Consider the following 59,605-nt stretch of genomic DNA (forward strand, 5'->3'; position numbering starts at 1 on the left):
CCCCCCCCCCCCCCCCCCCCCCCCCCCCCCCCCCCCCCCCCGCACTGAAGGCCTCCTGCTGAGCTCCATCTGCGGAAGCTTGTATACAGTGATAGACGCGCCGGGTTCCCGATCTTTTGCAGGAGAGGGATTCTGTTCCGATTCTGAAGCAGGAAAAGAAGTTCACCAATTTGACACCTTTCTGCTTTACATAGATGGCAACAACGACAACAACAAAATCATCAGCTCTGCCAGAAACAAGAAGCCCTGAAATGTTTTTGCCTCTTTTAATAGTACCAAAAAAAAAAAAAAAAATCTTTCCATCTGCTTGCCATTTAGCGCCGGAGCCTGGCAGCGCTGCAATTCCCAGAGCAGCGGCGGGGGAGGAAGCTGCCTAATGGCTGCAAGCCTGTGTGTGCGCGCGCGCGCCGCCTGGGAAAGTCAAAACCACTTGCCCTTAAGGTAGCTGTGCTTTCCCTGGGGAGGGCAAGGGAAGCGGGGAGCGAGGAGGTCAGCACTCCAGACATCAGCAGGACTCAGAGTTATTATTTTCTCTTTCAAAATTAGAAGACTCGGGCGCCTGGGTGGCTCAGACGGTTGAGCGTCTGCGTTCGGCTCAGGTCATGTTCCCAGGGTCTTGGGATCGAGCCCTGCATCAGGCTCCCTGCTCCGCGGGAGGCCTGTTTCTCCCTCTCCCTCTCCCCGCTTGTGCGCTCTCTCTCTCTCTCAAATGAATAATTAAAAAAAACAAAACAAATAAAATAAATAAATAAAATTAGAAGACTCTAATGTGTGCTACTACTTTCCCAGCACACTGCTCCCTGTGCGCCCTCTCTCAACTGTGCCAACACACACACACACACACACACACAAGACACACACATTTCTCCCCTCCTAGCCCACACAGGAGGGAGGTGTGATTTGGAGAAGCACTAGAGGAACAACCCTGATTCCAGCCCCCAGGGAGCACTCAGTCCTGGGAGCACAGCTCCAGAGGGAAGTAGCTATAGGGCCGGGGCCCGGTCCAAGATCATCCCTGCCTGGAATGGCTCTGGAGGGGCCATCTCTACTCCATACTTCCGGTTCACTGGGGTCAGTGGGGGGGCCCGGCTCATCATGGACTATACTGTCGGTCGGCTGGGAGCAGAGTGCCCTGAATCCACTCCCATTCAGGCTGACCTGAGGCTAAGTTCGCATGGTAAAGGCAGGCCCTGACTAGGAGCCATACAGATGACCTCTTCTTAATCACACCCAATGGCCCAAATGGAACCATTTCCTCAAGACATGGCTTCAGGGAAGATCAATGGCCTAGCGTATGGGAGATCACCCAGGGGCCTCAGAAAGAAAAGACTGCTGAGCTAAAGATGGATGTGGCAGCCAAAGGTGCCCGGAGTAAGAGCAAACCAGAGATGATCTAGGGCCATTTTGCTTAATGGAGGCGTTTGCAAACGGAGGCTTGCGGGCCATACTCAGCCCACGGCCTGCTTTTCGATCTAGGAATAATTTTCCCATTTTTTAAATAGTTGAAAAGAATTAAAAGAGTAACAATATTTTGTGACACATGAAAACTGTATGAAACTGAGCTATGAGTATAAGCGATATTGTATTAGAACACAGTCCTGCTTGTTCATTTACGTGTTGTTTGTGTGCTTTCATATTATTATAGCAGAGCTGGGAACGGCTGCAACAGAGACCATATAGCTTCCTAAGTCTAAAATATTTACTATCTGGCTCTTTACAGAAAAAGTTTGCTGGCCTGTGTTCTAGAGCGGTGGTTTTCAAATATTAGTGTACGTTAGAAATCACCTAGAGAACTTGTTGAAACAGATCACAAGCCCCATCTCCGGAGTTTCTGCTTCAGTAGGTCTGAGGTGGCATCTGAAATTGCATTTCTAATAAATCCCCAGGCGCTGCTGCTGCTGGCCCCTCAGGCACGCTTTGAGAACGGATGTTCAAAGAGAAACAGGGGCTGTGATGGTCCACGGGATGGAGAAGGTAAAAAGAAAATGAGAGGCAACACTCAGGACAGTAGGTTCCAGGGGAATAGTCCAGCTGGAAAGGTAGGTAAAGGAATCTCGTAGGGAATGAATGCATGCTTGAGTATACTTCACAGGCGCACACACACAAAAACAGCAGATGGAGAGAAAAACCTGAGATCTGCTGCCTTAATGGAAAGGGGATGCTGCTGTGATGAAAAGGTGTGGGCTGATGGAAATGAATTCCCTTTAAGCTCTTGGTTCCCCTGGCTTTTAACCCTCTCTGTCTCTCTACCAGTGATACGAAAGGGTTGATTCAGGAAGAGCCCACTTGCAACAGGACAAAGCTAGTTCTTAACCCTTCAGGGTTAAGGTTATTTAAATTCCTTCAAAATTTCATACACCTCTCCGGAAAAAAGACCAGTTATTCCTTTTGGTCACCTATTGCTGCCTAGCAAATCATCCCAAACCTTTTGGCTTAAGACATAATAACCAGGTTTTTGCCCAGGATTCAATAACTGGGTGGGGTTCAGCTGGGTAGTTCCCCTGCTGGGCTTTTCAGTGGCCACTCAGCTACACTTAATCACCGGGTCTAGAAGGACACTGGGATCGCTGGGCTCTCAGGACCTCTCTCTCTTCATGTGTCCTCTCCCCGTGGCCTCTCCATGTGGTCTCTCCAGCAGAGTTCCCAGACTTCTTACGTGGTGGCTTAGGGCTCTGGAGAGCACAAAAGGGGGAAGCTGCCAGACCTTCTTAAGGGTTAGACACAGAACTGGCTTGGTATCCCTTTCATGGTGGCCACACTACTGGTTATTGTGAGTCACAGGCCAATCCAGAATCCGGAGGAGAGGACCCCCCAAGGTGTGAACACTGGAAGCAAGGCTCACTAGAGGCCACCAATATAACGGGTTAGAGCAGCATCTGCTTGGGAAAGATTTCCACAAAAGAAAAATAGGTAATTGGGAGAACCTCCCCTCCCCTGGGAATCGATGGCTGTGTGGGTACAAAGCTAAGATTTATGGCAGTTTTTTGGGTGATATCCTAGGACTGAAAGCATTGGAAGTTCTTCAAGAGCATTATCCTAGGACTGAAAGCACTGGAAGTTCTTCAAGAGCATTAACAGATGTTTTCCTTTTTTATTTTTTAATTGTACTCACACAAGTTTTAGAACAGCATACTTCCTGCTTTGACTAAATTCACATAGTTACTGGCAATTATCTTAATTGCACATTCATGGAAACCTTACCAAAGAGGTGAAATAAGATTACCTTTAAGTTATGTAATTAGTGCGGTTTTTTTGGCTGTTGTTTTCTTCTTAGCACAAGCACACTGGTGCAGCCCCTTTTGAATGTTCTAAAGGCATCTGCATAGTGGAGTTTGTATTGGGGGGAAGGGAAGACTTGAAATAATTACTTTCTTCCTAGTATCTCTTCATTCTTTTTTTGCATATTTATTCATTTAGTTGTTTGTCTATAATCGTAAAATGAGTTTTTTCAATACACATTGTACCTTGCATTTTCATTTAATGATTCTGTCCATATGAGCCTATATAACCCTATATCATTCTTTGGGATGCTTACATGGTAATTTATTATTTAGCGAATCTCTAATTGCTGGACCCAAGAGAATTAAGAACATATGTTCACACAAAAATTTGTATATGAATATTCATAGCAGTGTTATTCATAATAGACAAAAAGTGGAAACAAAAGTAATGACCATTAACTGGTGAATGAATAAACAAAATGTGGCTTTGGGAAATTATTCAGCCACAGAAAAGAAAATGAAGTACTGATACTTGCTACAACATTATGCTAAGAGAAAGAAACCAGACACAAAAGACCATGTATTTTTCCATTTACATGAAAGGCAAATCCACAGTGACAGAGAGATCAGCGTTCCTTCATTCTTGGAATCTTCTTTCTTGGCTTCCACGGTACTATTCTCTTCTGGGTTTCCTTGCTACCTCTCTAATTCTGTTTCAAGTGTACCACCCCCCAATGCTCCTTAAACACTGTGGACCTTGATGACCCTCAAATTTTCTCACCCACATGCTCATTCTTGTACACAGCTCAGAAGTGCTGTGACAAATTTGCTAACACCGTGACTTCCAGATTTATCCTTCCAGCCTTTACCTCCTCCCGAGCCCTAGACTCTCTCGCCGACCCAACATTTCTTCTTGGACGTTACTCAGGCTCAACACAGAATTCATCACGTCCCAAAACCATGCCTTTATGCTTTTCTTAGCGTTGCTTCTTCCACAAGAAATGCCCTTCTCACTTCTTTGTCTTGCGAACTCTTACTCATTTTTCAAGATTCAGCTTCAATTTTCCCTCCTTCATAAAGGCCTCAGAGGCTACTTGGTTTAGATAATCAGCTGCCGTCTGTGTTCCTGAGGACTTTCCATAGGCCTTTCTGCACATTCATCACACTGTATGTAGCTGTTTTGTCTGATTGATTTCCTCCAAGGCTGCCATTTTGTCTTACCTTTTGTTTTGTTTTTTGTTTTTCCCTATCCAGCATTTAGTACAGCTGCAGACACGAGTGTTCATTATTGGATGTGAGAGGACAAGAGTAATAACAGTGAACACTTCTATTGTGCCTACTGGATAACAGGCACTGTTCTGAGTATTTTATTTGTATTAACTCACTTAAGCCCCACGTAAACCCCTTGTTGCAGGCACATTATTACACCCATGTTTTGAGATTAAGAGAGTTTAAGTAACTTTCCCAAGGTCATACGAATACCGAATGGCAGAGCTGGGATTAGACCTTGCAACCACGTCTGTGCTCTTAATCATCGCAATATACTGATACTGAGAGTGGACTTGGCTACTCCATTTCCCTCTCCCAAGCCCTCAAAAGTCCCAGCTAAGTATTATTCTCATGTGAATTCACTCACAAACATTTATTGAGTACCTCTTCTCTCCCTGTGCCAGGCACAGTCTTAGGTAGACACTGAGGATAAATTGAGTCAGAAATGAACCCTGCCTTCTTCATGCAGAACTTAGGAACAAAGACTTTTCTACTTTCCACATTTATCAGTAGATCACCCAAAGTCTGTCTGCCACTTAACGTCTGGTTAAATAAGAATGGAGAGAGATCTGTGAATGCTGCTTATATTAGACAGGGTTTTTCAGAGAAACAGAACCACGTGTGTGTGTGTAGAGAAAGACAGAGATTTATTTTAAGGATAGGCTCATGCAATTATGGGTACTGGCAGGTCTGAAATTGGTAGGGCAGGCTGGCAGGCTGGAAATTCAGCCAAGAGTTGATGTTGCATTCTTGAGTCCCAAATCCACAGGGCAGGCTAGCAGTCTGGAAACTCAGGCAAGGTTTCTATACTGCAGTCTTAGGCAAAATTCCTTCTTCAGAAAGCCTCAGTCTTTGTTTTTAAGGCTTTCAACTGATTGGAAGAGGCCATCCATATCATGGAGGATAATCTGCTTTGCTTAAAGTCTACTGATTGCAAATGTTAATCACTTCTAAAAAATACTTGGGTAGCAACATTTATACTAGTATTTGACCAAACAACTGGGCACCAAAAACCAGCCAAGTTGATACTTAAAATTAACCATCATACTGCCCATAGTGACAGATGCCCAAGGTTGGAAGGGAAAGTCTCAGAAGCAGTGTATAAATAAACTACCTCCAATGAAGGAAAAAATTTTTTTAATTTAGAGGCTATTTTGTATGCCATGATCTAAAATTACTAGGAACATGCTTAAAGCTGCCTGACATTTTTTAAGACTTTATTTATTTATTTATCTGACAGAGAGAGAGAGAGAAAGCACAAGCAGGGGGAGAGGGAGAGGGAGAAGCAGACTCTCTGCTGAACAGGGAGCCTGACACGGGGCTCAATCCCAGGACCCCGGGATCATAACCTGAGCTGAAGGCAGATGCTTAACCAACTGAGCCACCCAGGGCGCCCCTATTTTTTTCCATTTCTTAAACATCCTATACCACCTTTCTCCATTGTCCCCAAATACTCTTTCCTGTGATCAACATTTGCTTCTGCCATTCCAGCTCCTAGAATGCCCTTCCTGTTTCTTGTTACAAACAACATGTCTTCCTCATGAAAAGCATTAATCAAGACACTTGTCCTACACCATGTTTTTTGGGACTCTTCTTATTTAGATTCAGGCTTCCAAGGTGCCTGAATTCATAACATTGATAAAATTATGGAACTTTAGAACTTGAAGGGAAACTTAGTGGACAAGATAGTCAAATTTCCTCATTTTACTGACGAGGAGACTGGATGCAGTGACTTTGCTGACCCTGAGGTGAAACCAGGACTAGAATTCAGGTCTGCTCTGCCAGCTTCAGGCTTTTTAAGGTATAGAGACAGGAGAGAACCGTTGCCTATGGAAGGAAAACTAGCTTTAGGAGATATGAGATGATGAATTTAGGAGATATGAGACTTAGATGAATCCTTGTACCTCCCTGAAACTCAGTTTCTTTATTTGTTAAGTGGCTTAAATCCGTGCTTCTCAAACTTTAATACTCATACAAATCTCCTGAGGATCTTGTTATAACACAGATTCTGATTCAATAGGTCTGGTGTAGGGCCTGAGATTCTGCATTTCTTCTAGATGACGCCAGTGCTGCTAGCCATGGACCATCTTTTGAATAGAATGGTGCATGATCTGTAAGCACAATTTGAGCCTAAAAATTCTATGATTTGGTGATTCTATGATAGGGATGGTAGTGTCAAAGGTAAAATGGGCAGCAAAGGAAAAAAATATTACATTTTACCTATACTTCTCTGTACACTCTTTTTCATAGTACTTTTCCTCTACTTAGGGTCACCACATATTCTGGTTTGCCTAAGAAAGTCCAATCTTAGCTTATGCCTGTTTCCCCAATGTGATGATTAACAGAGACCCTTTCACTCTCAAAAGTGTTCCAGTTAGGACAATAAGCTCAATGGTTACCCATATTTTAAGTTTCTTTTGCTCATTATCTATGTTCACAGAATATGGAACACATCAGATTTCCACAGTTTGCATATTTCAAGCCAAAGCAAAAACTACATCCCAGAAAGTTTTCCTACATGGTGTGTCAGAACTCCATGGTTTGTGAATTTCTGTTTTCTTTCCTTACAAACAGCACACTCTGTGCAAGGACATTTGGCAAGGGCCTTTTGCGTTCAGCCCGCCCAAGATGTGGGACCCTGGGAAAAACTGCTTGATGTTTGTTTTGTGGTGGAGAGCAGCAAAGCTCACTCAGAAGATTAAAAACTAAATGGAAAAATATCTCATGGGTGATTTTCCCACTTCCTATTCTCACAGAATCAATGTCTGAGTGTACAGTTCCAAGTTCAGAGGCAGCTCATGGAGTGAGCTTCTACGCCCACCTCACTAAAGGTGTTCCTCAAGGAGCTGTACAGAGAGGGTTCCGGCCCCAAACTACAAATCCACCACCTGCTGTTCCTCTGGTCTGCCTTTAGGTCTTGCATCTTCAAAGGATTCCATTCAAGGAAATATATTCCTAGAAGTTTCAAAAAATCTGCTCTTCTATAGAAGTTGCCACCTTCTATAATTAGCCAGTGGCATTTGCTCTTTATTCATTTATTTAATAAATATTTGCTAAGTGTCTACTATATGCCAAGAAAGGATTAGTTCACAGCTGATATTAAGAATTGGATATAGCACTGGTCTGTAGATCTTAGCCCCTTAGTCCCAAAGAAGGTGAGAGAAGGTGGGGGATGGTATTAATGGAAAATTGGAGGGGTAATTAATGTAATGCTCTTTTTCTACAACTGATTCAGAATATATGAGCCTATGTATAAGCAAGGGAGGAAGGAGCATGCAATTCATTTCAGTCACAAAAGGCTAACCCTCTGCTCATCTCCTTCAAGTCTTTGCTCAAAGGATGTTGGCTCACCAAGCCACCTCGGCCACCCTGTTTAAAATTAAAACTCATCCCCCAACCCAGAACTACAAATCCCTGCTCTCCTGTATATTTTCCGCTATGCTTACTTTATAATCCCTGACATATTTCGTCTCTTTATGATGCTTATTGTCTTTCTTCCTCCATTAGAATGCGTGCTTCATAAATTTGTTGCATAAATGTCCCAGACCTGTAACAGTGGTGTCAGACAGGCAAAATTTCAGGATGTGCTAAAAACTGAAAACAATGTCAGAACAACAGAAAGTGATTTTTTAAACAATAAGAGGCAGGAATAAGAACCAGATAATCACACAGAGGGTTAGGGAATGTTGAGGACAAGTCAACAGATGGCAGGGAGCAAAATTACTCCACTCCTATTTTGCTTCCATCTTGCCCAATAAGGAAAAGAATTAAAACTTGCATGGTGGAACTGAGCCAATGATATAAAGAGAGAATTGCAATTCATAGTACGCACTTTGTATGTGCTCACACCTCCAGACCCAGCCGACTGATGTTTCAGGTACTAAAGGTACTTTTGATCAACTTCAGAAACACTGTAGGTGCTCTTGAACAACAGAAAATGCAGGAGAAATTATAAAAGTATCCTAATTTTCAAATGGAAATAAGAATGGACTACATAGCATCAAGCAGAATATGGTGTGAGTTTTTGATATAAAAGTTAAATAAATAAGACAAGGCCCAGCACTAAGTTGTTATGTGCTCTTACAGAGATGTTATCTAGGTTGACCTAAAGTCTTTCATAAGTATTTTTTAGATTCTTGGATTCAGTAGTTCATTGAGCTATGAATTCCCCTAGCATGTACCATCCCAAAGATCATAGCTCACCTTTATTCACAGCACCATAATCAGAGATTTTGTCAAGTACAATTTGTGTATGGCTTTGCTCTAACTAAATAATGACCCTAACCGAAAGGAAATGAGGTTAGCACAACACCACCTGGTCCTGAGTGATCATTGTCTTATTTTATAAATGTTCATAACTCAGGTGTTTGCCATGAAAGTCTAGATTTTGCTAAGAACCAACATCACACATATACCGTTTTCCGGTTACACAAACTTTTGGAATTAACTAATATGGAAAGTAACATAATGCACAATAAAAAATTACTTTGACAGGATTAAATATAAGTGTAAAATTACGAAGATAAGATTTAGAACTTCCTACAATTTTATCATTGTAGGAAGAGGATAATCATCCTTGGAAAATTCTCTTTGATAGTTTACTTGATTATAAATTTAGTAGGATTCCACATGCTAATCCAGATGTGACTTCTAAGGGAATCAACACTCTCTGGGGAAGATTAAAAAGGAGTACAGTATCTAGATCATAGGAAGTAAGTAGGCTCATCTGAGTCTGCTCTGGTCATTTACATGCTGTCTAGTTCAAGGGAAATATTTTGGAAGGCCATTGACAAAGTACAGTAGCTCCTAAGTGCACAGGAAGAGTTACAGAAGTTTCTAAAGTACGTGGAGACTGGCTCTAATTAGCCATGACCTAGAAACTTGTGAGTTCATGCCTTATCAGGTGTCCTAGTGAGGTGGGGAGGAATGCTGCTGGGCACAGGTGGCAAAGCAGACAGAAGAGGCTATAAATTTCTTTTCTGTACAGGAAGGATAAAAGGGGAGTGTAAGTTGGTGGTAAAAGAAAGCAGGAAAAATGACCTCATGCAAAAAAGGGAGCCTCAGTCTTTCTCCGTTCCTCACTCTATCAAGGTGATGCAGGTGTAGGCAGTGATGTTGATATTAAGAGCTTCCAACAGAGAGCACGACAGAGTGATCAGCAGGGCCCACTCTGGAACAAGCCAACCTGAGTTTAAATCCTGCGACTTCCACTTAACAGCTACATAGCTGACTGAGCTGTTAAAACTCTTTGTGCCCCAGATTTCTTATCTAGCATATAGGACTAATAGTACTTAGCTCGTGGGGCTTATGTGAGGATTAAACAAGATAATATATGTAAAGTTCTCAGACTGACACAGAAGCACTATGCGAGTTTCCCATGGATGAAGCATTTGCTGTATCTCAAGCATCATTGTCTGATTTTTTTTTTTTTTAAGATTTTATTTATTTATTTGACAGAGACAGACACAGCGAGATAGGGAACACAAGCAGTGGGAGTGAGAGAGGGAGAAGCAGGCCTCCTGCGGAGCATGGAGCCCGATGCGGGGCTCGATCCCAGGACTCCGGGATCATGACCTGAGCCGAAGGCAGACGCTTAACGACTGAGCCACCCAGGCGCCCCGCATCATTGTCTGATTTAATGCTCAGAACAACCGACTATAAGGGAACTATTGAAAGAACTTTTCCTACAGATGAGGAGGCTAAACCTTTGAGAGGCTGAGAAACCTGTCCAAAGCTTGCAGGCAGAACATATATAATCATTCTGCAAACTCAGATTTTTCTGACCAAAGCATCTGAGATTTTAACCTCTGGGCTTTACTGTCGTAATATGATCTCAAAAGAACCAGTGAGCCCCGCTTACAACTGGGAAGAAACCGCCACACCGCAGGTGACAGTATTACCTGTGGGGTTTTGAAAGGGTTGTAGATGATGCCCACAAAGTCCAATCTCCAATATTAGGAGTGGCAGGCTAGAGTTTTGATGACAGTGCCCAGGATTAAGGATCAGCATGCTGGAAAGAAGAGGGAGAAAAAACTGTAAGACGAGACATCATAAGATTTCTAGGTCAAATTTACCAGGTGAGCTTTTTAGAACTGAACCACTAGATCCAAATGCAGTAACACAAGAAGGGTAGGCCAAGATGGAAAGCCCTTTCCTATTACCTGGGAAAGAGAAAAAAGGCTGTGTTGCATTAACTTTCCCTTCTCTGGGGTTCATACTGCATATTGCACTGATAAAGGGTTAAAGGACCAAAACAAAAGATACAAAAGCAGAAGACCCAGCAAAAGTGAGAAAGAAGGGAAACAAACAACAAGCCTGATGGGGAATTCAACCACAAAATAGATTTCAATCTACTACATCTGTGATTTGGGGTGCAAGGAATTTTCCTTAGGCCATTAAGGGAGATCCCAGGAAACATATTTTTGTAGAAGATCTCTGAACCCATCTTATTTTTGTGGAATCCTCTGATTTCCTAATGGCACTCCCAGCTGTATTGTATACTTACTAATGTGGGTATATTCCCAAATCTGTTTATGTTATTGCTCTTGTTATTGGAACTGCATGCTTTAATTAAATATTACATAGACTGATGACAAGAGTAATCAGCCAGCTATTAGTCCGGATCATTTTAGTTAAGAGTTCTACATCTGACAACCTGGGGACCTTCTGAAAAATGGGACTATTAGAAGCTTATACATACAATAAAAGGAATTGTTAAACAAAAAACTGACTACTTTTAATCTGTGGAGGCAATGGCTTAAACAGAATTATTGATTTCACACCTATAAAAAACTATCCTCTTTGAAGATAATTGTTTCTCCTAGGAGACTCTACATATAATGTTCTAGAAATAGCTCTTAAATAAATTGAACAAAATATAGAAAAGGCAACATAGTATAACAGAAAGAATAAAGCCCCAGTGCCAGGCAAAACCTGGGCATAAATCCTGCCCCTCCCTTGTATGATAATATAAATTGTCAAGTAACTTCTCAAAGCCTCAATTTTTCCTCCATAAAACTATAATAATAATATTTATCTTAAAGCACTATGAGAAATAAATAGTCTATCTTAAGTTCCTAGCACAGTTTCTGGCATTTATTAGACACATAATAAACGGCTGTTCCCTTCCTCATCTTCTTTCCTGTCCCTGGAGGTGTGAAGCAGAAAAAGACAATTACCTATCTAGACACACTACATCTTAATGCCTAATAGCTTAAGATGTGGATAAAACTATAAAAATTCCTTCTGGATTAAGGCAAACACTGTTGACACTGTCTGTTCCTTACCTACTTAAAAGCCATTTACCTTGGGGCGCCTGGGTGGCTCAGGTGGTTAAACGACTGCCTTCGGCTCAGTCATGACCCTGGAGTCCCGGGATCGAGTCCCGCGTCGGGCTCCCTGCTCAGCAGGCAGTCTGCTTCTCCCTCTGACCTTCCCCCATCTTGTGCTCTCTCTCTCTCTCAAGTAAATAAAATATTAAAAAAAAACCACCATTTACCTCTTTCTTCCTGGATAGCAGCCTTCCACATTTAAGATTGGATAAATATCCTTTAGTTTCTGGGAAAGTCAGCCCCCCATCTAGGAGTTGGCCTAAATCCAGTCCTTTCATGGAAGATCATATTACCCTTAAGTAAACACTCACTCCTTCCCCATGACCTCCTTGAGAAGAGTATCCCTTCCTGCCCCATTGACTTTGGATTTGGAATGCAGCAGAACTAGAGTGAACCAATCCCAAGCCAAAGTTTGCCTCTTAGGGAGCTTCTGACTGGAGGAGATACACCCTGAGTAGCCCAGGTCTCTAAGAAGGAGAGAGACACAAGGGGCAGTTGTCCTAGCCAACCTGCCAACTTGCAGCCTAAAGCAGAGCCACCTCTGTTTATGAGACATTAGATAAAACTGGATGGGAAGCTTCTGGAAAATAGTTTTCCTCTGTGATAAGAAAAAAGCGCATGAAGATGAACTCTGCTCAGTGCCACATCTTGAGTTTGATTGAACTAGTCAGCTTCTGACCATGAAGAGAAAGCCTGAAGAGAATCACAGACACTGGCCCAGAATCACAAACCCATACCACCAACTATCTTCTACATTTCGTGTAAAGTGACAAGAATAAATCCTATCTGTTTAAACCCGGATTTGTTTGGCATCTCTGTTATCTGCAGCTGAATATATCCTAAGTGATACATGTCAATATTGAACCCTGGAACTACTTAAGAATTCTAGTGTTTATGACCTAGGCTAATGTATTTGACAACACCCAGAATTATTTCTGGTTTGTGACCAGATGCCATGTACTGTCATTATTTGTGATTTCACAGGGTCATTCAGTCAGTATTTCCTGCTCATCACTGGACACCCAACATTTAGGATGTGCCCCAGGGAACTGTGTTCCCCATAACCACACAGATGGGTACAGAGCTGCATTCCCTTCAGAGAACCTCCCTTCCCTTTCAGTGTGTGCCTTCTCCCCAGGTTCAGATGTCCCATGTATAGCAAAAGTTACTTCTTGAAACTTTGATTTGGCTACCTCTTAAGGGCTCTCGTGCCTCTCCCTGTCTCCTTAGCACACCTGGACCTAAGAAATATATAAGTGGGATTCCCATGCAAAGGGGGAGAGGAGGTGAGACAAGCCCTGTCCACTGATTCCTCATTTCAGAGCTAGGCTGGTGCCACTCAAGCCCAGGTGCCGGAGAGATGCCTGAGCTCAGGTGACAGTTCTGCCACTTCTCGGCTGTGGGAAACATGGGCAGGTTATGGAACCCCTCTTCGCCTCCATCTCCTCATAAGCAAAATGGAGCTAGTCATAGTGCATGCTAATAGTATTGTTATAAGGCTTACCCAGGTTAATGCAACTAAGATGCCTAGAATGGTGAATAGTGAGCCACGGTTACATAAGAATTGGCCAATTTTGTTACTTCAGTCAAAGCATAGAATGCTGAAGCTCATGGAGGACAGACAGTATGAAGAAGGTGCAGGATAGCACGATGGGGGAGCTGGGGAGATGGGACATTCTGGCTCATACATGGCTTTTGGAATTACAGAATTATAGTGTCAGTAACCCAGTATTACATGTAAATGCCCTTTACCACATTTTCATCAAGACAGTCTATTTTTAAGACATCTGGAATGGGGAGTGCATTCTTTCCTGAGGTGGTTCCTTTCCTCAGGAATTTGTATCCTCGTGGCTTCTACTTATGGATCCTAATTTTTTCTCTTTTGGGGATATACAGAGTAAGTCTAACTTCAAATGTATGAGCTCCTCAAATATTTCGTGAAGCACTGTTACCCAGCCCACTCCCTTCTGCCATAGGTCTTTTCCAGATTCAATAGCTCTTACTTGCATGTCAGTTCATCCTATGACAAAGCACCTCTATTTTCACCACACAGTCCAGTTTGCCTATGTCCCTCGTGTGCACACAACACACTGTAGCACAAAGCACATCAGGGCAGTCCCAGCTCCTCCCTTGTTTTAGAAATAATACTTCTGTTGATACAGCCTACATACTCATGAATCCCTCTGGCAGCCTCATTAACTCATGTTGCATTTTCTTTCCCTATGTCAGAACTGCTACTAAGCAACACATTTTCTTTCTGTATTTGTCTGACTAGAAATGAAGCCCTGATACAGAATATTGTTTTTATTATTTCATCCTATTAGATGCAGTCCATCACTTTAGCTTGTTGTGGGATCCTTTTGTCATCTGCCATCTGCTCTGTTTTCCATCCCACCTAGATCTCTGTCCTCTAGAAACTAGATCTTCATTATCTGAAAACTTAATAAGCTTGTAAAACTGTAGAGTAGATCAGAGCATGCCACCAAAAACCTATCCAGATTGTCATGGACTCATTAATTAGCACACTTTAGCATAAGTTTTTAACAAGTTTCAAATTGTACTTATCTGTCCATAAGGACTGCACAAGGCACCTTGTCACAGGCAGAAATACCAGGTCTCAACATCTTTTTTTTTTTTTTTTTACATTTTTAAGATTTTGTTATGTTATGTTAATCACCATACATTACATCATTAGTTTTTGATGTAGTGTTCCAGGTCTCAACATCTAAAAGTCCCAGAGCCCTGTTAACAACAACCTAAAGAAAAAAAAAAGGAAATGACATTGTCTGAAAACATAGCTGTCAGTACTGATCTTTTAAATGTTTATACAGTTGCTTTGCCAATCTACTGTCGAGTCGTAGATGGCATTTTTATTCACTCCACTTTTTAGAAAATTAGAATACATATGGAGAGTGTTTCTGTGGGCAAGGAGCTAAGCTTCACACCCATCTCCACTGTGAATGTAGAAATGCCTGGGCAAGTTTGAAGACTGATGGGACTGGCCTGCTGGATACCTATTTGTGTGAAGCCTTCCCTGGCAACTTATTAGAAAGTCGACTACTTGATAATAACAAGACTATCTTGCTCCAGAATTATGACCACAAGTCTTTGTGAAACTGAAGCCTCCCCTTATTCAATAAAGCAATACTGCAGATGGGAACAGAACACACCCAAGGAGAGAAAGAATCAAGATGCATGAATTTTGTCTGCGGGAAATGGCTCAATAGGAGGGATAGTTTCCTATTATAGCAATGTGTGTGTTGCTTAAATTCCCTTTTATTTCCAGAGGCCAAGGGCAGAAATCATAGACCTCGGGTAACCATGGGTTTGAGTCCTGGCTCTACTGCTTAATAACTATGCCATAAGATCTGTTTTTAAAGACCACTGCTAGTCCCTAATGAGAAAGACTTTCTTATAAATTCCCACAATTTAAAAAAAAAAAAATCGTGGTTTTGAATCTAGAATTATCTATAAGCTCCCAGTACACCTATTCTAGTTCCTTTTGACATTATACCTCTTTCTTCCATAGCATTTACTTGGGATTATAGAGTCAAAATTAAATCCATAGACAATTTTGTTTTTGAGCTATATTCCACTTTAGACTGTTTTCCAGTACTTCTTAAATCTGTTTTCCCAAAGTCCTTAGCATATAGATGACCATACCCAGCTTTTCCTTTCCTGATAATCACTGCCTTTAAGTGTTCAAAGTAGTTTTTACTCACTGAAAGTAGCTCTTAGAGTCCAAACTGGGACTCAAGTTTTCTTGTTTTTGAGACCAGGGACTCCTAAGGTGTTGGTATGTGTGATAGCTTTGGTTTGGGGTCTTGGAGAAGTGGGGGTTTTATGTGAAGAGATCAGAGAAATAAAGCAAGATAGTAGAGGGATAACTGACACCCACTCCAGCCCCCACCAAACAAGATTGAACCCAATGGGCTAGGTAGTCCTATGAGAAAGAGTGTCTAACAAAGTCTGTGTAAGACTCTTGAGTGGAGACATCCAAAAGTTCAGGTGATAAACAGAAGCTCAGAGTGGGGAGGGGACAGTTCCTTCATTTCATATGGTGCACTGAGGCCCTCTGAGGGCTTGGGGTAACAGAGGGAGGATATCCGTGCCTAGCAGAGCTATCCCTATGGAGAGATCTGCAGCTAAGAAAATCCTGGAGAAGGAGCAAGAGTAGAAAGATACGAGCAGGCAATTTCGTTTTGGGTTCATGGTTTTCCAGGGAAGTACTTATCTCAATAAAATAGTTATGCTCTGCCTCTTGTCCTAGCAGACTGGATTCTTTGAATTAGGGTTTAACTCATCTTGGATTCCAGTCATGGGTCTCTCTTCCTCACTTGGTAATGCCCATGAGATCACATTTGCCCTGCTCTTCTATGAAAACACATTTCTACCCATGTTCTAAGAATTGTTGTATAGATACACCACCATGTTAATCATTGTGTCCCACTGCTGTACCAATGTTTCAGCCATGAAATAGCATGTATCTTTTCTACCAATAGTCAACATTATACTCCTTGTAGTAATTAGTTTTTGGTTGTTTCTATTTTTTTTTTTTTTTTTTGTAGCCAGTTTTAATTCCTTTTGAGAAGTCTAGTTAGTCCTTGGAAAATAATTTCTTTGATCAAAATTGACAATAAACATGGTTTCATCATTCTTAAATGTTGAGTTATTGACCAAAAACTCCTATTTCATTCCTTGACACTAACTACAGGGCTAGTTAATTATCTCTTTTGTTTTTTCTTTAAAAACTCCAAACTTTAGTGGTAATAGGCAAACACTGACTGTATATCTAAGTTCTTCAGCCTCCCACCTGACATCATAGAAACAAGAGGTATCTCTTAGATTTTCACTGATGGTATCTATCTCCATGTGTTCAGATAGTGTTCAATATCTCTCAGCTTTGTACTTGCCCTTCTATACCCTTCTCTTTACCAAAGTAGTGGGAAGACTGCAACATACATTTGGCAGAATCCCTCACCAACTGGCATCCAATGGGAGACAGAAGATGGAAAGTGGGGTGAGGGGGAGGAAAAGTCGCTTTCACGGTTTCTGCTTGCGTCTGTGCGAGTGGCAGCATCAGCAACCATGTCAGGGACACCAGCAGCGGGGGCAGTGATGGTGGTGACAGCAACTGTAACATTAAGGACAGAACACAGAAGCGAGGGCACTGGCTGAGCGTCAGGTCCTGAAGGTGCTACTCAGGCCATGTTCCTACAGAAGCTGCCCCAAAGGCACAGTGTTTATGGACTCTGGGTAAATCATTTTCCCTGTTGTCCTCCAGCTCTAGGTCTGAGAGTGGTTGAGTGTAATTGCCAATCTTTGTGCAAGTTGACCTTTCTTGTTTGCTCCTCTAGCTTACTCCAGTACTTTTGTAACAGATTCCTTACGTTAAATTCCCTCTTTGTCGAACACCTAGATCTGTGTCTGTTCTCCTGGTTATGCAGGGACTGATGCACACTGCTATGAATCAGCCCGTGTGTGTAACAGTCAGCAGATGTGGTGTGCCCTAGAAGCCATTTCATCATATGCTTGGGAAAACATTCAAGGAAGACTTAATTGACAATTGACGATGTCAGCTCTGCACGCAACTGTTCTTTATCTCTCAGTAGAGAATCACCAAACTCTCAGATCCCGTGAGAGGTTTGTGGGGTTCACAGACTATTATAGACTCTTGTTTCTGCCATGTTTATTCTCCAGAAGGTCTGTATTTAAATTACTGAAGAAAATATAAACTTCCTGTGTCTGGTAAGTCCCTTCCCTTTCTTCCTTAAGCTACACAATTCATCACTCTTACCTCCCTGGTTTTTTCTTCCCATTACATGCTTAAGAATTTTGAATTTGTAGTTTTCTTTTGGTACTTCTTCTTCCATTTTCTCTAGGAAGTCTTCATTTTTACAGATAATCTGGCATTCAGAAGGAGGATTCTCAAGGAAAAAAGGAAGTCTGTGGTAATGATGCTAGCCCAGGGAAGGGATAAGATTGCTTTCATGAGTCAGGTTAAAATGTAAGCCTTACGCTGATGACATCAGTGTGGGGAAGATCCTTGTGCCACAAGTTCATTATCATCATACACAGCCTCTATCCAAGGTCAAAAATGAGAATATCTTACTCCTCCAAAAATTAAGAAAGGACTATTATCTTGAGCAATGGGACAATTCCATAGGTTACCACAGTAAAATTCATACCTGTACCTCTATATTTAGAAACTGTTCCTTCATCATTCTGAGCAATGCGGGTAGAGGGTACTGACTCCAAATGTGGGAAATACTCATGTAATGGCCCATTGCCCTGGTGGATTTCTTGACCTTTAATATTCAGCCTCTCTGTCTCCATGCACTTTATTTTCTCACGTCTGCACATAATGCAGATATGGTAGATTTAGAAGTTGGCACTTGATAAGACACAAAATTTGAAAGAAAAAAGATAAACTGTGCAGTTGACTGTTGCCCAGAAGCAGGGAAAGGCATGCAGCCAAATTCCCCCAGCTCCTTGTGTCATCACGTGACGTTGCTTGGATATCAGCTTATCAACAGACTGAATTTCTACTGCCACCTTCACATGAAGAGACCCTGCAAGGAAACTACACTGAATATGAGTACAAGTTTTTAAAAAGGGGGAGATTATAATACAGGGTAAGTCTTTTAAGCAAATTTGTCCTTTTTATTTCAGGCATAAGATATTTGGTAGATTTGGGGGCGCCTGGGTGGCTCAGTCGTTAAGCATCTGCCTTCGGCTCAGGTCATGATCCCAGGGTCCTGGGATCGAGCCCCGCATCGGGCTCCCTGCTCAGCGGGAAGCCTGCTTCTGCCTCTCCCACTCCCCCTGCTTGTGTTCCCTCTCTCGCTGTGTCTCTCTCTGTCAAATAAATAAATAAAATCTTTAAAAAAAAAAAAAGATATTTGGTCGATTTGTCCTCCTTGAATTCTCCAAGCATTTTAATCAAACTTTACCAGGTATAGTCCACTTGCATAGGTAAGACGGATTTCCTCAGCAATAGCCCAAGAAAAGCACACATGAATTGTTGCCACAAGAAAGACTGTCAGTCATTTCCTTATGCTATTTGAGGAAAGAAGAAATCCTTCTAGCTTTGAAGAATATTTATGCTCTGCTCTACAGATCTGGAAAACGGGAGGAGGGATACTGAGATGATCTGAGTACAGGACAGAGTGTTGGCTTCTATCACAGAGAATATTAAAAGAGTATATCTTAGTTGGTATAGTTTCTGAAGTGCACAATGAGGGAAAGCAGTATTAAATAAAATATTTATAGTTTAATTTATAAGTTTTATCATGGAAACAGGACACACAGAGATGTTGACTGATGTTTTCCTAATAAATTTCTCTTCTGGAAGATCTGAGCCTTCGCTTTGTGAACTCAGAAGCAAAGATTCCTCACATGTTAAAATACTTCTTCAGTGTGTACATGTGTGTGCTCTTGTGTGTGCATGTGCGTGAGAGCATAAAATATGGGGAGAGGAGAGAGAAAAGGAGCTCACATAAAGTGAGAGCTTTCCATAGCCATGATCTCAGTTAATCAAACAACCCAATGGGGTAGGTTTGGCAAGGACAAAGGTGTGAGCAGAGGGGAAAATGCTTGGAATTCTCAGTCTATGCCTTGGCAACCCTATTCTAATATATCCACTACCCCTTGATTAATTTTTTTTATAATTATAGACATCTCAGATTCCAAACCCTAAAATATATAGTAAAGAAAAAAGACTTACTCATAGCAGGTGTGGCTCCTTCATTTTGTCAGACAAGTGGCAAGAAATACAGCTAAGTTTAACAGTTTCTTTTATAGTACACTGCTGTAAAATTGCAAATCAAAATGTGAAAGAAATGGAGAATAATGTAAAGAATACTACACTTTCACTAAAAATCATATTTTTTAAGGGATATTCCATGAGCTGGGAAAGTGCACAACATATAGAGTATGGTCTCTCTTTTCTAAAATCAAAATGTACCCAGGAAAAAAAGAGTAAAAGGAAATCAATCAAATGCCACCAATAGTTATGGACAGTTAGATTATGGATAATCATATTTTCTTCTTCAATTTTTAGATTTTTTTCAAATATTCAAAAATGACATATATTACTTTTACAATCAAATAAGGTAATAACTATTATTTAAAATGATCAAGAAATAACTTGTGACGTGATGTGGTTCCACAGTCCACTTGTTGCAAACACAAGATGAAGCAGAAAGACAAAAAACTCCGAATTATTCTTTCAACAACTGGGGTGGGGGAGAATAGGGCAAAGTGCAGAACTAAGCAGTCTGCTGAGATCCAATTACTTCGAAACATGTGAGAAAACTTTTTATCCCTTGACATACATAACATTTATTTATTTATTTATTTACTTGCTTGCTTGCTTACTTATTTACTTCGGTCCATTCCCAAAACAGGTTGAACAAAATGAAATTTCATGCTATGCTTTGTTGTTCCTTGAAGGTACAGGATAAAGAATGGGAGAAAAACAGAAAAGACAACAAAAGCTTTGGAATGTTCCACGGATTCCTTGCATTCGGGTCCCCTCCTCTGCCTACACCCACAACACTCCCTTAATGAAGGTATAGTGTATCATTCACTAATGGATGGAACTTGCCTGTCTCTCCTTCAAGGCTTGAGGGCTTTTTCTCCTGTCTTTGTTTATCCAGCTTTAGGTAACATCGGGCCCAACATAGGCACTCAGTGCATGCTGATGGTGTGCATGGTGAATGAATGAGCAATTGGATGGTCTGGTCCTACACCCATCCATTTCAGGAGCTCTGTAGATAGTCACATCTGCATTGCTGAAGCACTCCCAGTGATGGGCAGCTCACAGCTGACCACGCTGTGGCTCCCTGCTAGAGAGCTATGGTAGTTCCTTTCAGTCACAGTTATTTAAAGCCATTCTCATTAATACTTTTTTTTTTAATTTTATTTTATTATGTTAGTCACCATACAAAACATCCCCAGTGTTTGATGCCGTGATCCACGATTCATTGTTTTCGTACAACACCCAGTCATGAATACTTTTTGCAAAAATTTCAGTTCTCTTCTATCCCCTCAAGAAGGATAAACAACAGGGTAAGAATGTTAGGACTATTATTTAGGAAGTTTAGACCTCTGCTAAGGAAAAGACATAGACTTTTTTTTTCCCCCTGTAAAATAAAACCATAACTTTTAAGATTTTATCTTATATAATGGAAACTCTCATTGCCCTTTGGAGCTTTGCTCTGGAAACTGACTGCTATTTTCATATTATATTGTTCTCCATCATTGGAAAAGGCTTAATTAGGAATCAATTATCTTCTTCAAAGATATTCTTTTTTAAAACATCGAATTCAGAAACTGTAAAGTTCAAATGATGCTTCAAATTGTGAGGTACTTGGCTCTGCTTTCACTCTGGATATATTTTTGATATCAAGTTTAAGGTCTCTAGACATCAAAAAAAAAAAAAAATCTGACTCAGAGGTTTCAACTCCACACAAAATTTCTAACAGATAAAAGCCACTTTACTGTTACATATAATTAACTTAATTTTAGTTTCCATTACAATGGTTATCAACTACTTTTGAAACTTCTATCACTGTTTTGAATTTTGTGGCCTAGGGTGAACTTATTTCACCTTGGTTTTTCTAGAATGTTGAGGCCAGTATCATCGTAAGCACTGATAACAGATTAGGTAGAGAACAGTAACTGTAGTCCAGGTCCTTCTTGTTCCTCCTTTGCACTACATGGCAGCCTTCTAAATGCTCTCCCTACCAGTGGCCTGTCTTCCCATAAGCTCATTCTCCACGGTGGGGCCAAAGTGATCTTTCAGGTATGACATTTCGGGTTGGATCATTCTTTGTTGTGAGGGACTGGGAGGCTGTCTCGTGCACTGTGGGATGTTCAGCAGCGCTCCTGGCCTCTATCTGCCGACAGCCAGTAGCATCCATCCTCCATTTCACCATTTATGACAAGCAAAAATGTCTTCCCACATTGCCAAATGTCCTTAGTGGTCAAAATCACTCCCGTTGAGGACCATTTTACTTAAATAAAGACCTTCAATGGCTCCTCATATTAAAGGTAATCTTTCAACTCTTTTTTTAATTCTTATTTTTTAAATTTGAATGTGAACACTGCCTATAAGTCTTCCATGATCTTCCCTTGCCTACCTCTACAGCCTTCCCCAGCTCATACTCTATATTCTGCTTGAAGTGAAAAAAAAAAAAAAATCTGGTTTCTAATATATCCAGACATTTTGTGTCCCATAGGAAAATTTACACCACTTTCTCCCACTAATTAGCTCTTCTTTTTCTTCTAGCACAGTGGTTCTCAAATTTTGGTGTCCTTGTAACAGAATCACCTAGAGAGCTTGTTAAAACCCAGAGTGCCAGGCCCCACTCCCCGGAGTTTAGGATTCTGTAGATCTAGGATGGGGCCTGAGAATTTGCATTTCTAACACATTCCCAGGTGATGTCGATGCCCTTTGAGAACCAGTATTCTAGTTCCTTGGGAAATTCCTCCTCATTCTAAGACTCAGATGTTTTGGTCGCCTCATTGAAAAAGCCTTCCTTGATTGCTGCACAGACTTTGTTTTCTTCTCTGTTTTTGTAGCACCTTTGAAGTAATAATGTTGAACCTTTATCACATTACCCATCTACTCATCTAGCTATCTCCCCTGCTTACTGACAACTCTTGGTGAAAAGTTCTCTTGTCCCCATTCCCTGGCCTGGCCTACGTCAGGCCCTGTGTAGATTCTCACAGCCTACCTTCTTCAACAAGGATCATAATACAGGAATAAAATTATAAAATGTTGGAAATCCTTAGATCCCTCTCAGCCCAACACCTTGACCTACTTACCTAGAATCTTTTATTTACCCAATTTCACTATCACACAGGCCAATGGAAGTTGTTTAAGTAAACTAGGGGAAGACACGACCCAATTGTTGTTTTCCAATTGCGAAATGTATATATATAAAATTGTTATACATATATATGTATATCTATACATATATATCTTATTTCCAAAGAAGTCAGCTTTGAATACATCACACTCTTAGTCCTATAGAACTCCACCAACTCATCAAAATCACCTGCTCTGCTTTGACAGGACCTAACCCAAGGGCAGCAACGCTACTTTTATAGCATCATGAGGATTTACAATTCCAGGCCCCAGTGGGAGGCCCTGCAGAACCGCTATATTCACAGCCTTCAGCACCAGCAGCTGCTTGGTGAGTTTTAACTACCTGACCTAAACCAGGCACCCTTGGGAGGGACTTGTGTGCTGGAGCCAGAAGTCAAGTTTCCAGATAAATAATTCAAATAGAATGGCCTCTGCCAGCGTGCTATATTATAACACAATTGGCAGGCCATGTTTAAAAATGATTATCCCTGACAATAGAAAGCAAGGTTTTATGGGTAAATTAAGAGGGTTTCAAGAAATCAGAGTACGGATTGCTATAAAATGTCAACAACTGTCTGAGATTTATAGGAACTTGATCTAGTAGAAATGGAGATGGGCTTAGGCAGATGGTCTAGGCTCAAACCACTGCTCAGCCCCTTGCTGCATATGCAAATTCAGAGGCTCAGTTTACTCACCACAATAACAGTTACACTTATTAAGCATTTACCATGTTCCAGACATTGTGCTAAGAGCTCTACACACAACATCTCATTTTCTCCCCACTTTACAGCTGTGTGAAACTGCAGCTCAGACAGATTATATAACCTGATCAAGACATACGCCTAGCGAATGTCAGGGCCTTGCCGGCAAAGAGCGTACATTTTCACCCCCGTGCTCTGACATCTCTCTTGTAGCAACCTCGTGGGATTTTATGAAGCACAAATGAAATAATGGTTGTAAAAGACCTTCACAGACTTTAAGTACAACCTTTGGAGGTGTGATTGTTGTTAAGTCCCTTTTCTTCTAGGAAACGTTTTCAGTCTCCAGCTGGCCTCTATTACACTCTTCTCCTGACTCTGGCAGAGCTTTCTTTTTATAAGCAGCTCACTTCACATTAGCACATCTACCTTATATTGCTGTTCCTGCATTCGCACAAAAGGAAGACATGGTTTTTGCCAATGACTGAGTAACAAGAACAATAACAATAGTTATCTGTTATTAGGCTTCACTTTGTGCCTAGCACAGTTCTAAGCACTTTGCATATATTGTCTTATTTGAAACTCAGACACCTCTAGATGGTAGGTGCCTTTATAACTCACATTTTACAGAAGAGAAAATTGAGGCGTGGATAAGAAATCATTTGACCAGGGTCACACGACTAGTAAATGGCAGAGCCAGGATGCAGCCTGCTCCCCATGATTGCCTGCATTCCTGCAGAAGCATCACCTACTAGCTCTGTTTGTAGAGCAAAACTGCAGAGAGGCCAGTGAAACCAGAGCAGGGATATTCAGTATTTAGTGCACATACCTGCGTTATGTTATCAACATGCAGATTTCCAGGCCTAGCTCTCTGAGTTTCTGATCAGGAAAGTCTTTGGAATAGAGCCAGAAATCTGAATTTTTAAAAAGCATTATTAAATGTGGTCTCAGCCTGATGATTCTGTAGTGGGTGGCCTGCAGACTACACTTTAAAAACCCTGACAGTGGGCACCTGGGTGGCTCAGTTGGTTAAGCGACTGCCTTCGGCTCAGGTCATGATCCTGGAGTCCCTGGATCGAGTCCCGCATCGGGCTCCCTGCTCGGCAGGGAGCCTGCTTCTCCCTATGACCCTCACCCCTCTCATGTGCTCTCTCTCTCTCTCATTCTCTCTGTCTCAAATAAATAAATAAAATCTTTAAAAAAAAAAAAAATAAATAAAAATAAAAAAAATAAAAACCCTGACAGAGACTGAATATCTCTGTTTCTGGTTTGAAGAAAGTTTTGAAAACAAAGATATGCAATGCATGCTCAGATTACTCAAGGCCTAGCTCCCTCTCCAAGGGAGCTGTTATGTTAATCAATGACTATGTATTAACTTAATGAACAAGAAATGCAAAAGAAGAAAAGTCTACTTCATATCCTCAAAAATCATACAGTCTTGGCGTGCTAAACACAACTGTCTCTACCCTGCAAAGTAGAAGACATTTTATGAATCCGTAAATATTTGCAGGGTTGTTTGCTTATTTGTTTTGTAAGACTGTTGACTTTGAACTTTCTCTCATTTCTCTCCCCTTAGGCTACATTACACAACGGGAAGCTTTGGCTTGTGTGAAATTCAACCAAGAGAGCCTCAGCTAAGGTAGCTCCTCAAAGATCCATCCCCCAGAAGCCTTCAGCCATGACAAGAACATGGCTGTCAGCACTACCTGTGTCTGTGGTTCGACCCAGGGCTCAAAAAGCAGGGCTTGGATCCCTCAGGAATTGAGACTTTGCACAAGCTCTGAAACAGGCACTTTGCCCATGTACCCCAAAATCTAGCGGGTGCTTAGTGTATATTTGTTGAATGAGAATGAAAAAAAAATAACTTCTAACACACACTCCATACCTAGAAATAATCTCTTTCCCACTCGCATAAATTTTACCAGCAAGAACAAGCTGAGGGATTTAAGAGGAATTGGAGCTAAGTGTAAACATGCCTTTCACTCCACATATAATCTGTAGAGTGAAATGACTTTTGAAGCTTTCAAAGTAAAAGCTTCCTTTGAATTAGAACCTCTCAGACAAGTCCCAAGAACAGTGAAAGGGTGAAAGTCATCAGAGGGTGCCAGGTTCCCAGTCACAGGGTGACTGTGGAAGCCACCCACTGCAGATTTTGAAAATACACAAACCAACACCAAGTTAACACTAAGCATGCAGGGTTTCCAGAGGCATATCATCTCAGCAGGAACTGGCCTGTGCATTTCCATGTCCTCCTTCCTCTCCTCTTTCCCATTAAGCAATAGCATTTAACTTGGCCCCAAATCTTCTGGTTCTTGCCTGACTCAATCCCTTTGTGTCATCTTGAAATTTGGACTTACCAACTTGCCACAGCTGGGTTCGTTCTACACGGCTATAGTTGACCTTAACCCAGGCAAGAGAATTCATGCACACGTCTTCCCCTGGCAACTGAAGATACACTCTCAGCAGAACGAGAAGTAGCCCTTAAAGAACTGGTCTCAGCTCTAACCTTGCCATGGCCTCATTGGTTTTAAGCAAGCACACAAGACTAGACAAATACAAAAAAAAAAGGGGGGGATAACAAGTCAAAACCACATATAATGGTATAGTGTGATATTAGTTATATTTAATAGTTATTTTCATCACTAGTGATTTTGTGTGTGTGGAAAGTTAGTCATCAGGGCTCACAAAAATTCAAAATTTTTTTCATCTTTATTCTAAATGTTCAGCCCCCTTCCTTCATTTAAATCAGCCAATGACTTTGTTATGCCCATAAAAGGAGTTGCCTGAGATGGAATTATAGACTTGCTTGACAAGGGATGTGCTGACATCGATCTGGAAGGAAGATGCTATACCATTACAAGAAAAAAAAAATACCCCATTGATGATGATGTTTATCTTTTCTCTGCGATCATTCATGAAGAATAAAGTTTCTTGACCTCTGCAAGTCCTGGTCCTGATTCATGTACTCTATGTAGCTTGTCAGTTCTAAGTTAAGAATCATTAGGTTGGCTTAAAAAAAAGAAAAAAATAATAGAACTACAGTGAGCTATAGGGTAGCCCTCTTGAGGGACTGAAGTTCGTGGCAGATTTCACTTGGCCTATACTAGTTCTTCCATTGCTTCCATAATGGCCCTTTTATTCCTATGAACCTCTTGCACGTACTTTTTTAAATTGAAGCATAGTTGGCACACGACGTTACATTAGTTTCAGGTGTACAACATAGTGATTCGATGGCTCTAACATTATGCTAGGCATGCACTTTACCTTAGACTTTTTTTTTTTGATGGGCATGGATATTTGCTGTGTAAGCCTTAGCTAGTGATGCAGAATAGTAAGGAGGCCACTTATAATTCTGAGCTGCATCCCTGCCTCAAAAATCTCAGAAGCACCTTCTTTCCAACAGAGGCTTCTAAGAGCTAATTGGCAAGTGAATATCAGAGGCCCATAAAAAGGACAAATCTAAGTTAGTGTAAAAGGTCCCACTTGTTGGCTCTCCCATCAGAAAGGTAATGCCCTCCCTCTTGAGCCCCAAACCCAAAGCCTAGGAGGAATATGACTGTTCATGGTGTTAGAAGAAAGGCACTCACCTGAGAGGACCCTGAGAAAGACAAAGGGGAACAGAGGACAATCTGTTAATGCCAGTTTTGCTTATCCATTCACTAGTTGATGAACATTTGGATTGTCTCTAGTTTTGGACTATTACAAGTAAAATGCTATAAATATTTTAATGTAAGCCTTTGTGTGCACAGAAGTTTTTATTTCTCTTGGATAGCTATCTAGGAGTATAATTACTGGGTCACATGGTAGATTTAGGTTTAACTCTATAAGATAGTGTCATGGTGTTTTCGTAAGTGACCACCCCATTTTGCATTCCCACCAGCAATGTATACAAAGTTCAAGTTGTTCTACATCCTTGCAATGTCAGACATTTTAATTTTTGTATTCTAGTGGCTGTGGCTGCTGGCTGAAGATATTATCACTATTAAATACAGTCACCTTCTTACTTGGAACCATGGCAAATTTCAGGGAAGGAGTTTATGATAGACAAGGAGGTGGTGATGGCAATAATCTTGGACATTTAATAGAAGAAATTTCAAAGTTTAGCAGTTAACACTGATAAAGCAACTCTCCAGCTTTTTTTTTTTTTTTTTTCTCCTCTTAAGGAAGCGAAGGGTTGGAGGAGGTAAGGAAGAAGAAAAAAGCAACCCCGTAGGAAGAACCATCCCTGGCCCAAACTGTCTAAAACACACAAAACTGGGTTCAGTGTGTCCTCAGTACCTTCTCACTTTTCCTTGTTTATATTTTTCTTCGGGTTCAACAACCAACACTCCACCACCACCACCACCAGGATCTTTCCACACTATGTTAGTTATTTACTGCTGCATAAAACATTACTCTAAGACACAGTGACGTAAAACAACAGTATTGACTATCTCACAGTTTCTGTGGTCAGGAATCTGGGCAAGGCTTAGCTGGAGCTTCGGGTTCAGAGTCTCCCGCAGATTACAATCAAGCTCTCTGCGGAGGCTGTGGTCTTCTATGAAGATTCAACCAGGGAAGGATCCACCGGCTGTTGTCTGGAGGTCACCCTCAGTTCCCTGCCACATAGGTCTCCCAATAAGGCAGAAATGCCAATAAGCCTCAATAGTCACAAATGGCAACTTGTTTCATCAGAGTTAAAAAACAAAAGATGGGCTGTGGGGGGTATAAGGTAGAAGTCACAATCTCTTATAACCTACTCTTAGAAGTGGCATCCCATCACCTTTGCTCTGTTCTACTCATTAGACACAAGTCATTCGGTTCAGTCCACACACAAGAGTCGCAGATAACACAAGGGCATGAATCCCCGAAGGTAGGATCATTGGCAGCCGTTTCAGAGGCTATCTGCCAAAGCCAGGACTAGGGTGAGGTGAATGAGGTGCCTAGGGTGCAAAATGGGAGGAAACACTTATTCTTACATGACCCCAAGAGTGAATCCCAGATAACCCCCCTCAGATACCAATCCAACTTCAATCTTCGCCCTGCTGCCGGCCACATGCATCCAACACACATATGCAGGCTTTGGATCACCCACTCAGGGCTCCTTCCCCAGACACCCAGTCTGAGCCTGTTTCTTCAGACAACCAACCCATGCTGCATACTTTCTTCTTGCCATGACCCTCTCTTGAAACTGAGCTGATTTGTGTTCCAATATTCCAACATGCTGTTGAAGAAAAAATGATTTCAGATAAGCCTAAGACATTTAATAATTGATACCTAGTTCATACGTAATCTCTAGATGTAGAGCAGTATTTATCAAAATGCAATTCATATACCAGATTCACTGAATATGCTTAAGGAAAATATAAGTTCTTGGGTCCTATCCTAGACCCAGTGAATCAGAATCAGAGACATGGTATCCAAGGTGTTCCTTACGTTTACTGAAGTATGATAGCATGTAAGAAGGGACTTCAGTAGCCAGAATGCTTTAGGCCTAATATAATAAACTGAATTTCTGTTTGGCAAATTTGGTGAAAATTTAGGGGCACAGACTACATGATAAGAGTGGCTTTGGGGGGCACCTGGGTGGCTCAGTTGGTTAAGCGACTGCCTTCGGCTCAGGTCATGATCCTGGAGTCCTGGGATCGGGTCCCGCATCGGGCTCCCTGCTCAGCAGGGAGTCTGCTTCTCCCTCTGACCCTCTCCCCTCTCATGCTCTATCTCATTCTCTCTCTCAAATAAATAAATAAAATCTTTAAAAAAAAAAAAAAAAGAGTGGCTTTGGGATAGACTTGTACCCCCGAAACAAATAATACATTATATGTTAATTAACTGAATTTAAATTAAAAAAAAGAGTGGCTTTGGGGATAGAGAAAGTATCTCCTTAATAACCTTCAATAACTCGTATAAATGAAATGCCAATTATTCTTATTCAAAGCCAGGTCAAACCAATGGCATAATATAACAGAATTTGAATCTATTAAAGTGATTTATGCTTTAGAGTTCCTGCACCTTTTCAATTAAAATTAGTTGCTAATTGCATCAGTGCTGGTAGGGGAAACCATTATATTGGCCTCATTGACTCTGCTTTACCCCTTAAATTACAGTCCTGTTGCCTGAAATGTAATCAATCCCTGTGTTCGAAATCAATCCCTTGTCTGCCTCCAGAGAATTGTTCATTCTTCTCCACATCAGGGCTATCATACCAAGCCAGTTACACAATGGGTTCAATCAGGTCAGAAGTAGAGGAAATCCCTGTAGCTACTAGAAATCACAGCTTAGGAACAGGGTCAGAGGCAATTACCCAACTGTAACTAAGCCAAACACTCAGTGCAAGTTCCCAGCATCCTCCTGGCCCATGGGGTGTGGTTCCCTGAGGGGGAATGAGTAGGTGTTTATAAACAGAGGGTTCTAGTGAAATACACTTTCTACTTTAATATAATGAGCCCAGAATGATGATCAAGATGGTTTGACAAAAGAAAGTCAATGACATTTCAGAAGCCCAGCGTTGTAGAAGGAAAAAAAAAAACAAAACACACACCACTGTAAATATATTACCTATTTAAATTCAATAAGCTATTCCAGTATGTATTGCATTGTGTATTTATGTAAATAAGGAAAGATCAGAAGACAAAGTCCCATAAGTCCAGGGGTCTGTTTAAAGCACAAAACTGGAAAGGAAGGGGTTGTGGATAGAGGGAAGGGCAGCTGCTGAGGGGTCAGATGGTATGTTCAAGGCTGGGAATAGATGTAAAATGTGGCTCCGTTTCCTAACTGAAGGGCCAGCTTTTTGCTGAGAGGTATGTCAAATGGATTGTGACCGGGATGATAGAAATGTTAGTCAAGAAACACATGAAATCAGACAAAAGAGTTAATTAAGATCAAAAAAGTTTATGTATAATCTATGTGAGTTAAACGACCTTTAATTGGGAAGAGAAAGTCAGGTGTTAAGCTATCAGGTTGTTTCCTACAAAACAGGAGAAGGGTATACACACAAAAAAGGAAGTTATTTTAGATTTTTGCATAATTCTTAAGATAATCTACATAATTGAAACAAGCAAAGAATTTTTTTGAACTTTACATATTATTTCAAAATTATAATTTTATGTTTAAGTATCTCACGGTTAGAGGGCTATATTAAGTCATCTTTCTTATGCTGTTTAGTCATTTGTATGTTCACATATTTACAGTACCTGAGAGCCAGTGGAAATAATATTTATTAACTATAATGTTTACAAGCAATTAAGTTTGGCAGCAGTGCAGAGAGCATATATACATTATAGTGGGAAATAACTCTAGGAAGAAATTACAGCTTGGTCAGGAAGAAACTTTAATATACTTTAATTGGCAAACAGTAAGGAATCACTGGAGTTGTTTTTAGTAGGAAGTTGGCCTGAGAACTAATTTCTAATACTGAGCAGGATGAATCAGAGAAGACGAGGAAGGAATCAGGGAAACAACTCCGGATCATAAGGAGCCCCAAGGAAGCAGCACAGGGCAAATGGCCCCCGGAAGACCTGATTTGAGGAACAGTGAAACAGTGTCTGGTTTTGGACAAGTTGACTTGGATTCAGTGCATTTCACAGGCATTGGCATGGGGTGAAAAGTCAGCCCTGGGAGTGGTGAAGAGGCAAGAGGAGGAGAGATCCCCAGGGCGGGGAGGAGGGGGGCGCGGGGAGGAGAGCAGAGACGGAACCCAGGGAACAGGCAGGGTGTGCAGCATGGAGCCCTAGCAACCGGTGTGCTTGAAGGGGATCCTTCAGGGAGGTGGCAGAGCCAGCCCCGCACAAAGTCCAGGGAACAGGGAAATTAGAAAAAGGAAGGGCTAATGCCTACTTGAGGAAGACGAAGACTAAGATCTGGCCATTGGGGTTGCCAATTAGGAACCCGTTGGTGACCTCGGCAAAGCAGTGTCATTCAGGCACGAGGGCAGAGCCTGGCCTGGAAGTCGTGGAAGGTTGGGGTGTTACAAGAGTCCAGGGAGCCACAGGATCGATCCAGCTTCAAGCAATGTCAAAAACGCTTGGTCAGCATTCATTCATGTTTCTGTACTTTTTTTTTTCATTCCACTCAGCCTTCCTAGAAATTCCTATTTGAATCCCATTTTCTCTGTTCACTTATGTAGAGTAGTTCCCTACCACCACAATGGAAGGCGTTTTCAAAAGCTGGTATCAGCTGAATGTGTTAATGGAGTCTCATGATGAAATTCTATCAGGCAGAGCATATTGTTATTGCAATATATTTTATTACTCCATTAGTACATGTTATAAAATCTGTACTTATGAACAATTACTACCACAATTTGATATATCCAACCCATTGATATAGGAATTTGGAGCAACAGAGTCGTTTTTAGTAAAGAAATTGAGATGAGTAAAGGTGAAATTCAAAATTCTATAGCATGTATGAAATGAAATGATCCATTTTAAAGACTGGATATAAGTATGCTTATATAGATACACTTCCATTTAGGACAAATCATTCCATTTATAACTGAAGAATACATTAAAGCTAGAGAATTAAAGTCAGATAAAAATCTCTTAACAAAATGTCAACTGTTTCATCCACAAAGAACAGCAGGGAGCTTTCTTTAAAAAAGCCTCTTCTTTTTTGACTAATGGTTTAAAACTCATGCTAATTTTCAGTAAATTTAAGGGATGATTATAATCAGCACTTTAAAAATGAGAAAATGAATGATTTAAGATGCAGACTGTATAAAAAAATCTAGTCTCTGTAGAAATTATCAAAGTCAGCAAAGATACGGGGGGGGGTGTAAAAAAGACAACAGAAGTTGATGCAGAATAGAGTTACAGGAAAAATTTTATATGGAGAAAAAGATAAATCAATTAAAGCAGGAACCATGCTGTTTATTGTGATAAATCATATTAATAGAATTCTTCTGAAGAAGATATTCAATTGAAGGAAAGAGAGGAGACGTATAAATAAATCAGGGTTTTAATTGTCTGCCCTTGCTTTTGGTTGCAGGAAGACAACGTCGCACGCTCCCGACAGTATCTGGGCCGCCACAAACAGACGCTTTGGCAGGGAAGGCCATGTGCGTCTCTGTTTATGAGCGTGCCCACAGCAGGTTCTGAAGAATAAAATATTTCCAGAGAGGAGGAAAGCATGGGGAATCAGAGCTTTGTTCAGAATGACATCCTAATTATTCTCACTAACAGCAGAAGGATGCAGTTGCATAAAGTCGATCAAACCAGTTTCGTATTTTTTTTCTTCTAGATCATTCACCAGACACTCCCTGATGGCTGGTGAGGAGGCAGTTCTGGAGAAGGCACTGAAGATTTTGTATGGAATGAAATGCCGCCGCTTAGGTTGTCTTTGCTGTTTACCTTACACAGCCCTGTGACACCGACTGTCTAACCTCGGGCTGTGACCCAGCCCCACGGGACCTTCTGCACAGGCGCTGGGGAATTGTGGCTGTAGATTGCAGGGTCGGCTCCTGCGTGGGCGCTCCGTAAGGTCACTGCCAGAGCCCCTCTGCCCCTGCAGGACCAGCTGCAAATGAAGAGCCCTAACCTGTTAGCTGCAGGGGAGCCCACCTACAGATCCTTCTTCTGCCTTAACACAGGTTATCGCGGCTGCACTGACATGATTGTTTTCTATCGGAAGTCTGTATCATGTGATCTTGAAAACAGAACCTGACTTTAAATGTAAGTTCTACCTTTTCTCCCCATGTTTGCCTTTAGTTAAAGTACATAGTACAACAGGTGAGAGCAGTTACGGAGTCTGGTCATCTGGGTTGCATTCTAGATCTCTCATTTAACAGCTGTGTGATGGCATGTACGGGGCTGCTCCTCTGTGCCTCAGTGTCACCATCTGTAAAATGGTGACAATAGCTCCTACTCTGATGGGTTTGGGGAGGATTAGCACCTAATACCTGACACTGTGTGCATATTCATGTTAGCTAACTAATTACACTGGTTCTAGAAGTGTAATAATTGCGGTAAGAGAACTCATACTCAATATTTTTAGTGTTTTACCATATACTTGGCACCTTTGTATGTCTCACATCATCAAAGGGTAAGTCTGGTCAAATAAGTTTGTTGAAGATCATTTTCCAGAAGAAGTTAATAATGACCATTAGTAGATAAGTCTCATTGTCTCCTGTTTCTAATCCTGTTATATTTTGGAAAGTATATGACAAGAGGAGAGCAGCAGGGGCGACTGGAAAAATTGGGAGTGGGGGGAAGCTCCAAATTGGAAGCAACCCAATTCTATCAATAACACAATAGATAAGTAATTAGAGTTTATTCAGACAGTAGAATATTACACAGCAATGAAAATGAGTGAATCATAGCACATACCACCATGGGTGAATTATAAAAACATAACATTGAGGGGTGCCTGGGTGGCTCAGTCGGTTAAGTGTCTGCCTTCAGCTCAGGTCATGGTCCCAGGGTCCTGGGATCGAGCCCCATGTCGGGCTCCCTGCTCAGCGGGGAGCCTGCTTCTCCCTCTCCCTCTGCCTGCCACTCCCCCTGCTTGTGCTCTCTCTCTCTCTAGCAAATAAATATTTTTTTTAAAAAACCATAACATTGAGTGAAAGAAACCAGACAAAAATATATATGTGATATGATTCCATTTATAGAATGTATAAAAAATTAGTATTTAGGGATGCGTAGTCACTACCATCACTTTGGGGGTCATGACTATTATGGATGGACGAGCTGGTGACAGAAAGGGATATGTTGGTTATAGCGGATGCTTCTGGAATTCTGTCAGTATCTTATCATTTGGCCTGTGTGGTGGTTATATAAGTGCTCAATAACAACTTGTAATACTACATATTCATTTTTTGATCAAAGACTTTAATCCAAGATGTAAGTTTAGAATTTTTTAATAAACTGAAGTAAAAATTTTATGAGGAAAGATACTGGGAAGCTAAGCTAGATGTGAGTGGAACTGTTATATTTACGTGCCCCACCCTTAGCATCATTCTATGCACATATCCCTCTAACTCCTTTGTTCCTTTTACCAACTCAATTCCCAGCATCTCCCAGTCATAAAAGTTTGAAGGATAATTATAAATAAATGCAGACTGCCGCAGTGCACTCAGGATATTCTCACAGTGTACATAAGCAATCTGATTCTTAAATGTAAAGAATAAAACCTGGATAGTCAAGATGAGGAAACATACTCTTGAGAGATGCTCTTTTGAGAAGAAAATTGACAAACCTATGTCCTAATTGAGATAATCTGCTCCTCTTCTATTTCAGACTCTACCTTTACTCAGCTCCCTGTTTTTTTAGAGGCAGGAAACAGTCCCGGATAACAAAGGTCCAGGACAAGTCATTCCCATGTTCCAGATAATGGCTCATAGTGGCCATATTCTGTTGATCTATTTGTAACATTCTGAACAAGAAAGATTTTTTTGGCCTAAACTTAGTGACCTTGAAAATACCTGCCCTAAAATGTTGACCTCTTTCAGAGAAATCTCTTAAATGTATATAAAAGAATAGTTAATAAAATTCATGAAAATAGGAGAAGAAATTTGTCTTTTTTAAGACAAGTCTGTAAGGCCATTGTTGACTTGATATTGTCCACTGTAGCAACCAGAATGTCATATAGGTTCCAGCTGGTTCAGATCTCTCTCTGGCACAACCCTCAGAGAGTTACTGATCTAGGGACTTTATGAAGATGACAGGTGAGTTGAGAATGACAACCTTCTTGCACAACTTTGCTTTAATGTGACCCTTTGAGAACGAGAGAATAAAGAACCCAGTGAAACCATTTTATTTTTTATGGAGATGTTGTTGGAGAAATTGCTCACTGTATCACATGGGAAACTTAAATTTCAGTACCAAGACCAACCGGCTTCTCCTAAATAATTGATTGTTTATCCTACAGATACCATGATTCAAGCAATGGCCTCATTCTTTGTATTGGTCACAGGGAATTTCAGCGCAAAATCTGAAGGCTACTGTTAGTGTAGGCAGATTCTGGTTTGCTTCTATATCTCATATCCATTTTTTAATTTCCCCTGACTTCTGTATTTGTCCATTTTAGTCTTGCAACTGTGTTTTCCAGAAGGTAACAAAGTGTGAGTAATTACACCCTAAAACTGAAGCATCTTAATTGATTAGGTCTGTAGTTCTAGTCCAGACTCTCTCCCAAGAAGAGACATAAACATCCATCAGCACAGTGGAGTCCACCTGGATTTTCCCAGCCATGTCAAATGCGTATCAGAAGCATTTCTAATTCCCCAAACCTAGTCCTCTATAATCCCTACTGTTTTGATAAGTGCTACCATGAACTTGGTTATCCAAGCCAGAATCCTGGGTGTCATACTGAATTCTTCCTTCTCCCTTCATAATTTGCTTCCACTAAGCCAACAATTCGTATCACCTTAACTCCTAAAAATCTCTTGAGTCCATTCTTTCTTTCCCTTCCCACCACTGACAACTAATTTCAGGCTCTCCTTGACCTTCGCCCAAACATAGGATAATCAGTCATAGTTACTGGTTTCCCTGCTCTGGTCTTGCTCCCCTTCCACCCATGGCACATCTTCCCACAGGAGGGAGCTCTCTAACACTCAGATCTGCTAATGTCACTGCCTAGTTAATTTTCTTTGTCAATGGCTCCCCATTACCTACAAGATAAAACAAAATTCCTTGGAACATATAAATGGCTTTTTATAATCTAACATTCACCTCTCCGTTCCTTGAATGCTTGGGGTGCTGCAAACACGCCAAACTCTCTCATTTGCTATTTTTGTACACATACTGTAAACACACACACACACACACACACACACACACACAGGGAAATTCCCTTCCGTCTTTGGTGAGCCAGGATTTTTCCCTTCTTCCTCCAGCCCCAACTCAAGCTTAGCCCTTGAGAAGCTTTCCCTGACCTCCAGGCAAACTTTGGCACTCTTTCCCTTGCTTTCCTACTGAATCTGACCCACGCACCTGTTATAGAAATTACCAGTATATGATTTCATTTCATATGTGGAATTTGAGAAACAAAACAAATGAACAGCAACAACAAAAAGGGACAAAAAAACAGACTCTTCAGGGGCGCCTGGGTGGCTCAGTTGTTAAGCGTCTGCCTTGGGCTCAGGTCATGGTCCCAGGGTCCTGGGATCAAGCCCCGCATCGGGCTCCCTGCTCTACGGGAAGCCTGCTTCTCCCTCTCCCACTCCCCCTGCTTGTGTTCCCTCTCTCGCTGTGTCTCTCTCTGTCAAATAAATAAAATCTTTAAAAAAAAACCAAAACAGACTCTTCAATACAGTGAACAAACTGGTAGTTGCCAGGGAAGTGGGTGGGGGGAGGGGTAAAATAAAGGGGATCACTCATCTTGATGAGCACTGAATAATGTATACAGAATTATTGAATCATTATATTGTATACCTGAAACTAATGAACACTGTATGTTATACTTCAGTTAAAAAGAAGAAAGAAAAGAAGGCAGGAAAATAGGAAGGACTTGTTAGACAATAACTTTCCTATATGTTCAGGCGCTGTGTCTCACTTTCCTTCATAGCCCGGAGCCCAGCCTAGAACACACCCAGTTAAATAAATAGATTAGTGAATAGTAGATGGAATTGTTATGCTTGACAGGGTTAGATTCTAGGCTCAGAGGACTGTACTTTCAGAACAACAGACTAGAGCAGAAGTCAGCAAACTATGGCCACAGGTCAAATCTGGCCCAGAGCCTGTTTTTATGAATAACATTTTATTGGGAAACAACCACACCTATTTGCTTACACTGTTTAGGCTGCTTTCATGCCCCAGCAGCAGGGCTGAATAGATTTGACAGAGACTGTATGGCCCACAAAGGCTGAAATATTTACTCTCTATCCCTTTACAGAAAATGTTTGCTGACTCCTGAACTAGAGGCGTATTTGGAGGCCAGAGTCACGGGCCTGGGAGTGTGCCCCGCTGAACCTCAGTCCCATCCCACACACATAGTACCCACCCCTCCACACTTTACTATTCTCTACCCCCCTCAAACCCCCCACACCTCCCTTCTGCAATCTGAACTCAGCTTAGTGCACACACTCCGCATAACCTACTCAAGCTTACTCATTTGGGATCTTCTGATTTTCTAACTCTGGTATCTAACTGCGAGTCCAGAGACTAATTGTTCTCAGTTTACAAGTCCTCCCTTCTTTCCTTCAGTAACACATTCCCCTGAGTTTTGGCTGGGCACAGGACTGCCCACCTAGAGACCACACTGCCTCACCTCCTATGCAACTGAGTAGGGCCATCTGACAATGTTCTGGCAAATGGAGTGTGACCAGAGTGATGTGCACAATTCAGAGTGTCTGCTCTTCCAAGAAAACTCAGAGCTCCCACTTCCTCTTTCCCTCCTCCACTGGGTTGGAATATGGATGTAGAGGGCCAACTTTGGTCGCACAGATAAGGACAACACCGGTGGGGGCAACAAGATAGAAGGAATCTGGGCCCCCTTTTCAACCTCATAGAGCACCTCTAGCCTCCCAGACTGCCTTCAACCCAGACTTTTGTGTGAGAGAAAAAACCTTTCATCTTTTTCATACCACTTTTACTTGGGTCACTGTTTAAGCACTCAGTCTAATATCCTACTTTTCCCAGCTTCTGTCCATGTCTTTTTTCCTTTAAATTCAGTGTAGATTTTCTCTCCCAGAATTTGACCTCAGTCCATCTCTATTCACTTTCAACCACTTTCTCTAAATTCTAAGTCTTTTCTCTGAAACCTCAACTTCTCCTAAAACCCTTATCTTTCCACTCACTTCCTCTTCTTTCCATCTTTGTTCTTTCTTCTTTTCTACAAAAGAAAATATCACCGTACTCCATGTGCCCAGGGCTCCAAAAAAAAAACACTGCAAACGATTTCAATATTTTCTCAATGTCTTAAGACAATTCCAAAAAAGTCTTAGTATATTCTTAATGCAAAGTTAAACTTTACAATCCTTTTCAGACCTTTCTCTCAAGGTTTAGACTTTGTGTGTGGGGGGTAGCTAAAGGTCTCTTCTGTCTCTCTCACTTCCTCCCTCCCATGCATTTTCGCCTACACAGAGTGCACCCCTTCTGCTAGTAGCCCTCTCCTGCGACTCCTCCAGCCCCTCTAGTGGCTACGTTAGAGAATCAGCCCATTACCTCCACTCTGCACACCAGCTAGGGTGAAGAGGAAGTCTCTTAATCTTTCCATATTGACAATCGTTTAATTTATCTCTAATCTTCCACGTCTTCATTTTAATATCTATAAATTGGGGATTCTACCCACCTAATCTACTCCACAGGATTGTTCTGAAGGCTCCATGTTACATCGGATATAAAAGCATTTTTGAATGTGTTCAACTACTGTTCAAGTTTAAGTTGAAAGTCATCACTATTTTCAGGCCTGATGTTTTCTTTTGTTTTCCACGACTGCTCTAACTTCTCCCCCACCATGGGATATACATTGGATGGGAGAGTGTTCCTCTGACTTCTGTGTCTCCCTTAAGGAACATCTCGCCTTTTCCTTCCTTTCAGAGCCATGCTTTCAGAAAGCACTGTTCACATTCATTAGCTCTCCTTCCTCAGCATCATTTAATGCCCCCCCCCCCCCCCCACCACTTCACTAAATTTACTGCTTCTGCTAAGGACATCAACGGCTGGCAAACCAACCAAACACTAGTGTGTGCTTCCTCCCTTTGATCCCATCTCTCCTGGCTCTGCTTTTCCCTCTCCCATTATATTCTCCTCTATATCCTCTTCACTAAGGTCCCTGAAATGTTTGCCATAACCCTGGTATGTTTCTAATGATTGCAACAGTTAACTGGCTTCTGCTGTGCACCTACTATGCATCACACACTTAACATGTCCCATCCCATCTTACCATCAATCCTACGAGGTAGCTTTTGTTATCCCCATTTTACAGATGAAGAAACAGAGACTGCAGGGGGATGAGCTCTGGCCAAGATCACACACAGCCCATACACCACAAAGCCAGAATTCAAACCCTAGTCCTTGTTCTTCTCTCCAGGTTGCCCTCCCTCCCCACCCCACTCACGGCTTTCCTTCGGACTTCCTGAGTTTAAATCTTGGCTTTGCCATTTACTTGCTGAGCTCAAATCCTGGCTTACTTAACTTCTCTAAGCATCCATTTCCTCATCAGTAAAATGAGAATAATAATAGCATAGATCTTTTAGAGCTGCTGAGAGGATTTGATTAGATATTGCTTGTAAACAACTCAGAAGAGTGGCAAGCACATAGTAAACCTCAATAAATGTTACTATTGCTTTTTATTATTATGTTCAGTGCATTCATCTGTCTCTTCTGTCTATACACCTGCTCCCTGGGCAGGCTCACCTATGCACCGGCTTCCAGTAGCATCTACATGTGAGAAAGCCTCTTTCTCTATAGCCAGCCCAGACTCCTCTGCAAGTACCAGCCCATATTTCCAGTCATTGGCTGGATTTCCTCCATGTGATGGCCCCCGTACACCTCATATGTGACAAACTCATAGCAGAACTCATCATCACCCTCCCCCAAATGTACTCCTTCTCTGAAACCCCTAAGTCAGTGACTGACATGCCACATGAGTCATAAACTCGGGCTTTGTCCTTGACTCCCCTGTCTCACTCTTTCAGCACACCGCATCAGCCACTTGTCCTTCCTCCTAAACATCTATCTCTCTGGTTCACCCAGCCTGTCTTGGATGTTTTCAATGTCACTGCTGATTCTGTCTTCGTTTAAAAGTTTGATATTTTGTTCATCATGGGATTTTTGCATTAATTTTGATTTGTAAAAATATTCCATCAAAATATTATTTATCTTGATCATTGGAGGTTTCCGTATCCCCTAAATTTTGTATCTGAGATAAGTGTTGAACTTGCCTTACTCCAGATCTTCTCCCAATGCAAGTTCCTGAGTACCCTGCCAGAACGTTATTACTAAAATATCCTGGCACACTCAGATGCCTCCTGGATCTTGCAATTCCACACCACCTCCCCACCCTTCCCTAATGGATGCCATGATCTAGCAAAAGGAATCCATTTTCTTTCCATTTCTGTGCTTTTAGAAATGTGGCAAGTGATCTCTTTGTCTATGCTTTAGGTTACCTAGGGTGATTAGAAACTGGTTATACTTGCAAGTAGTTAAATTGTTTATGCATTCACTGATAAAACTTAAATTCAACTATATTTTATGAAAATCCTTCTAAAATTTATTGTATGTCTCTGCAGTCTTCCATAAAATACATTCATATTTTAATATGTTCTCAATAGGGGTGCCTGGGTGGCTCAGTCCCTTAAGCGTCTGACTCTTGGTGTCAGATCAGGTCTTGATCTCAGGATTGTAAGTTCAGGCTCCGCATTGGGCTCCACGCTGGGCATGGAAACTACTTTAAAAAAAAAAAAAAGTTTTCGATTGCGCAGCCTCATCATTCTAAGCATCAATGACATAGGTACTCTGCTATAATCCAGTGATGTCAACCTCAGGAGCCATTGGGATTTATGTCTGGTTTGCCCCTAAACTCAATGTTCACAGACAATTCATTCCTTTTCTCATTTTGTTGCAGTCTTGCTGCTCCTGATCAATGCTCTCTGCTGTCACAGGTTCTGTTTCTTTTGATTCATCCCTAATGACTTGGCCTCATTTCCCTTTCCCTTGTCCATGTCACCCCCCCTTAACCTTGCCCTCTGCTATTCTCTCCCCTAGCTCTGCTTTCCCGGTATTTATTGGAACTGACACTCACGGAGCTTGATAATTATAACCTTTGCCAGCCTACGACTATGTTCTTTTCTTCTGCTTGACTGACTCATCCATTTTATTATTCAGCCTTTGTATCTTTATCTCTTACCTCCTTTTCCTCCCTAGTTTGCCATTGTTCTGGTGGGTTGAGAGATCCTGAATATATATGTAACCGTGGCTGTGTAATCCATGGGATAACTTTCCAGCTACCTCTGCTATGGCATTTCTCCACATAGGGGATCACGGGTAGGGGTTAAGAAAGAATTCTAACCTCAAGTACCTGAGGGACTCGACATCCTCTGTCCTTGGTCTCTATCTCTCTCTATGTGCTCCAATCCTAAACTTTTTAGGTGGTGCAGTAGTAAAGAGACACGGGAAACTAACAAGGGCAACTGAAGTATCTGAGATTCCTGATGGGAATATTGAGTCAATGGGTCTTAGTCATGTTTGAACCAACTCTAAGTTCTTTTGGTTCCTTGTTAAAATGGGAGAAGATAGGGATTTACCGAGACTGCCAGGTGGCCTCTGAAATCTAGTCTTGGGTACATCAAAGGGCTCCAAAGGTGACAGGTTCATTTTTATTAAGAGTTTACTGGTAATCACAAAATCATAAAATATCCATATGATCTAATGAACAAAATGTAGAAATGCTGGAAATCCAGAAAACTTCTGAATAATCTGTCCTCAGACAGAAACTAGTTAGAATAAGATTTTTAAATAGACCCTTTTCTCGTGACTGAGATATTTAAGAAAAACAGGCAGGCAGTAGAACCTGGAAGTTTCTGTTTGCTCATTTTTCTGGTCATCATCCTTTATTTACTTATTTACAAATAAGTAAATAAAGCAGGGGCCACCGAAGAAGGTTTAGTACTTTTTGGATATGGAACACAGGTAAGTCTGTTGTGTTTGTTTCCATAATAGTCTATGTCCTTGAAAAGAAATGTGACATAATGGAAGTAGCATGGGCTTAGGAGCAAGATAGATCCAGGCGTGTGTGACCTGAGGTCCACCGTTTACTCTCTGGGTGGCCTTAGGCTTATCACCTTAGCAGGATGAGCCAGCAAGGGGTTACTAAAGTGCAGGTCATAGAATACCTCCGAGGACTAAATAAAGGAACAGGCACAGGACCTTGAGCTCAGTGCCTGGCATGTCATGGAAACTCAGTGAACCTAGGTTTCCTTCCCATCTGCCTTCTCTTCACTTTCACATCATCTGTGTGAGGGGCTAAACCTAGTGTCAAGGTCTATACCCTCTCCTGGGCGGAGACTGCTCTCAAGAATGGAACTAAGGACACTTCTTTACAATGTAGAACTAATGGCAGGTGATGTGGGAATCCAGTGTGTCTGAGAAGGCACGCATTGTTCTGAAGCAGTCATAGCACTCATTAATCTAGTCTCAGATCAGGATCTAGATCCTGAGACGTCCCCCCCTCTTGTAATTGTTTGAGGACTCCACGGCAAACCTGCAGTTAAACCCTCTCTGAGGCAACCCCCCAGCATGGCTCTGAGCTCTGAGCATGTGCTGCCCTTACTCTTCTTCTGACGTGTGCCAGCCGCCTTGAGGCCAGCCAGGCAGTGAATAACGGTCTCAGCCCTTGTCCCATGGAGGAGACAGAGGGGTCTCAGCGGCCCAGGGTGGCAGCTTCCTCAGCAAGGGCTGATTCAACAGCACTGTTCTCTCTCGGGCAGTTAGCCCAATTTTGTAGGGCAGCCTCAGAAGAGTTTTATTATCTTTCTTTGAATCTCTTCCAATACTTTGATGTCCCTGAAGTTTAAAAGCTAAAAACTGCACACAGTGCAGCATGCCACACAAAACACCTTTAGAAATTTCTAGTTCAGAAGAACTTGGGCAAAGACAAATCTCTCCACTTGATTCTGTTTGTATTCTTCTCTTGGGATTTGTCTTGGGCAGGTGACTGTACAAGTAACTACCATCATCATCATCATCATCAGTTTTAAAGAATTATAATAGCTACAAAATTAGCTTATCATTTTTGAGACATGATGTTTGTGGCCTAAAATAAATTGGTAAAACCAAAACAACTTTTTAAAAAGTGCAAGCATAGCCAATAGTATGAAGCCATTTTTCAATGTGTATTTTTGTTTTCAATTTATTTTTTTGAACCAGGGCGCTTATTTGAATATCTGCTGATTCTGCGGGACATACCTGACAAGCAGGCCACGTGGTTCCCTCCCTTGGACTGCCGTGACAGCCTTCTACACACTGTGCTCCTCGGTGGTCACAGGCAGCTAGAAAATTGCACGGGGTAGCTGAGTCTTTGAAAAGTGGACAGGTCAACCTTTTTAATTCGGTAAGTCAATGTGATTTAGGTCCCCAGTGGTACAGGTTGTTCTGTAATAGGAAAAAGCTCTGGAATTTCTTATCTCAGAAGACACTTGCCATTACTTTAGGGGTGGCTATGGATATTAGTGAGATAAACCAAAGTCAGGTCACTCAAATTGGGACATAAAGTATCTGCTTGAGAGTGTCAAAGACAGTCTCTTGGGGATGGGGTTCATATCTACCGTTGTCCTCAATTTTTTAAATGACTTTCTCAAAAATATTTCAAAATTATACCCAAACAACAAGTACACACACTGATTGAATAAGTAATGCATTTATAGATAAATTTACATAGGTATATTCACATACATATATATGTTTTCATAATGCTCCTTTATCCACCTGATGGTCAGTGGGATTTTTCAGAGGAGAACATTTGCCAGCCTTCCTCTAGTCTTCCTTTTCTCCACAAAATTCTCCTCACACCTTTGTTCCAGTTATGGTTAACTTTTCGAAGCTACCAAACAAGTCATACTGTCTGTCCATCCCATACTTGGCTCAAATTGTTTCCACTACCTTGAATGCCCCACCCTGTCCCTATTCTTCACCTGGCTAACTATCCTCATCTGTTGAGAGTTCTAGTGACCCCTTCCAGGAAGCCTTCACACACACACACACACCTGCATACTTGAGTAGTACCTCATGCTTACTTCCCCTTTAGCATTTAATCCCCTGGATTGAATGATCTGGTTACTTATCCCCTCCATCTACCCACCCTTAGAGTATCAGCTCCACCAGAACAGACCTGGTATCTTTTTCATTATGTGTTCCCATGCTTTTCACAATCCCTGGAAAACACTGAGTGAGTGAGTGAATGAATGAATGAATGGAATGAATGAGAGAATGCATTCTTGCTCCGACCCTGGGGTGAATACTCACCTCAAACACCAGTCTCCAATCCCACTCCCACCCTGAAGTCTGGAGTTGAAGGCTGGTGGGTAGAGGATTTGGTCTCCATGTTCCCTAGGCAGCATGGAGCAGCTCAACCATCCACATTCCACCTGGATGAGAAAAAACACCTATGTGAGTAGTTTTTCTTTTCCTAGAGATTTTTGTCACAGTTTGTGGCTCGTTTTATCAAGCCTAGACAGTTGTGTTTTTTTGTTTTGTTTTTTTCATGTGCTGTGGCATCTCGGTCCCTGTAACACAAACCTCTTTAATCATTAGTCTTACTGGTAGAATTTGATAGGGGTCATATCAAATCCCTCTCCTCGTCTGCTAATGGCAATTTATGGACACTAACTATGAACAATATACATTGTAAAAGACCAGAAAGCTCCCCCTCTGGTTATGATGCAGCACTATAAGGTGATAGTCTGGAAACTAGACTGATAGTTTAATCAGTGGTATGTGATCTTTATTTGTGGTTGGCTGCCTCATCAATTTTCATTTGGGAGCTGAAATGGACTCTGAGGCAGATATGGCATTAATTATGAGGGAAATTGGTTGCAATATGCCTCGAGGTAAAACCCTTCTGATGGAAATCTGAGATTGAAAGAAAGCCAAATTACAAAAGGATGATTTACTGGAAAAGGCAAATGTATGCATTACCATCACCGCTTAGCAAAAAAAAAGGAGTTGATAAAGCAGAGAGATTGTGGAATGACTGAAAAGTGAAAAAAAAAAAAAAATCCCTGGATGTAACTCACTCCAAAAAAGATTTATTCTTATGCTGAATGCATTATATTTCCCCAGATACATATGACATTTTCCAAGAGTGCGCTTCAATTAAAAGGCAACGAGCATTAATAACAGTTGGCAGGGTCCCTATTTTCTTCTAGATTGAAATATATTTTACTAAGAATTGAATAGGGAGCATCTAGGGATACCAAGCTAAAATTCATTTTACTAGTTACAGTACCTGCTCTTGTATCAATTTTCTAGTTATAATATCACATTTTTTTCCCTGAAGATTTCAAACACCTTCTTAGACAATACCTTCTTTATCCTATCACTGAATCTTGATGAGGTAATATATAGAGGCGAAGTCGTAGTTGAATGACTATCCCCAACTTATTATGAGAAAACTAAGATACAGAGAGCTTAAGCTAATGCATTTTTTAAAGCAACATATTCTTTTTCATTGGCTATATAGCAGAGTGAGTTATTAAGAAAAGTACTGAGCGTTAATACCGCTTCCTTCATCACACCCAGGAAAGGAAGATCAGCATTATATTTCTAACAATTGGAACATGTTTACCCATACCCGGGGTTGAGCAGAAGTGAGAAGCCTTCGTGTTATATGCAGAGAGAAGCCCAATACATGGTTAGAGGCAGGGATGGAAACCAGGCCATCTGCACCCACATTCTCTCTCTGCTACTTATTAGCTGGGTGACTTTAGCCTTGGCCTCGGTGCCTCAGTTTCCTTGTCTGTACAACTGGGAGAGCACAACAGTGTTTGCTATTATCTTGAAAATTAAGCTGGGTCCCTTCTATAGAGGGAGGAGTTGCAGGAAATGTTTGAAGTGGACAAAGCAGAAGCTTTTGGACGCTTAGAAGGTTTAGAGTCGTAAGACGGAATACAGGGATAGGGTTTTACACATTTTCCCTAGTGGGGGCAACCAGGTGGTGCCCTGGGAGACCGAAGGATACCTGAACCTGGGGCTCTGTACCTTGGTCAGGAGACCAGGGGCCAAACATCTCACAGGCCAATCTTGGACATGGTGGGTGTCCCCAAGTCTGCCTGGAGCTGAGTGCCCAGCAACACATTTGTAGCTACCAGTGTTTTCATTGTGTATTATCTTTCTTCCTACACTGCCTGGAAAATAGGTAAATAAATGTTCAGTGAATATAGCCACTGTGGACTAAGGATCTGTCATTTTCCCTGTTTTTGTGTTTTTTAAGTATCTCATAAATCTGGCATTCTTGAGAGGACAGAACAGGAATCGCAAAAATGACTGAGGATGAATTTCCCACCAACCAAGTAAGTGGACACTCAGAGCAGATTAAATTTGATTGAGAACAAAAAGGGTTGTGTGCCTTATATCTCATTCTACTATTGTAGACTAAAATCAATACCTGCTTTACCAACTATGAACTCCTTTGGCAGCAAAACCCTACTATTGGTGACTTAAAATATGGTGCTTTATTCACTCATGTAACAGAAAAATTTGGAGGTCAACCATTCAGATGGTCCCTAGGGCCATCAGGGACCAAGTTTCTTTCTTTCTGCCCTGCCACCCTTAGCATATGGCTTTTATCTATAGTTGGTTGCAAGATGGCTACTTCTCCTGTAAGCCTTTATTGGTGTTCCAGGTAGGAAGGAAGAAGGGGCAAGAAAGAAGGGGGGGTATCTAAATCCGGAAAGCAAACACTTCCCAGAAACTGTCACTTTATGTATATATGTATGTATGTATTGACTAGAGATGGGCAATTTATTATTTATTATTTTTTTAATTAAAGTATAATTGACATACAATATCCTATTTGTTTCAGGTATACATCAAAGTGATTCTATATTTTTACACATTTCAAAATGATCCCTAATGAAAAGTCTAGTTACCATCTGTTACTATACAAAGTTATTACAATGTTATACTTTATATTTCATTGGCCAGTAGTACTGTGCCACATGTTCATTCATTTCATGCGTGATGATGAAGCTAGAATTTATAGCTGGGCACATTGCCATGCTGAACTAAATTAGTTTCTATTAGCAGAGAATAGAATGGTGGTTACCAGGGGCTGCAGGATAGAGGAACTGGGGAGATGGTGGCCAAAGAGCACAAACTTGCAGTTAGAAAATGAATGGATTCTGGGGATCACACAGACACACAGAGGATAATTATGTAATGTGATGGAGCTGTCAGCTATCACTATGGTGGTAATTATATTGTGACCTGTAAGTTTATCAGATCAACACACTGTACAACTTAACCTTACAGTTTTATGTCAATTATATCTCAATTATAAGTTAAATAAATTAGCTTCTATTAATGAGATAGACAGAATGGATAGATAGAAGAAAAGCTGCTAATAGTGTCTGCCACATACATTTTTCCCAACATCTAAAATCTACCTAAGAAAATTTATATCTTGTTTAAAGCAAACCACATATATGCAAAATATGACAATTTGATTTAAAAATAAAGGGGGAAATTCTACTTGACTAAAGAGTTTACAAAATAGCTTTCTTAAACTGTTTTTAAAAGTCATTTGATTTATATATTTCTGAGAATGTAAAAAGTCTTTGAATTCAAGGAGTTAGAGATAATTTAAGCTCCCCTTTTTCATTATACAGTTGAGAAGCAGACCTATAGAAATGTCATGCAATTCTCCCATATTTCTACAGCTAGGTAGTGGGAGAGAAGAAATGAAAAGTCTGCAATAACAGATGCCAAATTTTTAAGATTATCTTTACATTTCAGACTTAGAGTCCTTAAATGGCTAGTTAAATATAACACTAAATGTGTTTGTTTGTAATACATTTTACAAATGTCCTTACAGGACTATTACAAAAATAAGTATATAAATGAAGAATTATTTATCACAGCACATGTACATAATTTGCATTTAGAAAATGTACCAGAGTTATCAAAAGAGGAGCCTTCTATGTGTTAAAATCCTGGCATTGCTACTAACTATATGAGCCACAGGAAAGTGGCTCATCTTTCTTTTTTTTAAAGATATTTATTTATTTATTTATTTATTTATTTATTTATTTTATTTGAGAGAGAAAGTGAAAAAGAGCATGAGTAGGAGGAGGGGCAGAGGGAAAGCAGACTCCCCGCTAGGCAGGGAGCTGGATGCGGATGCGGGGCTCGATCCCAGGACCCTGAGATCATGACTTGAGCTGAAGGCAGACGCTTAACCGACTGAGACACCCAGGTGCCCCAAGTGGCTCATCTTTCTAAGCCTCAATTTTCAGTTGTAAAGGGAAATAAAACATTTTTATATGATGTTCTTGAAAAAAGTTAAATGAAGCAGCACACGTAAAGCATATAGTGGTGTGGCTATCACTTCATAGGTGCTCAATAAATCATTCCAGCTATTATTGTCATTATCAATGCTGTCACCATCATCAGCATCACCATCACCAGCATCTTCTTCTTCTAAAAGAATCCAGTCCAGTGTTCTTCATATTTCATCATGAGATAAAGAGCTGGAACCATAAAAGTAGACTCACAAAGGGGAGAAGGGCTCTGAGAAGAAAGGGACTTCAGAACAACTCCCTCTCTGGAGTAAGAGAGAAGCCAGAGCAGAGTGCTGGCAGCCTCTGGTGCCACGGAGGCCAAGGATTCTCCCAGAGAGGCAGGGCAGAAAGCTAGCGATAAACACCACCTCCCTAAGGGCCTGCTAAGAGCTAAGGAAGTAGCCATAGAATCAAGGACTTACTTCTCTTTCATATACAAGGATCTAAGTCTGAGATCTCATGGTTCTCTGAGGTAGGTTAGCTGGCAGAGGCCTGTGAATCCTTTTGGGGAGAGTCACTACCTATTGCTCATGGAGTTACATCCTTCCCATCCCAGTGCAACTAGAAGGGAATCTTGAAAATCTTTAAGACTGTGATCAGAGGAGACCTGGCAGCAAGAAGCTTCCTCTCCAAGCTTCAGCAGAAGGTTAAAGATTTTCTCCGGTTTGTTTACCGTTGGATCACTGCTGACAGTAGCCCTGCTGTGCCTTCCACTACCTTTCTGCTAGTTGTAAACTCTACAAAGAAGCTCAGAGTCTGATTCAACTGTTGAGGGAATGATAATATATATTATACATAGAAACACAGAAAAATATGCACTTAAGGGAAACAGTAGCCAGACATAAGCAGACAAAGTAGACAAGCAATGTCAGATGGCCACAAATATCGATGGAGAATTGCTACAAAACCCAGAAAAGATTTTTAACAGAAAAAAAAAAAAAGAACTTCTCCTTTTGACAATGGTAGAGTAGTATGTCATTAGAAATATCCTCCCACTGAGGACAACTTGAAAAGCTGGAAACCTATAACAGATATATACTCAAAGTATTTGGAGAACTAACAAAATAATGAGGAATTAGAGGACCAGACCTGTGGAAAAAAGAAAACTCCATTAAGTGAGACACACATCTGGAGATGCTTTCCTTCTAGGGGTGTCTGTTACTATTTAAAGATACAGCTGAGAAGATAATAAGCAGTTTGACAGCCTTGTGGAGTAAAGAGACAATTATTAGAGCCCAGAGATTTCAATATTCACAAAAGGAATATACCCTAAGAGTAAAGATGACTTAGGAATAAACTGGACCTTACAGAGACTGAAGCCCAACACTGATCCACCTCAATCCCTGAATCTGAATCAAGGTAGTCTGGGATGGCTAAAGCCCCGGGTCTCTTGCCAGAAAACAAATGTAGATCCTCTCCAGAGGAAGATAAAATTATCCTACGCCTCAAATTATTCCTATATTTTTTCATGAGTAAAGACTAGTGCTCCACCAAAAATAATCAGTCATACACAAAGACAAGATAATGTGAACAAACTTAAAGGGAAATAATACATAACATAAGCAGATCAATAGGGAATAATAAAATAGTTACCAGACAGATACTTAAAAATAATTTTACCTAATGTGTTCAAGAAGATAAATGTGTTACCAGATACTTAAAAATAATTTTACCTAATGTGTTCAAGAAGATAAAAAATAAGATTGAGAATTTCAACAAAGAACTGAAACATTTTTAAAAATGAGAATTCTAGGGCCAAGGTGGTGGCGCAGGACAGGGCAGGCTGAAAGAGGAAGAAGGAGCTAGTGGTGCACGATGGCAACAACTTACGAGCGGCCGAAGCTGCATGTCACTCCTGAAAGATTTTTTATTTTTTTTATTATGTTATGTTAGTCACCATACAGTACATCATTAGTTTCTGATGCAGTGATCCACGATTCACTGTTTTCATATAACACCCAGTTCTCCATGCAGTACGTGCCCTCCTTAATACCCATCACCGGGCTAACCCATCCCCCCTCCCCCCTCCCCTCTAAGACCCTCAATTTGTTTCTCAGAGTCCATAGTCTCTCATGGTTTCTCTCCCCCTCTGATTTCCACCCTTTCATTTCTCCCTTCCTTCTCCTAATGTCCTCCATGCTATTCCTTATGTTCCACAAATAAGTGAAACCATATGATAATTGACTTTCTCTGCTTGACTTGTTTCACTTAGCATAATCTCTTCCAGTCCCATCCATGTGGATGCAAAAGTTGGGTATTCATCTTTTCTGATGGCTGAGTAATATTCCATTGTATATATGGACCACATCTTCTTTATCCATTCATCTGTTGAAGGGCATCTCGGCTCTTTCCAGTTTGGCTATTGCGGACATTGCTGCTATGAACATTGCGGTGAATATGGCCCTTCTTTTCACTACCTCTGTATCTTTGGGGTAAATACCCAGTCATGCAATTGCTGGGTCACTGGGTACCTCTATTTTTAACTTTTTAAGGTTTCTCCACGCTGTTTTCCAAAGTGGCTGTCCCAACTTGCATTCCCACCACCAGTGTAAGAGGGTTCCCCTTTCTCCACAACCTCTCCAACATTTGTTGTTTCTTGCCTTGTCAGTTTTTGCCATTCTAACTGGTGTAAGGTGGTATCTCAATGTGGTTTTGATTTGAATTTCCCTGATGGCTAATGATGATGAACACTTTTTCATGTGTCTGTTAGGCATTTGTATGTCTTCTTTGGAGAAGTGTCTGTTCATGACTTCTGTCCCACTTTTTGACTTGAGTAGTGGAAGCCTGTGATGATGGAGTGGATGACGTACTTGCCATAGACCGCATGTCCACAGAAGTTACCCTGTCAGTCAAGAAAGATATTCCTCCTTCAGCTGTTACAAGACCAATATTTGGTATATTGGACACAATCCATCTGGTGGCAGGTAATTATCTAATGGTTATTACCAAAAAGACAAAAATAGATGAATTCTTCAATCACGTAATCTAGAAAGCAACAGATTTTGACATCCTTTCTTATAAAATGATGTTGCACTTAACTGATACTCAGTTACAAGATAATAAAGCTTTCCTAGCGATGATAAACCACGTCCTGAATGTGGATGGGTTTTACTTCTTAATGACATATGATCTGACCCATACTTTCCAGCAGCTGTCCATCAGTGGTTTGTATGGAATGGTCATGTTCTAAGAGAACTTTCTGCCCAGCCAGAGGTCTATCGGTGTGCGCTTCTAGTATTACACGGCTATACCCTCTCCAGTTATCTGTCAGTCTTTAGTATTAGTATGAGGCAGATTGAGGAACAATCTCAGTCGTATGAGGAGAGTGTTTTAGAATTAATAGAAATTACCTCTGAAACAAATAATACATTATATGTTAAAAAAAAAAAACGATAGCAGGAAAGGAAGAATGAAGGGGGGGAATCTGAGGGGGAGACAAACCATGAGAGACTACGGACTCTGAGAAACAAACTGAGGGTTCTAGAGGGGAGGAGGGTGGGAGGATGGGTTAGCCTGGTGATGGGTATTAAAGAGGGCACGTACTGAATGGAGCACTGGGTGTTATACGCAAACAATGAATCATGGGACACTACATCAAAAACTAATGATGTAATGTATGGTGATTAACATAACATAATAATAAAAAATAAATAAATAAATTTTAAAAAAAGAATAGAAATTGCTCTTGATAACAAAATCAAACCCATTACCATAAAATCTTAGAATACTGGTTATAAATTAGCCCCCCCCCCTTTTTTTAAATGAACTCTTGAGACTGAATTATTCTCTCTGTTCAAGAGTTCTGGAACTGGTGGTTTAAAGAAGGAACATGCAGAGTGTATTTTGTCTTTATTAGACTTTGTGCCAATAAACAAGAATAGTTTGAACCTGGCTTTTGAAATGAAAACTTCCCCTTTCCCTTAAAATAGTTAGATTCAGGAACTAGGGCAACCAGCAACATGGAGAGGAGAATTATAATTAAAAATCGTACTTGTCATTTAAAATAACCACAAAAAAATGGGAATAGATGGTACACAAAGAATAATGCTTAGGAGGTAAAAGTCCATACAGATGCAAAATAAACAGTCGTCATCTAATTGTAAGTTCATTTTAAAAACTTATCATAGACATCATAATAAAAACAGGGAAGCAGAGTGAGCTGGCTGATAATGGACAGGTAGATGATGAGCACCTGTAATCAGCACTGTGCTCTCCCTGCAGAAACTGAGGCGATCTTTGCATCAAGAACCCCCAAGAAGCTTATTACAGAAACAGTCTGTGATCTACTTGTTCATTATGTTAATATGATTTCTTTAAGAGTCCTGAAGAGGGGCGGAGCAAGATGGTGGAGGAGTAGGAGACCTGGATTTCATCTGGTCTCAGGAATTCAGCTGGATAGGGATCAAACCATTCTGAACACCTACAAACTCAACAGGAGAGTGAAGAAAAGAACAGCAACAATTCTCTGAACAGAAAAACGACCACTTTCTGGAAGGTAGGACGTGCGCGGAAGTGAATCCGAGGCGATATTCGGGAGGATAGACGGCGGGGGGAGGGGGCCTCCGTCGGCCCCCACTGGCAAGTGATAGAGCCGAGGAGCACAAAATCGGAACTTTTAGAAGTCGGCTCCGCTGAGGGACGTCGCTCCAGTGGCTAAGCGGTGGGTGGAACCCTCGCGGGACAGTGTGGTCTCAGGACCCTCAGGGTCACAGAAAGACCGGGGATGCCTGAGTGTGGCAGAGCTCCCAGGTATCGGAGCGGGGAAGCCGGCTGCAGAGACAGAGCTGAGGCGTGGGCTCTCAGCTCGGGGTTCTCATAAACCGCGGCACAGTCGGGCCACTGCTCCTTCAGCAGGGACCCAACAAGCGGCAGATCCGGGGAGACTCCCCTTCCTTCCCCGGGAGGAGCGGCCCGGGAGCGCACCGCAGGGATCTGCTGGGTTTGGAGACTCCACACGGGGTCGGGTGCCAGAGATAGAAATGCTCGGTCACAGGCCGGGTGAGCACGGAGTGCGGCCGGAGACTGGGGAGACAGGAGTGACTGACTGCTTTTCTCTGGGGGCGCACTGAGGAGTGGGGCCCCAGGCTCTCAGCTCCTCCGGGGTGGAGACTGGGAGGCCGCCATTTTCATTCTCTGCCTCCAAAGCTGTACGGACAGCTTGCAGGGAACAAAAGCTCCCGAGAGCAAACCCGAGCAGATTACTTAGCCCAGACCGGGCAAGGGCGGGGCAATTCCGCCTCCCGCAAAGACATTTGGGAACCACGGCAACAGGCCCCGCCCCCAGAAGATCAGCGAGAACAGCCAGCCAAGACCAAGTTTACCGATCAATGAGAACAGCAGAACTCCAGTGCTAGGGGAATACTGCACATAGAATTCATGGCTTTTTTACCATGATTCTTTAGTCTTTCAAAGTTCTTTTTTTTTTTTGAATTTTTCTTTTTCCATTTTTCAAGCAACATCTTATCAATCCCTTTTTTAAAAAAACATTTTTATTTTTCCTTTTTAGAGTCATATTCTATCCCTTCATAGTAGTTACCCTTATTTTTGGCATATATATATAAGTTGTTCTCTCTTTAAAATTTTGAGATACAGTTTCTGCTAAAAGATCAAAATATACCCTAAATCTCTAGTGTATGGCTCTGTTCTAGTCTCCTGCCGGATCACATTCTCTACCCCTTTTTTTTTAAATCCTCTTCTTTCTTTTTTCAAACAACTTATCAATTCCTTTTATAAAATTTTTTATAATTTTCATCTTTACAGTCATATTCCATCCCTTCATATCAACCCTTATTTTTGGACATATATAAGTTTTTCTTTTTTTTAAATTTTGGGAGGCACTTTCTGCTAACAGACCAAAATACACGCAAAATCTAGTGTGTGGCACTGAGCTATGCACCAGCCTGATCGTATTTGATCATATTCTTTTTTTTTGTTTTGTTCTGTTTTTGTTTGCTTTTATCTTTTTTTCTTTTTCTTTTTCTTTTTCTTTTTTCTTTCTTTCCCTTTCTTTTCCCCCGGCTTCAGGTCTTTTCTGATTTGTTTAGAGTATATTTTCTGGGGACGTTGTTACCCTGTTAGCATTTTGTTCTCTCATTCATCTATTCTCTTCTGGACAAAATGACAAGACGGAAAAAATCACCTCAACAAAAAGAACAAGAGGTAGTACCGACTGCCAGGGACCTACTCAATATGGACATTAGTACGATGTCGGATCTAGAGTTCAGAATCATGACTTTAAAGATACTTTAAAGTCATCTTTCAAGCTGGGCTTGAAAAAAGCATGGAAGTTATTAGAGAAACCCTTTCTGGAGAAGTAAAAGAACTAAAATCTAACCAAGTAGAAATCAAAAAGGCTATTAATGAGGTGCAATCAAAAATGGGAGTGCTAACTGCTAGGATAAATGAGGCAGAAGAGAGAATCAGTGATATAGAAGACCAAATGATGGAAAATAAAGAAGCTGAGAAAAAGAGAGATAAACAACTACTGGATCACGAGGGCAGAATTCGAGAGATAAGCGATACCATAAGATAAAACAACATTAGCATAATTGAGATCCCAGAAGAAGAACAAAGAGAGAGAGGGGCAGAAGGTATATTCGAGCAAATTATAGCAGAGAACTTCCCTAATTTGGGAAAGGAAACAGGCATCAAAATCCAGGAGGCACAGAGAACCCCTCTCAAAATCAATAAAAATAGGTCAACACCCCAACATCTAATAGTAAAACTTACCAGTCTCAGAGACAAAGAGAAAATCCTGAAAGCAGCTCGGGAGAAGAGATATGTAACCTACAATGGTAGAAACATTAGATTGGCAACAGACCTATCCACAGAGACCTGGCAGGCCAGAAAGGACTGGCATGATATATTCAGAGCAATAAACGAGAAAAATACACAGCCAAGAATACTATATCCAGCTAGGCTGTCATTAAAAATAGAAGGAGGATAAAAAGCTTCCAGGACAAACAAAAACTAAAGGAATTTGCAAACACGAAACCAGCCCTACAAGAAATATTGAAAGGGCTCCTCTAAGCAAAGAGAGAGCCTAAAAGCAACATAGACCAGAAAGGAACACAGACAATATACAGTAACAGTCACCTTACAGGCAATACAATGGCACTAAATTCATATCTTTCAATAGTTACCCTGAATGTAAATGGGCTAAATGCCCCAATCAAAAGACATAGGCTATCAGATTGGATTAAAAAACAAGACCCATCGATATGCTGCCTGCAAGAGACTCATTTTAGACCCAAAGACACCCCCAGATTGAAAGTGAGGGGGTGGAAAACCATTTACCATGCTAATGGACACCAAAAGAAAGCTGGGGTGGCAATCCTTATATCAGACAAATTAGACAAATCAGACAAATCTTATTACCAAAGACTGTAATAAGAGATGAGGAAGGACACTATATCCTACGTAAAGGGTCTATCCAACAAGAAGATCTAACAATTGTAAATATCTATGCCCCTAACATGGGAGCAGCCAATTATATAAGGCAATTAATAACAAAAGCAAAGAAACACATCGACAACAATACAATAATAGTGGGGGACTTTAACACCCCCCTCACTGAAATGGACAGATCGTCTAAGCAAAAGATCAACAAGGAAATAAAGACTTTAAATGACACACTGGACCAAATGGACTTCACAGACATATTCAGAACATTCCATCCCAAAGCAACGGAATACACATTCTTCTCTAGTGCCCATGGAACATTCTCCAGAATCGATCACATCCTAGGTCATAAATCAGGTCTCAACCAGTACCAAAAGACTGGGATCATTCCCTGCCTATTTTCAGACCACAATGCTTTGAAACTAGAACTCAATCACAAGAGGAAAGTCGGAAAGAACTCAAATACATGGAGGCTAAAGAGCATCCTACTAAAGAATGAATGGGTCAACCAGGAAATTAAAGAAGAATTAAAAAAATTCATGGAAACCAATGAAAATGAAAACACAACTATTCAAAATCTTTGGGATGCAGCAAAGGCAGTCCTCAGAGGAAAGTATATAGCAATACAAGCCTTTCTCAAAAAACAAGAAAGGTCTCAAGTACACAACCTAACCCTACACCTAAAGGAGCTGGAGAAAGAACAGCAAATAAAGCCTAAACCCAGCAGGAGAAGAGAAATAATAAAGATCAGAGCAGAAATCAATGAAATAGAAACTAAAAGAACAGTAGAACAGATCAACAAAACTAGGAGCTGGTTCTTTGAAAGAATTAACAGGATTGATACACCCCTGGCCAGACTTATCAAAAAGAAAAATGACCCAAATCAACAAAATCATGAATGAAAGAGGAGAGATCACAACCAACACCAAAGAAATACAAACAATTATAAGAACATAGTATGAGCAACTCTATGCCAGCAAATTAGATAACCTGGAAGAAATAGATGCATTCCTAGAGATGTATCAACTACCAAAACTGAACCAGGAAGAAACAGAAAACCTGAACAGACCTATAACCACTAAGGAAATTGAAACAGTCATCAAAAATCTCCCAACAAACAAAAGCCCAGGGCCAGATGGCTTCCCAGGGGAATTCTATCAACCATTTAAAGAAGAATTAATACCTATTCTTCTGAAACTGTTCCAAAAAATAGAAATGGAAGGAAAACTTCCAAACTCGTTTTATGAGGCCACCATTACCTCGATCCCAAAACCAGACAAAGACCTCATCAAAAAGGAGAATTACAGACCAATATTCTTGATGAACATGGATGCAAAAATTCTCACCAAAATACTAGCCAATAGGATCCAACAGTACATTAAAAGGATTAACCAAGTGGGATTTATCCCTGGGCTGCAAGGTTGGTTCAACATCCGCAAATCAATCAACGTGATACAATACATTAACAAAAGAAAGAACAAGAATCATATGATCCTCTCAATAGATGCAGAAAAAGCATTTGACAAAGTACAGCATCCTTTCTTGATCAAAACTCTTCAGAGTATAGGGATAGAGGGTACATACCTCAATATCATAAAAGCCATCTATGAAAAACCCACAGCGAATATCATCCTCAATGGGGAAAAACTAAGAGCTTTCCCCCTAAGGTCAGGAACGCGGCAGGGATGTCCACTATCACCACTGCTATTCAACATAGTATTAGAAGTCCTAGCCACAGCAATCAGACAACAAAAAGAAATAAAAGGCATCCAAATCGGCAAAGAATAAGTCAAACTCTCACTCTTTGCAGATGATATGATACTTTATGTGGAAAATCCCAAAGACTCCACCCCAAAACTGCTAGAACTCATACAGGAATTCAGTCAAGTGGCAGGATATAAAATAAATGCACAGAAATCAGTGGCATTCCTATACACCAGCAACAAGACAGAAGAAAGAGAAATTAAGGAGTCGATCCCATTTACAATTGCACCCAAAACCATAAGATACCTAGGAATAAATCTAACCAAAGAGGCAAAGGATCTGTACTCAGAAAACTATAAAATACTCATGAAAGAAATTGAGGAAGACAAAAAGAAATGGAAAAAAGTTCCATGCGCATGGATTGGAAGAACAAATATCGTGAAGATGTCAATGCTACCTAGAGCGATTTACACATTCAGTGCCATCCCCATCAAAATACCATCCACTTTTTTCAAAGAAATGGAACAAATAATCCTAAAATTTGTATGGAACCAGAAAAGACTCCTCATAGCCAGAGGAATGTTGGAAAAGAAAAGCAAGGGTTCTAGAGGGGAGGGGGTGGGAGGATGGGTTAACCTGGTGATGGGTATTAAAGAGGGCACATTCTGCATGGAGCACTGGGTGTTATGCACAAACAATGAATCATGGAACACTACATCAAAAACTAATGATGTAATGTATGGTGATTAACATAACAATAAAAAATTTAAAAAATATATGATTTCTTTAAGTTATTTCTGTTATACTTAAGAGCAAAAAAGTACAGAGGAAACATTTTTCACGGTTGTGGGAGAATAAAAACCAGGAACGCTAGGAGAAAAAAAAATGAGAATTCTAGAGCTGGAAAATACAACTGAAATTAATTCTGCATAGGTTTAATAGAAGATTACACATTTTGAGAAAGAATTAGTGAATTAGAGGATAAATCAGGGAGGAAAAGAATGAAGCATGGAGACAAGTAACTTGGAAAGGTCACAGGTAGGCAATGCCCAACTACCCTCAAACTGGACCTCTTTGCATTTTCACAGATTAGGAGCTACTAAATATGAGGAAATAAGCTACAATGAACAAGAGTAAGTATAAATAATAAACAGCTCTATTAGACCCATACCTGTTTCATATAGTAGAATCAAATGAAGAATAAAAAAATACATGTGTTTAAAATATTTAGGGGAAAAAAAAACAAAACAAAAAAAAATAAAATATTTAGGGAGACAAAAACTAAAGAAAAAACATGAGCTAGCAATTGCATGGTATTGAAAAGAAAGAGCTGAAAACTATCCAAATATATCTCCCCCCAAAATTATAATTACTAAAATTTAAAAAGCCAATAACATCCCAAAGAGTAGATCAGAAATGGCTGATTAGAGGTAAGTAAGGTGCTTGATATAGAACAGAAAAAATTTTTTAGAATGTAGCACAATGAGAAAAAGAAAAGAGGATTAGAGATGTGGAGGATAGAAGATAGATTGAAAAAATGTCCACAAAAGATCTAACTGACATTCCAAAAAAAGCAAAAGGAATTTGAAAGAGGCAATAGTTGAAGAAATAATGGATGAGAACTTTCTAAAATTTATGAAAGATATGGATCCTTAGATTCAGGAAAGATAACTGGTCCTATACAAGATAGGACAAAAGATATCTACACCTAGATTCATCAGAGTAAAATTGCAGATTATCAAAGACAAGGGAATATTTAGATGCTTCAGTGGCTCAGTTGGCTAAGTGCCAGACTCTTGGTTTCTGCTCAGGTCGAGATCTCAGGGTTGTGAGATGGAGCCCCACTTCGGGCTCCATGCTCAGTGCAGACTCTGTTTAAGACTTTCTCTCCCTTCTCCCTCTGCCCCTGCCCCCTCGTGCTCATGCTCTCTCTCTCAAATAAATAAACAAATCTTTAAAAAAAAAAAAAAAAGACAAAGGAAACATTTTTAAAAGTAGTCAAAGGGAAAATACAAATCATCTACATAAGAGCCACAATTGATCTGACAAGTGAATTCTCAATAGCAAGAATAGAAATCAAAAGAAATGTTGGCAGGGTGCCTCAGTGGCACAGTTGATTAAGCATCCAACTCTTGATCTCAGCTTAGGTCTTAATCTCAGGGTCCTGAGTTCAAGCCCTATGTGGAGCCCAC

General features: G+C 40.9%; 1 protein-coding gene across 1 annotated transcript; it reads left to right on the forward strand.

Moving 5' to 3' along the window:
• The first annotated feature begins 20,289 nt into the window (after nt 1-20,289).
• FAM216B (family with sequence similarity 216 member B) lies at nt 20,290-25,160 on the forward strand. Its single transcript, XM_032402540.1, is given in 4 exon segments — nt 20,290-20,394; nt 22,905-23,025; nt 24,972-25,005; nt 25,007-25,160. Coding segments are annotated over 4 exon segments (414 nt in total).
• Nucleotides 25,161-59,605: the final 34,445 nt, after the last annotated feature.

The sequence above is a fragment of the Phoca vitulina genome, unplaced genomic scaffold (assembly GCF_004348235.1).
Source record: "Phoca vitulina isolate PV1807 unplaced genomic scaffold, GSC_HSeal_1.0 scaffold5, whole genome shotgun sequence".
Classification (NCBI taxonomy): Eukaryota; Metazoa; Chordata; class Mammalia; order Carnivora; family Phocidae; genus Phoca; species Phoca vitulina.